This window comes from Zeugodacus cucurbitae, chromosome 3 (genome assembly GCF_028554725.1).
Source record: "Zeugodacus cucurbitae isolate PBARC_wt_2022May chromosome 3, idZeuCucr1.2, whole genome shotgun sequence".
NCBI classification, from domain to species: domain Eukaryota; kingdom Metazoa; phylum Arthropoda; class Insecta; order Diptera; family Tephritidae; genus Zeugodacus; species Zeugodacus cucurbitae.
This window is the reverse complement of record NC_071668.1, coordinates 32,997,299-33,049,620: the sequence shown is the minus strand read 5'-3', so window position 1 is coordinate 33,049,620 and position 52,322 is coordinate 32,997,299. Positions and strand designations below refer to the sequence as shown.

At 34.2% G+C, this 52,322-nt stretch overlaps 3 protein-coding genes and 1 long non-coding RNA gene across 4 annotated transcripts; 3 read left to right on the top strand and 1 right to left on the bottom strand.

Annotated features, from left to right (window-relative positions):
• Positions 1-18,755: 18,755 nt before the first annotated feature.
• Positions 18,756-19,885, top strand: LOC128920280 (uncharacterized). Its single transcript, XR_008470391.1, has 2 exons — positions 18,756-19,002; positions 19,055-19,885. It is a non-coding gene; the product is annotated as an uncharacterized LOC128920280 (long non-coding RNA).
• Positions 19,886-27,659: 7,774 nt separating this feature from the next.
• On the top strand, positions 27,660-29,970 carry LOC128920518 (uncharacterized). Its single transcript, XM_054227906.1, has 3 exons — positions 27,660-28,578; positions 28,633-29,135; positions 29,192-29,970. Exons 1-3 carry the CDS (start codon positions 28,522-28,524, stop codon positions 29,754-29,756), a joined length of 1,125 nt encoding a protein of 374 aa, XP_054083881.1. The 5' UTR covers positions 27,660-28,521; the 3' UTR covers positions 29,757-29,970.
• Positions 29,971-30,890: 920 nt separating this feature from the next.
• LOC128920467 (uncharacterized) lies at positions 30,891-31,999 on the top strand. Its single transcript, XM_054227747.1, has 3 exons — positions 30,891-31,312; positions 31,377-31,517; positions 31,598-31,999. The coding sequence occupies exons 1-3, from the start codon at positions 31,049-31,051 to the stop codon at positions 31,919-31,921; spliced, it is 729 nt and encodes a 242-aa protein (XP_054083722.1). The 5' UTR covers positions 30,891-31,048; the 3' UTR covers positions 31,922-31,999.
• Positions 32,000-32,705: 706 nt separating this feature from the next.
• On the bottom strand, positions 32,706-33,993 carry LOC128920310 (uncharacterized). Its single transcript, XM_054227381.1, has 2 exons — positions 33,210-33,993; positions 32,706-33,149 (listed from the first exon to the last, which is right to left on the bottom strand). The coding sequence occupies exons 1-2, from the start codon at positions 33,666-33,668 to the stop codon at positions 32,892-32,894; spliced, it is 717 nt and encodes a 238-aa protein (XP_054083356.1). The 5' UTR covers positions 33,669-33,993; the 3' UTR covers positions 32,706-32,891.
• Positions 33,994-52,322: the final 18,329 nt, after the last annotated feature.

Here is a 52,322-nt window from a genome sequence, read left to right as displayed (position 1 = left end):
TTGATGCGGATTGTGGCAAGACGTTCATCCACCGGGGTGAATGCAAGGACTCGGCGACGTAGTCTCTCTCCCACCACAAATCCAACACCAAATTTGCGCTCCTTTATATGGCCGCTGTAGTAGATGTCACAAGGACCCACCTTCTTCCGTCCTTGTCCCGTCCATCGCACTTCTTCGACGGCAGTGATGTCAGCCTTTAGTTGTATGAAGACATCAACCAGCTGGGCAGAGGCACCTTCCCAATTAAGGGTCCGGACATTCCAGGTGCATGCCCTTAAATCATAATCCTTAAAACGTTTGCAGGGGTCGTCATCAAGAGGGCGGTGTCTCATCCGAGGCTCTGTGTTTGTTTCCATTGGGGAGATTTTTTAATGTGGTGGGTCCTAAGCCCTACGCACAACCGCAGAAGCGGGCTTCGCCTTCTCACTTTAGCTCGCCTCCAAACGGATGTCTGTTAGCTACCCAGGGGATACTTGGTCTAAAACCGGAAGTCGTGAGCTGCTTGAGTCATATGCAAAAGAATCGTTCCTGGCCACTCCCAAGTGAATGGCAATCAGAAACTTTCCTCACTTGCGTGAACTTCTACATATGACCCCATCCCCCACAGTTTCATTAAGATATCTTTATTGTTACTCAAGTTATCGCTTGCACGGACAGACATCCGGATTTCAAATCCACTCGTCATCCTGATCATTTATGTATATATAACCCCATATCTAACAAACAACCGTTATGTGAACAAAACTATTATACTCTGTGCAACAGGTTGCGAGAGTATAAAAATGGTAACGAGAAGGTTAATGTGGTAGCTACTAAATAATAATCTACTTTCTAATCGTCAAATGGCTTTTAAACCCGGTCGCGGTACAATCGACGCAATAATTACTCTCGATGAGCAAAAATCTAGCTCTGTCTCTTGCAAAAGCCATTTCTCCATTCTATCAATAGACATGGAAAAAGCTTTTGACCGAGTTGGTCTACCCACGATTATAGAACAACTAAGTACGTTGAATCTCGGTCCAAAAATTATTGACTACATTAGGGATTACCTTCTCAATCGAAAAATACGTGTAAAAGTTAATGGAATGATAAGTGAGCAATGGCCAATAGAAAACGGTATTCCACATGGCTCTCCATTATCTGTAACACTTTTCCTTATAGTTTTCGACCGTTTAAGCCGCATAATAAACGAAAATAAATATTTCAGTCACTTATTATACATATGCCGATGATCTTTATATCTTTAACACCGTTCGAAATGCTAATAATTTTATTAACCAAATTAACTCCCTTATGAACAATATTTTAAGTTGGTGCCAAATCAGTGGTACCAAAATCTCCTCAAATAAATCCAAACACCTACACATATGTAAGAAATATAATTGTAATAATATCGTATTAAACATCAATAACTGTAATATAACAAATGTAAACAAACTAAAAATATTAGGATTAAAATTTATTAATAAGTATACTTGGAATGATCACATGATTCAATTATAAAAGCTTTGGTAAGTAGTGACAGCTAATATTTGCCACTGCGTTACAAAAGGTTGTATTTGCGAAGGAAAGAAAAAAAGGAAAAATTAATTCGCTTTTTTTGTGAACGTAGTTAAAAATATATTCTAAGTAGTATAAAATATACTACTATTCTCGATCCAAAATTAATAAGTAGCATGAAAATATGTCCTGTTTTCTTCTAATAATGGTTGGAATTTTTTTTTTTGTATAGGTGAGTGATGTCCAGTGCAGAGAGTTAATATCTATTTAATATTAATAGTCATAGAGAATATAATATTTAAAATTTTTCTCCATGAAACAAACATTTAATTTTATTTTCGGACATTAGTACTAACATTATATAATAATTGATCAGATACCTATTAACAAATTACTCTGGCATAATTTGACCCACACATTACGATTTCTTTTCAAGTGAAGCGCTAGAAAGATTCTAACAATGGATAAATAACGTTGATTGATTACATGATCTTGCAACGGGAGAGTTACAAAAAGAGCCAGAGTTGAAGATATAGTCCCAATTCCTTCTGTGGAAAATAAAACAATTGTAACAAGTAAGGAAGGGCTAAGTTCGGGTGTAACCGAACATTTTATACTCTCGCAATTTATTGATGTAATTTTATAAAGATAACACAAATCGACCCATATATTCTGCATAAAATTCAATAGAATAACGAAAATCATCATAAATAGTATATGGGGACTGAGGTAATTCCTAAACCGATTTCACTCATTTTCACCACCAAGATACAATATATCGAAGACTTTACGCTCACTTAATTTAATATTACTTATAATTAGGTATATGGGATCTGGGGGAAGTTATGACCCGATTTTTACCATTTCAGGTACAGACAGAAACTGTTATAAGAAAAAAATGCAGAGGGAATGAATTACATTAAAATATCTGAGGGATTTACCTATATTTTCGGTGAAAAATTAACCTTAGGCACTGATTTCTTCATGTTCGATATCAGGGGCCTTGAAAAGTCATGGTCCAATTTTGACAATTTTTCCACAAGTGATGTCACAGCTCAAATACAGTATTTGTGTAAAGTTTTATTCCGCTAGCTTCATTGGTTTCTTATGAATACATTATAAAGTGAACGAATCAGATGGAATTCAAAATTGAGTTATATGGTTTTTTTCTGCACAAATAGACATGTTATAAAAGGACATGAAAAAATAGTATCAAAAAACTTAATAATAAACCTGTAATCCAAATAATAATAAAAAATATAATGATTATTTCGATAAAATAAATCATATATAAATACAGTGGAACTTCTCTAACACGAATCACCATAATTCCCAAAAAAACTTCGAGTTAGAGAGACTTCGAGTTATAGAATTTTCATTAAAGCATACAATTTTTCAAAAAGCTGTAAACTATAGATTTATACACAGTTTTATTTATTTACTTCGCATAAAATTATATGATTTTTATATTTTATTATATTCAGTAATTTTGTTTGATGCAGTTTGCTTTTGTTGGCTCTTTACGTCTGTATCTCATGTCTTTGTTACATGATTTATGTAAACCAAAAGTATAATATCATATTTTTTGTTCGCCTCCATACGATAGAGAGGGACTCTTTTACAATTTTGCTTCGATAGTCAAATTTTAAATTTTATATTATGTCCCAGTCGAAAAGTTCGATTTATGGAAGTAAATTTGTATGAAATTTTACTTCTATTACCAATTCACGAGTTCGAGTTATGAAGAACTTCGTGTTAAGGAAGTTTGAGTTATGGAGGGAAATTTGTATGAAATTTGAATACTAAACGCTATTGCCAATTCAAAAGTTCGAGTTATGGAGATCTTTGAGTTATGGAAGTACCCCTGTATTATGATGTATATTTTTTTTTTTTCTCAAAAATAATGATAATTTTTAATTTTTTTTTGCTGAAAAATTATAATTATTTATGATTTTTTACAAATTACTTAAAATAAATTATTATCGGTGAAGAAAAACATAAAAATCTGTTGATTTTCTACTCGACTTGCACTCCTGCTCTCTGAGAGCACTCATTAGCATCTCGGTATAAGGGAAATGTGGGACGGCATATCAAACTCCTTACGTACAGCTGCAACTGAAACTATTGGCTTTCGGAAAAGTAAAAAAAAAACACAGCTGGTATGATGAGGATTGTCGTCTCGCAGTGGAGAGAAACAGACTGCCTACCTCGCAATGTTGCGATCGACTGCAACACGAGCGGGATGGGAAAGATACCGAGAGCTGAAGAGGGAAGCGAGACGCATTTGCAAACAAAAAAAGAAAGAGGCCGAAATGCGTGAGTATGAACAGCTTGACAAGCTGGCAGGGGTAATGCTCGAAAATTTTACGAAAAGATCCGGCGACTAACTGAAGGTTTCAAGACCGCAGCACAGTCCTGGACCCCCAGAGGTGATCTAGTGGTTGATGACCAGAGTATACTGTGTTTGTGGAGGGAACACTTCTCCAGCCTGCTGAATGGCAGTGAAAGTACAACACCAGGAGATGGCGAACCCGTTTCCCCTATCGACGACGATGAAACAGATGTTCCATTGCCCGGCCGAGCTATTCAAATACGGCGACGAAGAGCTGGTGAGGTGCATGCATCAGCTTCTTTGCATAATAAAGTCGGAAGAAAGCATGCCCAACGATTGGAATATCAGTGTGCTCTACTCTATCAACAACTGACCAGATATTCACCATGCGCCAAATCTTGGAGAAGACCCGAGATCTGATATCGATATTATTGGAAACAACACCCGCGCCGTTAGTTCTGTTTTTCCCGCCTGGATAGGGAAGCGAAGCGAATGGGTCTGGTGCTGAACGAGGACAAGACGAAATATCTCCTGTCATCAAACAAACAGTCAGCGATAATAATGTCAGCCTTGAAATCCAACGCAGAATCACTGTTGCCAACAGGTGCTACTATGGACTGAGTAGGCAATTGAAAAGTCAAGTCCTCTCTCGACGAACAAAAACTAAACTCTGTCAGCATCCGATGAGACGGCACTAGGAGTTTTCTAGAGAAAGGTTTTAAGGAAGATTTATGGATGATGATGACGATGGAATGATGAGCTGTATATGTTATTCGACGGCATAGACATAGTCCAGCGAATAAAAAGACAGCGGCTACGCTGGCTAGGTCATGTTGTTCGAATGGACGAAGGTGCCCCAGCTCTGAAAGTTTTCAGTGCAGTACCCGTTGGAGGATGCCGAGGAAGAGGGAGGCCTCCATTCCGATGGAAGGACCAGGTGGAGAAGGACCTGTCTTCACTTGATATTACTCAATGGCGCCAAACTGCCAAAAGGAGAGATGCGAGGCGCGCTGTTGTGGACTCGGCTATAACCGCGTAGGCGGTGTCTACGCCAGTCAAGAAGAAGACCACTTAGAATCCATCCAAAGATTGTGTTTTGGGCTAATTTTGTTGTTTTTTAACATATTCTATTCTTTCTTATAATAATACTGTAAAAGAAAAATCTTAAAAAACTAAACCTTTGTTATAGAAATGTAATGTCAAAGTTGATTTTTTGTATCAATATGCATTTTTCAAATAATTAGTTGACAAACTGTATAATAGCGTCTTAAGATAGAAGCAAATTGATTAATTTACCGGCCTCTGCTCGATTTAAACGCTAATTAATATCGATTTACCATACAAAATACAATCTCCATTTATTTTAAATTGAATTTAAATTGACTTGAAAATCAAAAGTATCTCTGCGACAAGAACGTACGATATACGTTCTTTGTCTGTGATTGGCTGAATTTTTTGATAAAATAGCATTAATACTACTAGACGGTAGATGGCGCTGCTGAAAAAAAGGCAAAAATGTATAACAGCTGATCGTAAATCGAGTAACCGGCAGCATAAACGACAAAAACGGGTTTCTCGATTTAAATTTAAATTGATTAATTTATTTGGCTGTCTAAAAACGCTATAACACATGACGATTGGCAATGATTTGGTCCATTAGACATGAATGTTTGATTTTTATTGACATACATATCTATTATATTGTATGTTATTACTGGCTTGGGGTTTGAACAAGTTTTTACTTGAGTTTTTATGATGATTTTTTGGCTTTATTGATTTTTTGTCAATTCGCTCAGCTATCTCGTATTGAGCAGTGAGGAATCTTCACTTTGTAGCCATGTGGGCATTATTTTCTATCAACTAGTGATTGTTCCCATCGTAGTACAGCAGCATCTGGCAGTTTTTCTGCACAAATAGACATGTTATAAAAGGACATGAAAAAATAGTATCAAAAAACTTAATAATAAACCTGTAATCCAAATAATAATAAAAAATATAATGATTATTTCGATAAAATAAATCAATCACCAAAAAAACTTCGAGTTAGAGAGACTTCGAGTTATAGAATTTTCATTAAAGCATACAATTTTTCAAAAAGCTGTAAACTATAGATTTATACACAGTTTTATTTATTTACTTCGCATAAAATTATATGATTTTTATATTTTATTATATTCAGTAATTTTGTTTGATGCAGTTTGCTTTTGTTGGCTCTTTACGTCTGTATCTCATGTCTTTGTTACATGATTTATGTAAACCAAAAGTATAATATCATATTTTTTGTTCGCCTCCATACGATAGAGAGGGACTCTTTTACAATTTTGCTTCGATAGTCAAATTTTAAATTTTATATTATGTCCCAGTCGAAAAGTTCGATTTATGGAAGTAAATTTGTATGAAATTTTACTTCTATTACCAATTCACGAGTTCGAGTTATGAAGAACTTCGTGTTAAGGAAGTTTGAGTTATGGAGGGAAATTTGTATGAAATTTGAATACTAAACGCTATTGCCAATTCAAAAGTTCGAGTTATGGAGATCTTTGAGTTATGGAAGTACCCCTGTATTATGATGTATATTTTTTTTTCTCAAAAATAATGATAATTTTTAATTTTTTTTTGCTGAAAAATTATAATTATTTATGATTTTTTACAAATTACTTAAAATAAATTATTATCGGTGAAGAAAAACATAAAAATCTGTTGATTTTTCTTATTAAAAATAATGATAGCCAAATTTATATTACGAGAACACTTTATTCAAACTTGCGCACACAACTCGTCATTTACATATAATTCAAATTCAAAGAAAAAGCACATATTTCGTTGTAATAGAGATTGTAATAGAAAGAGAATTCTAAAATAAAATAAATATCATTTCACACTTTTATATGACGAGTCGTGTACTCTGGGAAGTTACAATAATGTAGTCCAACATTTGTTGCAAGGATTGGGGAAAACCCAGAAAAACCCAATCAGACTACATTTAGTTAAAATTAAGGTATATATTTGGTTAATTAGCTTTATGTTGTATTCAATTTGTCTCATCCACGAGTCCCATTTGACATCTCAATTTTAGGAAACGGTCTGCAGGTAACGATTTCGTCAAAATATCGGCCAACTGTTTATCTGTAGGAGTATACTCAAGTCTAATTAGCTTATTTTGAATTTGTTCTCTAGAAAAATGATACTTTATATCAATATGTTTCGTTCTTTTGTGACATGAAGGGTTATTAGCAATACATATACAACCTTGATTATCTTCACAAATTTTTATTGGTTCCACCAACTCCATCTTTTCACTTTTTAACAACGATTTCAGCCATAAAGCTTCTCTCACAGCCTCAATGCCTCAATAATGCCATATATTCTGCTTCAGTCGATGAAGCAGCTACAGAATTTTGTTTTTTTGTATTCCAACAAATTAAGAATGATTCAAACAATTGAAATAAATATCCCGTAGTACTTTTTCTATCAGTTTCACTTCCACCCTAATCAGAGTCAACAAAACCTAGTAAAATATTTTTATAATCAGGTTTCTAAATATAAACTAACTTTAAATCGATAGTACCTTTAAGGTATCGGAGTACCCTTTTTAAACTTCGCCATAATTCTGCATTATTTTTGTTGGTATATCTACATAAAATATTAATTGACGTACTTAAGCCGGGACGCGAACATATCATAACATACATTAAACAGCCAATTAAATTACGACATGGCGCATCACATCTGTCATCTGAATTTAAAGCCTCATAATCAAGTTTACTTGGAAGTGGAGTACTAACAGGTTTACAGTCATTCATTTTAAATTTATTCAATATATTTTTAATGTAAGCGGTTTGACTAAGGCACAACTGGTTATTTTTCTGTTCAATTTTAATTCCAATAAAATATCGAATCTCAAATAAGTCCGTCATTCTGAATTTATTCATCAAATAACTTTTACATTCATTCATAGTTTTACTATTCGCTGTTGCAATAACCAAATCATCTACATATAGTAGCACATACACATTTTTCAATATGTCCCCTTTGTCAAAAATATATATGCAATGATCTACTGTCGAATTCATAAAACCCATTTCCTTTAATACATTATCAAAAACATCAAACCAACATCTGGCAGCTTGCTTAAGACCGTATATAGCTTTATTTAATTTTCAGACTTTTTCTGTATCACAGGATAATCCTGGAGGAATTGTCATGTAAATTTCCTCTTTTAATGTACCGTTTAAAAATGCAGTTTTAACGTCCATGTGATGGACTTTTAAACCAAATTGGTTGGATAAAGCCAATATAAAACGAAAACTCGAAATTCTAGCTACTGGGGCAAATGTTTCATCATAATCATTTAAATATTCTTGTGTAAAGCCTCGTGCAACAAGTCTTGGCTTATGTTTGACTGGGTTGCCTAGTTCATCGTGCTTTATTGTAAAAACCCATCTACAATCAACTATATTTTTATGTTCAGGTGTTTGTATAAGCGACCAGGTTTCGTTATAAGAATGCGAATCTAGTTCTTCCTCTATTGCTTTTTCCCAATAAGATCTATCACTTCTACTCTTTATTTCTTCAAATGAATTTGGAGTGCTACTAATGAAAGTGTGTGCATTCATTATACAATTATACGACAGTGTGTTTTCTTCACTACATAATAACTGTTTGCGTTCTTTTAATCGTTCACTTCTTCTTACATCGTTATTATTTATCGGTTGTGAGTCTGACGATTTAGAACTGTGTTCATCTACTAATACATTTTCAACTGTATTTACCAAATCATATTTGTCCAAAGAATCAGGCTGTTTATCTGAATGAAACCTATCAGATTTTTCTTCCGTACTTTCATTCGGGAATTTAGATTTCATATCTTCCATACTATCATTCGGGAATTTTTTTGTTTTCATACCTTCCGTACTCTCATTCGGGAATTCAAAGCCTTTTGATTCGACACTATCTCTTATTATATTTCTGGAATGTACCATATTTGTTTCATCTACAATAACATCTCTTGCTGTTATAAAGCCTCTGTTATCTTCGTCCCATAATTTAAAACCATTCGGTTCGTATCCAACAAGTATGCATTTCTTTGATTTCTCATCAAATTTTCTTTTTCTAATTTTGTTGTGTACGTATACTGTCGAACCGAATACCTTCAAATACTTTAAATTCGGTTTTCTATCATGCCACTGTTCATATGGAGTTTTTGTACTATTCTTAAGAGCTTTACTAGGACTTATATTAATTAAATAGGTAGCTGTCAATACTGCTTCACCCCAAAAACTCTTGTCCAACTTTGCACCATTTACCATAGCACGCGCTTTTTCTGTTATTGTTCTTATCATTCGTTCGGACACACCATTCAACTGTGGAGTGTGTGGGATTGTTAAATGGTAAGTGATCCCCTTCTGAACACAATAGTCCTTCATTTCATTCGATAAGTATTCTCGACCATTGTCTATGTAAAAATTCACAACTTTTACATTGAAATGTGCTTCACTTTTAGCGATAAAGTCTTTAAACATTACAAAAACATCAGATTTATAAGTGATTAGACAAGTTACACAATAATGTGTAAATTGATCAACAAATATGACATAATAATTTTTACGGTCTACTGTGGATAGTGTAATTGGACCGCAAACATCAGAATGAATTATAAATAAAGGCCCCTTTACGTGGTTTTTATCTTTATATTTTTCAAAAGGTAATCTGGCCTGTTTTCCATTAATGCAAGCTTCACATAAATCATTGTTAGGTTGCACAGTGTTTAAAAGATGAGTATCATTGAACATATCTTTACTTTGAATTTCTAAAAATTTTCTTCTACTAATATGTCCTAACCTCTCATGCCACAATTAGTAGTTATTATTCAATGATGCATATACTTTACTACATAATGTTAATTCAATATATGGTACGCTATACATACCTTTGTTTTCAAGAATTACTTCACCATTTTTCGAAACTTTGACACCTTCCGTATTAAATTCGATGGTCATCCCAGAGTTTTGCATCTTTCTTACAGAAAGTAAGTTTTCCGGAATATCACGGCAAAACAAAACATTTTCTAGAGTAATCGGATTTTGTAAATTGTGTAGTCTCACTATGCCTTTCTTTGTGGCGTAAACATATTCACCGCACTTTGCGACTGCGATTTCCACTGGCGGATCTAATTCAACATACTCAATAAACATGCTGTCATCGCTTATCAAGTGGTCAGAAGCACCAGAATCTAAGATAAATGAGACATTATTATCTTTACGTCTTGCTACACCGTCACCACCCATCATAAACGCGAATCCCCTGTCCTGCTGCGTAGTTGCAATTTGAACTGTTTTTCCTACTTCCGAACCTTGTTTATTTATACTTTTTTTTATACGTATAGCAGTCCTTTTTTATGTGACCTATTTTTCCACAATGGTGACACTTTAACTTCTTTTTAAAACTGTTTTTGAAATATTTCTGATTGTATTTGTTTTTAAAATTGTATGGTGTAACTTTGTTAACGTTTTGTGAAAATTTTCCTACGGCTTGTAACACTTTTACACTCGTATCTCTATCAGCACTTCTTATTTTTGTTTCATGATCGAGTAATCGATTTTTTACAAAAGCTAAAGTTAATTTGTCTTCTGATAACGTTTCAATCGCTGTGATAACACCATCATAAGACGATGGTAAAGTAAGTAGTAAATGTGATACTTTATCCATCTCGTCAATCTTAGCTCCCGAAGCTCAGTTATCAAGTCATCAAAAAAATTAAAATGAATCAGTAGCTGTGAATCACTTTTGAATTTTAACGATAATAACCTTTTTCGAACAGCTAACTGCGTTGCTAAACTTTTTCTTTCATATATCGCATCCAAATTTGTGAAAATTTGTTTAGCTGTACTTTCGTTGCTTGCAAAGCCAAGAAAAGAGTCACTTAAAAATTCAATAATTAAACTTTTCGCGTTCCTTTCGGTTTTTAACCAGGCATCATCAGGCTCATCCGGCGTAGTTTCGTCTATAACCTTTAAAGCGTCTATCTCAGCCAAAAGTGCTCTCACTCGAAACTTCCAGATGGAGTACTTTTCGCCGCTAAAGGGAACAATGTTCCGTTTTACTTTTTCCATGGAACTGTACTATGTTTGGCTATTGCTGGTTAAGGCGTACTCTGGGCCCATAACCTGTTGATTTTTCTTATTAAAAATAATGATAGCCAAATTTATATTACGAGAACACTTTATTCAAACTTGCGCACACAACTCGTCATTTACATATAATTCAAATTCAAAGAAAAAGCACATATTTCGTTGTAATAGAGATTGTAATAGAAGAGTAATTTTTGTTTGTTAATTGTGAATATTCACAATTATAGAAAGCAATGATGTAATTAAAAATACTGCAATTCTAACAAAATCAATATACAGTGGAACTTCTTTATAGTGAACTTCCCTACAATGAAGCTCTCCCTATAATGAAGTCATTTTGAAGACACAGCTTTTTGGTTCTACTTTCGGTGCATTTTTGTCTCCTTATAATGAGTTTCTATATAGTGAAGTTTTCTATATAATGAACAAACTTTACTGCTTGAAAATCAAGCTTCATATGTTTTTGTCTCCGTATAGTGAATTTTTTTAAATATGTTTTCGGTTACACTCAATTATTTGTAACTGCGTATTCTCAGAAATAAAAGAAATGTAGAAATGTAATACGGGGAATCTCAAAATGAAAATACATACATATGTACATTGTAGTAGGAGTTCTGTTGTGTTAAGAAATTGAAGTAAAAATAACTTGAAAAAAAGCTATTAATTATTAACAAAAATAAAGAAGGGAAGGTACAAAAAAATATATTGCTAATCAGTTTGAAATACTTCCCAGCACTTTATCAAATATTCTAAAAAATAAGGAAATGATTTTGAAAAATGTAGAATGTAAATGGAAGAATGTAATTCAAACCAAACTTACTGATTATTTTAAATAAAATTACAAAAGAAAAAAATGAATTTCTATATAATGAAGTCTCCATATAGTGAAGTGATTTTCAGGTCCCCTGCGAATTCACTATAAGGAAGTTCCACTGTATAATCATTGTTTTGTGATTTTTATAATAAAACTTATAATGATTACGGTCCTTGATTTCCATAATGAGTTTTTGAACTATGCGCGCTTAATAATTTGTTTTTTTTTTTTCGTAACTGGTGTATACGACACGAACACGTTTTTCGTTTAACTTTTCTCGCGATTCCGCGACACTTGATTGCGTTTGTTTTTAAACTGAACTGTTTAATTTATTTATATGAGTTCTTTATATCTACTAGCAGAATCGCCAAATACTTTTCATTATTATGTGGGTGGGTTTTTAAAATGAACGCGACACGCGCGATTCAAGTGAGTCGTAAAAACTAAACTGAACTAAACTTAAACTGAAACTGAAAGAAGAACATACAGAGATGCCTCTTACATTCTTAGAGCTTAGGTGTCTAAATCTACATAAGCGTGCCATTAGTGATAGCAGATTTTGCTGATCTACCTTTATGGTAATTATGATATACAAATAGTACTATATTTTCACTCCTATCATAACCCGATATTATCTAAAATCTAAAAAAATAATGCACCGTTAAGTGTCTGGTATTTTTTCTTGCAATTCTCCGTATTGTGAAAACAATTTTGAGACAACGCGAAACATGAAACAATTTGCTATTCGTTGTTGGTTTTGCACATTCAAATAACTTTTTATTTTCATATAAACATGTTCAACCGCCAGGAATGTGTTTTGCTATTGAAAAATGAATTCAACTTCATTTTCAATAATCTAATCTGCTAATCAAATAAAAAAATCGAGAATTTTGTATTGTGAAAAGAATTATAAGTAATAATGGGCCTAATCATCAAATCCGCAGCGAATTCGATTTCGATACGATAAAGATTTTCGATCGAAAATTTTCATGCAATCTTTGATTCCATCGATAAACTTCTTTACCACAAAGCGAGAACGTAAAACTGTTTTATCGAGCTTTATCGACAAATTTTCTTCATTTAAAAGAAAATAAAACTGACCTCCTCATCGAGTTAACTTAAATTTACTTAAATGAAGGGCCCACTACCTGTTATAGATATGTGTTGTACGATTTAGTTATTTTTTTGGTTAAAAACTTAAATTCAGTTTCACACTGTAAATAAACCATAATACATACACGCAGAATATATTTTTTCGAGTCGGTAAGAGCGTTCAATGTGATCGTTAATTTTATTTTCGATGCGGTTTCAATGATTTCGACGTATACATTTTCGATCGAAACGTATTCAATGATTAGACCCAATGTATATAAGTATTTCTGCATGCATACAGAAGTGAAAATATAAATTGAAAAAAATAAATAAATAGTGATGGTAATGTTACCTAGTGATATGCCGGTTTAATTCTCACTGTTTTATATCACATTCTTGTAGCGTGTTTAGAGCGCCAAATTAATTGATCAATTAAACTATTTATTGAGAAAACCTTTTTTACCTTTTATACTGCCGGAGGGACATCTACCGTAGATTTTTTCTAATAAAAAATTCAGCCAATCGCAGACAAAGAACGTATATCGTATGTCATTGTCGCAGAGTTGCATTAAATTTTCAAGTCGATTAAAATTCAATTAAAAATAAAAGTAGATTTTATTTTGTATGGTAAATCGATCTTAATAAGCGTTTTAATCGAGCATAGTCTATTAATGGCTAAACAAACTCCCAAAGCTTTTATATTAGGGATTATATTTTTTTTTATTATTATGTTGCCTTATTTCAAATTTACTATTTTTATATAATTGCAACGTTAAATAAGTACCTCTAGTCAAACACAAATTTTGCAAAAGTTGGCGATTTGTTTTTTAAAATTCCAAATACCAAACCAATATAGTTAATTTTATTATTGAAGAAGCCCCTCTTACAGCTGTTTCACGAAACAAATTTAAGTGAAAAACAAGTGAAGAAAGCCTAAGTTCGGGTGCAACCGAACATTTTATACTCTCGCAATTTATTGAAGAAACTTGCACTCTTGAGAGGACCATAGAATCGGTCAACAAAGGGGACATTCTTATAGTGATGGGGGATTTCAATGCACAACCTCGACCTGACAATACCAATTACAGCGAAGTAATGGGAAGACATGGAATCGGGAGGATGACTGAAAATTGAGCTCTTTTTGCAGAAATGTGTGCGGGTAGCCAACTCGTCATTGGTGGTACACTCTTTCCTCACAAATTCATTCATAAAGCCACTTGGACTTCACCAAATCGTTTGGTAGAAAACCAAATCGATCACTTCGCAATCAGCAAAAAATGGCGACACTCTCTGTTGGACGTAAGAGTCAAACGGGGGGCAGATATAGACAGCGATCACCATCTACTCTTAGCTACATTGCAACTAAAAATTGCGGCTGTAAACAAAACGCCACCCCTCAGGTCAAACAGATTCCAGTTAAGCAGACTCAAAATGGAGGAAACAGCGCGGAAATATTCAGAAGCCTTGAAAAGCTCCCTATCTTCGCATACAGCAGAAGAACTTTCTAATTGGAGCACATTGAAAGAAATTTTCATTAAACCAGCTGAAATACTGATTGGAACACCACAAAGTGCGCGGAAAGAGTGGCTATCAGACAGATCTTGGGCACTGATTGCACATAGGAAACGTATGAAAGCAGATCTTAACGCCGCAAGAACGCGTAATATAAAAGTACTGCTGCAAAGGCAGTATTCAGCACTAGCCCGCGAGATAAAAAAGAGTGCGCGGCGTAACAAGCGAAAGTGGGTCGATGACATCGCGAAGAAGGCTCAAATTGCAGCCGTGACGAATCGCAGCAGAGACCTCTACATATACACAAGACAACTGGCTCTATGTCACTTCAAACCAACTGCTAGGCCCTTAAAGAAAACCCAGCTTGAGTTGTGGTCAAATTTTTATACTAAACCTTAGCCTCTACTCTTGACAGTGCACACCGTATATGCAAATGCAAAGCACACATAGATAACCCTCTTATATACGTAGAATGTCCAAATGTAACCGAGATCACCATGGCTATAAATGGAATGAAAAACAAGTAAGGAAGGGCTAAGTTCGGGTGTAACCGAACATTTTATACTCTCGCAATTTATTGATGTAATTTTATAAAGACAACACAATTCGACCCATATATTCGATTTCACTCGTTTTCACTACCAAGATACAATATATCGAAGACTATACGATCACTTAATTTAATATTACTTAGAAATAGGTATATAGGATCTGGGGGAAGTTATGACCCGATTTTTACCATTTCAGGTACAGAGAGAAACTGTTATAAGAAAAAAATTCAGAGGGAATGAATTACATTAAAATATCTGAGGGATTTACCTATATTTTCGGTGAAAAATTAACCTTAGGCACTGAGTTCTTCATGTTTGATATCAGGGGCCTTGAAAAGTCATGGTCCGATTTTGACAATATTTCCACAAGTGATGTCACAGCTCAAATACAGTATTTGTGTAAAGTTTTATTCCGCTAGCTTCATTGGTTCCTTATGAATACATTATAAAGTGAACGAATCAGAGTGAATTTAAAATTGGGTTATATGGGAAGTAGACGTAGTTGTGAACCGATTTCGCCCATATTCCACCCGTGTCATCAGGGTGTCAAGAAAGTGTTATATACCGAATTTCATTGAAATCGGTCGAATAGTTCTTGAGATATGGTTTTTGACCCATAAGTGGGCGACGCCACGCCCATTTTCCATTTTGTAGAAAAATCTCTGTGCAGCTTTCTTCTGCCATTTCTTATGTAAAATTTGGTGTTTCTGACGTTTTTCGTTAGTGAGTTAACCCACTTTTAGTAATTTTCAACCTAACCTTTGTATGGGAGGTGGGCGTGGTTATTATCCGATTTCTTTCATTTTTGGACTGTATAAGGAAATGGCTAAAAGAAACGACTGCATAAAGTTTGGCTTATATAGCTTTATTGGTTTGCGAGTTATATACAAAAAAACTTATTTGAGGGCGGGGTCACGCCCACTTTTCCAAAAAAATTACATCCAAATGTGCCCCTCCCTAATGGGATCCTATGTTCCAAATTTCATTTTCATAACTTTATTTATGGCTTAGTTATGACACTGTATAGGTTTTCGGTTTCCTCCATTTTGTGGGCGTGGCAGTGAACCGATTTTGCATTTTCGAAAGCAACCTCCTCAGGGTGCCAAGGAACATGTGTTCCAAGTTTCATTAAGATATCTTAATTTTTACTCAAGTTATCGCTTACACGGACAGACGGACAGACGGACATCCAGATTTCAAATCTACTCGTCATCCTGATCATTTATGTATATGTAACCCCATATCTAACTCTTATATTTCTTGGTGACACAAACAACCGTTATGTGAACAAAACTATGATACTCTGTGCAACAGGTTGCGAGAGTATAAAAAACAAGGCGCCTGGAATTGACAATATACCCCCAGAACTTATGAAAGCAGATCCAGTGACGAGTGCCTCTCTGATCCTGCCTCTTATTAAAAAATTCTGGCAGTCGAAAGAGCTCACGCATGAGCTAAAAGAAGGTATCATCATTAATCTTCCGAAAAAGGGTGACCTCACATTGTGCAATAACTGGAGGGGAATAACGCTATTAAGTTGTCTCAATAAAGTTATAGCTGAAATTATAAGACTTAGACTAGCTTCGGAACTAGACGAAGGATTCAGAAAGGAAAAGGCCGGCTTTCGTCCCAGAAGGTCGTGTGTTGATCATGTAAACACGTTGCGAATAATCGTTGAACAGTTGGCGGAATGGCGCTCCTCACTATATGTAGCTTTCATAGATTTCGAGAAAGCGTTCGACACGCTATGTCATCGTGCAATTTGGAGCGCTCTGGAATGTAAAGGAGTCCCGAACACCCTCATTACACTTATAAAGGGCTTATACTCTGGGGCCAGTTGCCGCGTGTTTCACGATAGCCAACTTGGTAGCTGCATTCCTGTCGAAAGAGTCGTGCGACAAGGGTGTGTTTTGTCGCCTTTACTTTTTAACACAGTTCTGGATGTTGTGATGAGGAGCGCAACGCGTGAAGAGAGAGGTATAAGGTGGGGACTGTTTGATCGGCTTGAAGACTTAGATTATGCGGATGACATATGCGTTTTATCGCATAGTCACGCAGATATGCAAGCTAAACTCGACGATGTAGCCGAATCATCCACAAACGCAGGTCTTAAAATTAATCTCAAAAAAACAAAAATTATCCGTTTGAACACCAACAATAAGAGTCCACTGCATATACTTGGAGAATACGTAGAGGATGTTGAATCATTCGTATATCTTGGCTGCACGATAACCGCTTCTGGAGGTTCCTCTGAGGATATAAGTAACCGCATAGGAAAAGCAAAACAAGCATTTGGAATGCTCAAAAATATTTGGAAGTCTCAACAGTTATCCATTCGAACAAAAGTGCGGTTGTTTGACTCCAACATAAAATCTGTTTTGCCAGGATTCACAACGACTACAAACCTTCGTCAACCGTTGCCTTCGAAGAATACTAGGCATTTACTGGCCGGATATAATCTCCAATGAAACGCTATGAAGACGCACGCAACAAACCCCACTGCGTCTCGAAATTCTCAAACGTAAGTGGGCGTGGATCGGGCACACTTTGCGCAAACCTGTAAACGATATAGCAAGAAATGCTATTGATTGGAACCCGCCTGGACAGAGGCGAGTTGGCAGACCTGCTCATACGTGGAGAAGACAGTTGGAGGCTGACTTCAGACCTACAGGAAAAAGTTGGGGCGAAATAAAGCGTATGTCATGTGACAGAAATGGTTGGAACTGTTTAATTGTGGCCCTTTGCTCCTTGCAGGAGTAACAGGAACTATATATATATATATATATATCACGTATTAACCAATACATATATGCGGAATAAAGCCCACCGTATTTTTGAAAAACCTATAATTAGGTATATGGGAGCTAGGATATGTTATAACCCAATTTTACTATTTTTTTAACAGAACACTATTAGAAGAAAACAATTTCCTCTGAATTACATTAAATTATCTGAGAGATTTACCCACATTTTCGGTTAAAATTTACCTAGACGCTGAGTTCAACATGTTCGATATCTGGGGCCTTGAAAAGTTATAAGTCGTTTTCGACAATTTTTTCACAAGTGAAGTCAGAGATGATATGTACTATTTGTGTAAAGTTTTCTTCCACTATCTTCATTGGTTCCTTATGTATACATGATAAAGTGAAGGAATCAGATGGAATTCAAATTTGAGTTATAAGGAAAGTAGTCGTGCTTGTGAACCGATTTCGCCCATTTTTTATCCGTGTTATCAGGGTGTAAAGAAAATATTATATACCGAATTACATTGAAATCTGTCGAGTAGTTCCTGAGATATGGTTTTTTACCCATAAGTGAGCGATGCCACGCCCATTTTTCATTATGTAAAAAACTCTGATTGCAGCTTCCTTCTACTGTTATTTCTGTGAAATTTAATGTTTCTGTCGATTTTATTTAGTGAGTTAACCCACTTTTAGAAATTTTCAACCTAACATTTGTATGGGAGGTGGGCGTGGTTATTATCCGATTTCAACTATTTTCATGGTGTGGTTTATTGGTTTGCGAATTATATATAAATAACCGATTTGTGGGCGATCTCTTATTCCAAATTTTATTTTTATAACTTTATTTATGGCTTAGTTATGAAACTTTCTGTTTTTGGTTTTCGCCATTTTGTGGGCGTTGCAATGGTCCGATGCCCCAAGGAACATGCGTTCCAAGTTTCATTAAGTATCTTAATTTCTCGTAGCAACTTTGTTGCGAGAGTATAATAATTAATTTCGGTTTTACCATTTGACTTAACTTTTATTTAAATGGTCACGCTTTGCCATTTAAATATTATTTAAATATTGTCATATGTTACCATGGTTACGCTTTTCTATCAGCTGAATTCCCATTTATTTACCATTTTGACAAAAATATATAATTTATTTGTTTACATAAATCAGCTGTCATTCTTACTGCCTGCCTTTTAATGTTTTGGATGCCAAATGTCAATAAAGGTGAAACGCAAGGAACTTAAGTGCAAAGATAAAAATTAAAATTAAATGGAAGTAAATTTTCAATTAAAAAATTTCGTGAAACCGGCTGTTAATGTTTTACTTCTGGATGGTAACCATTTATATATTTTATTAAACTTAAAAATCGAATATTAACTTTTTAGACGACGGCTATTGGAAAATTATGGATGATGTAAATGCAAATTTTTAATTATTTTATCAAACCATCGCGAAAATTATTAAAATGTTCCCAAATGTTTGGAATGGCGATCTACTGTCCTTGTCAAGTTAGAGGACGTTTTCAACAGTTGCTCCGAGTATAAATTTGCATTTGTATTGTCTCTGATCAAAGATAGTGCCCAGTTCAACAACACTCTATCCGTCAGGCAATATTCGAAAGATTTCCAGATAGTTATAATTTTATATCCATTGGGTTCATCTGGTGAAAATGCTGCAATTCAAAAAGTAGCTACGCTATTTGGTGTAGGAGATGGAGAAACGCTTTACAAAATAACAAAGCGAGTATTTTCGGCTCTTTTGGAATTGAAATCTAAATATATCACTTGGGCTGATGCAAATAAAAAGCAAGAAATTGTAAAAACAACGTACATTGAAATGCCTTATTGTATAGGATACAGAACTGAAACTTGCTGAAATACCCGTTATTAATCATGCGGCTTAATGTACATGACGCTCGCATGTTCCGTACTAGTGCTCTCTCCAATCAGGAAGATTCATATTTTTCATCCTATCAATGGGTGGCAGGGGAATCTGCTTATCCATTACTGACCACCCTTCTCACACCATATTGAGCGATTTCGCAACAGTTGGACTATTCAAAGCGTAAATTTTATTTATTTATTTATTTACAAGAGAAGTAATTATAAATAATAACTCCACTAAATTTAAAGCACTGGCTACAGAGGCCTTCGGCTCTTATATTACGTTGTTATACTAACTTGCTTACAATTAAATTAAATTGGATATATTACATATGTTAAGAAAATTATTTATTGCCTTGATGAAATTTGACCAATCTCTCGAAACCGACTCGTGGATGATATTTAAACCAATCGGCTTTATCTATAAGAAATTTAGATCTAGGTTTAATGGTATATTGCATCGGTGTGATGATAGTAGTTACTATCGGAAAATGGTCGCTATTGTGAATGATTTGTGCGTAGAGAAGTGAGTTGGTAATCTGTCGTTGAGGACAAAGAGGTTTTTTGCTAGTATAACATTTTCTATTATTACACCCCTTACGTTAGAGGAAGGAGATCCCCATAGCGGACTCCATGCGTTGAAATCGCCGATGATTATAGTGGGAGTGGAAACAGTGTTTATGATACTTATAAGATCCCCTGCATTAAACTTTTGATGCGGAGGAATATAGCATGATATTATAGAGAGTTTGAAACCAATGTCAACTTCTATAGCAATGACGGAAATATTGGATGAAATTGGGATACGTTTATGTTTGATTTGATTTTTGATAAACAAGGCAATGCCCTGTTTTGCTGATTTATTTTGAGGTAGGTTATAAAAGTGACCTATATATTTGTGAGGTGTGCATGCTGTTTTGTTTACTGGGAGGTGAGTTTCTTGTAAAGCAATTATATGTGGTGAGAATTCATTTATGAGTAAGTTTAAGTCTGGGTAATTGTTGAAAAGACCATTCATATTCCACTGAAGAATTCTCATAATCTATTCTGTATTGGTGTTTTTTGTTGGTGAGAGGGGGAAGGGTGTATGGTTGAGTTGACTGATCAAGTTAGAAATGAGCGAGGTTGTTGTAGCGTAATCAAAAGATGTTGTGGTTGAATCATCGACTGCACTTGTTGTTGGAAGAGAGTTAGTTGAGTTTACGTTGGTTGTTTTATTTCCATTGCTTTCGTTGTTCGTGGAGAGTTAGAATGGGGAAGTGAAGTGAGAGTAGGGACTGAGATTTTCGCTCCTGTTTGGTTGTTGTGTTCGTTATTTGCGAGGTCTATGTTTATCGGATTGTTAATAATGTTAGCGAAAGAAGGAGATGAAGTATTGAAAACAGGTGGTATTTGTGCTTTATGAATATTTAATGCTTCGCGGAAAGAGCATTTATTGTCTGTTTGAATTGTTATTATTTTTGTCATTTCAATGAACTTTGGACACAATTTGCTTGAGGCTGAGTGGTCAGCAGAACAATTTACACAGAGAGTGCGAGTACAGGGCGAGGGATTGTGTGTTGGCAATGCGCAAGTATCGCAGATAGGAATTTTATTGCAACGTTTTTTTGTATGGCCAAGTAGTTGGCAGTTTTTGCATTTGGGTAGTAGCGTTTTACCTTTGTTTTATACCATGATACATCAATCTGTTCAGGTAAATGGTAGCGATCAAAGGTTAGAAGAACAACGCCACTTGGAGTCGGTTGTCCATTTATGTATTTTGGGAGTTTGTAAACCGATGTAACACCCTGTTCTTTCAAATTTTCAATTATTTCATTGTCTGAGATGTCATTTAAACATGGAGCGTAAATGGTGCCTTTTGAAGAATTTAAATTTCTATGGAGTTCAATTTTTACACCGCATATGCCAATGAGCTGTTTTGTTGTTGTGAATTTTTTTGCAATAGTGCTATTTTTAACTAAAAGTAGTAGGTTTCCGTCTCTTAATTCATTAATTTTTATTATCTCTGAACTGATATACTTTAAGGCTTTGTGAACAGCGAAGCAAGACAATTTATTCAAAGGTTTGTTTGTTTCACTTGAACTCACCACGATGTATTTTGGGCTATCTTTTATTGTTGTTGGTAAAGTAGGGAATGGATCTTCTTTCGATAATTGGTTGGCTTTTTTATTTCTTTTTGGTTGTGGACTAGAGGTTAATAGGGCAAACCTATTATTTTCTAGAGCGGTCCCCCAGGGGGACATGGTTACACTATTTTTGTAAGATTGATAGAATTCACTAAATAGGAGCACGTATACTGAAAAAGTAAGGAATTTGATAAAGAGAATTGCACTAACGAGGATGAAATTTACTGAGAGCACAACCGTTTGCGTCGAGTGTCAGTCGATGACTGTCAAAGCGTAAAGTTTTTATTTGCGTCATAGCAGATTTCGGGTGAGAATTGAACATTGTTTTGGAATTCTGAAAGAACGTTTTGGCGGTCTCAAAGAATTAAGGATACGAATTAAGAATGAAAAAGTCATATTCTATGCTCCAATTGGTTAATTGTTTATTGCAAATACCATAACACCTTACGAACCACTTCAGATGATTCAGAATATGTAGGCGATTCGGTTGTCGGTAACGACGGAGAACCTGATGAAATTTTCTATTATGAAAATGGTCAGCGAACATCAGAAGCAAAAGCCAAGCGCAAAACTTTGTATACGCTAATGTTTGGTGACCAATAAAATGTGGAATTTACAACCTGTTTCACGAAATTTTATCATTGAAAAATAAGTTCTATTTAATTTTAATTTTAAATTTCACTTAACTTTGTACTTAAGTTTAAGTTTTCACCATTATTCAAAATTAACATACAAAAAATTAAAAGGCATGAATGTTAGAAAGAATAAAAGAATATTTCTGTAAACAAAAAATTTTATTTATTTGTCAAAATGCGAAAAAATGGAACTGAAATAGATAATTTCCAAAATGTATGGTGCAGGACTCGCATCTGAGGGGAGCACGATTGAGTGACATCGGATGTTACAAAAGTGGCTGCATCGCTCGAAAGTGGCATGCGGTCACATTTTAGCGATTTTAGAAAGTATTAAAATTTAGTTATCTGCGTTGAAACATTAGAATTTTAACAACCTTCGATGGTTCTACCATCAGCATCTTCTAGCAGTCCTGCAACAGTTGACGTGAGCCAGTCATTGGCTTTTCTGTACTCCGCCCTTAGTTACGCACCTTCCATCGCACAAGTTCCCATGAGGCATACCTTGGAACCTGAAAATAACGAAAAACAAAATAGATTAACATTTTAAACAGACTTATGTATATGCTAACCTCAAAATCCGCCTCCTCCTGCAGGAACTTTATTCCGTTCTGTTTGCAGGGCGTTTTTCAAGACGGCTTTATTTCTAATTTGGTATTTTCGCATGTCTGGTACAAAAAACTGACCACAGATTCTCAATTGCATTAAAATCTGAAGATTGCTCTGGTCTTTGTACTATGTGGACAGTTCTAAATAAGCCAACTTTGCACAACTCCGAACTTGTGCTTCCATTACTTGCTCCCCACCATTTTTTACGGTACTACGTAGATTTTGCGGTTGTAGCTCAGCAAATGGTAAATGGATTTGTCCATATCTACATATCCATTTCTATCCGAACTAGAGAGGTTGAAATTACTCTCATCTCCAAAAATTACGGTATTTGTTACGGTACTGTTCGTTTGCAACATTCAACCTTGCTGGAGTAAGAAAACTTGTTCCCATAACTGAAATATTAAATACCAAGAAATTAAGTGATATTTTAACACAAAATTTTAATCAAAGTGCAGATATTCTTGGAGGTCAATATCTGTTTCACCTAGATAATGACCATAAACATACTGCGCTGGATACTCGTCTTTGAATCTTCTACTACTGTCCATTTTAATAATAGTAAGTAATGGAAGTATTAGGTTAATATGCAAGCGAAGCAATTCTAAAATGTGAATTTAAATGAGTAAAACGTGAACATTTCGCAAATGTGAACTGCCTTGGCTATAATTAGTTCACGTTTTCGAGCGTGCGCTGTATATTTTATTTGTTTTTTATACAATGAACAAATAAACTTTAAATTAATTTTTACTCTAATTGTAATAATTATTAAAAGTCAAAATTATTTCATTGCAATTGACAATTAATAGCGTTTTAGACCGGAAGTAATTGATCAATTAACCCGTCTGCTCAGCTTATGAAACTTTCCAACTTCTTATAAAAAGCTAAAACAAAAATGTACAACAGCTGATCGGTTATCGAGTAGCCGGCAGTATAAAAACCAAAAAATTGTTTCCCAATAAAAATTTTAATTGGAAAATTAATTTGGCTGTCTAAAAACGCTTTAACAGTTTTTGATTTGAAGTTACGTATGTATGTACTGTACATCTACTCTCGAAAAGTAAATTCTCAGAAAGTAAATAATCGCGGATAAGTTAATCACCTTTAAGATTACACATGCACCTCGAAAAAGTAAATTTTTTAATTTACTTTTCAGAGAGTGTGATAAAAAATTCGAAACGAAGCAAGCAGCGTCTTTTACGATGTTGCAAAAACACTTACTCTCTTGTTTATCGCGTCTTTTTAGTAAATAAACTCTCCTACTTGATCCACTGGTTTAAAAATGAAAACGATGCAAATCAGGTGTCAGACTTTTTGAATTGTCGTACAAAAATGGTCAGAAAATATATTGCAAAAGAAAAAAAAACAAAAGAATATTCAAGATTTTTTCTCTTCATAGTAAATACATATGTATGTATGTAAATGTAAATATGTTTTTCATGTAAATCCATATGTTTTATTGAAGCAAATAAATGAATGAATTTTTTAAGTTTAAAAATGCATTTAATATTATAAAAACAGATAATTTATGTATATATTTGGAAAAGTAAATTATTCGAAAAAGTAAATTACCCAAAATACCAATCGATTTACTTTTCGAGAGTATACTGTATATGTTCTTTGGCAAAAATATATAACTAACTAACTATCCAAGCTTACAACCGTATCGAAGAAGATACAATCCAACGGAATCATCCGCGGCTTGTGTTCTTCCCGCACAGAGGGCGCTATTGGTCAGCAAAGAACGTATTTATTCGATGAGTGTAGTACTCATCATAGAAAATATCGAAAATACACAACGTGTGTTGAGTGTTCTCACCTCAGTTTTCTATGGGCATGTCTATTTAGATGTTCATATTTGGTTTCTAGTTTATGTGCAAAAGGTTTCAGATATAAGATTTTTTAAGTGGCTCACCGCAATTTAGCTCAAAAATATCCTTTATTCTGAGAACAGATGAGCTTTAAAAAAACAAGAGATCATTTAGTTTGTGAATTTATTGCTTTAGATAATGTTTCCTAAAATTTAATTTTATATAAGTAAATAAAGATTGGTGTATCGACATTTGAGTGCTAGTTCGTGTTTCACAATTATCACATTTCTTCGGATTTTCTCATAGATTTCGGATATACAGTGGAACTTCTCTAACTCGAATCACCATATCCACAAAAAAACTTCGAGTTAGAGAGACTTCGAGTTATATAATTTTCATTAAAACATGCAATTTTTGAAAAGACTGTGATATATAGATTTACACACTGTCTTATTTATTTACTTCGCATAAAGTTTTATATACATACGTTAAAACAAGTAATATGTAATTTTGCTTGCTGCAGTTTGGAATTATTTGGCTCTTAACGCCTGTTTCTCATGCCTTTGTTACTTGATTTATGCAATCCATAAGTATAATATCATAGTTTTTGTTCGCCTCGATACATTATAGAGGTACTCTTTTGAAATTCTGCCTCGATAGTAAAATTTTAAATTTTGTAGGTCGAAAAGTTCGATTTATGGAAGGAAATTTGTATGAAATTTTACTTCTATTGCCATTTCAAGAGTGCGAGTTATGGAGAACTTCGAGTTATAGAAGTTCGAGTTATGGAAGTTCCACTGTATTAAAATTTATTGTTGCAGAAACGAATCATTAGGGTGCCCCATCCGCACATTGGGGGATAAAATATAGCTTAGATTTTTAGCAGTCAATAAGTTGTTAAACCAAAACATTTTTAATTTTTATTATTAACAAGTAAGGAAGGGCTAAGTTCGGGTGTAACCGAACATTTTATACTCTCGCAATTTATTTATTTAACTTTATTTATATTATATAATACACAATTTGACCCACATATTCGTCATATATATTGTATAAAGTCCATTGAAACCATAATATTAGGTTAGAAGCACCGAGGTCCTCGTGTTCGATATATGGGGCCTTAAAAACCTATGGTCCGATTTCGGCAATTTTTAGAATGGGGCTGCCACACTATTAACATAATATTTGTGCAAAGTTCTGCATCGATATCTTCACTAGTACTTACTTTATATGTATATTGTAAAGTAAACGATTCAGATTGTCTTCAAAGTTCTGGTATATAGGAAGTAGGCGTGGTTGTGAAGCGATTTGGCCTACTTTCACAACATATCATTGGGATGTAAGGAAACTATTACAAACCAAGTTTCATTGAAATCGGTAGAGTAGTTCCTGAGATATGGTTTTTGACCCATAAGTGGGCGACGCCACGCCCATTTTCCATTTTGTAAAAAAATCTGAGTGCAGCTTTCATCTGCCATTTCTTATGTGAAATTTAGTGTTTCTGACGTTTTTCGTTAGTGAGTTAACCCACTTTTAGTAATTTTCAACCTAACTTTTGTATGGGAGGTGGGCGTGGTTATGATCCGATTTCTATCGTTTTTGGACTGTATTAGGAAGTGGCTAAAAAAAACGACTGCAGAAAGTTTGGTTTATATAGCTCTATTGGTTTGCGAGATATGTACAAAAAATTTAGTAGGGGGCGGGGCCACGCCCACTTTTCCAAAAAAATTACATCCAAATGTGCCCCTCCCTAATGGGATCCTATTTTCCAAATTACATTTTCATAACTTTATTTATGGCTTAGTTATGACACTGTATAGGTTTTCGGTTTCCACCATTTTGTGGGCGTGGCAGTGGACCGATTTTGCCCATTTTCGAAAGCAACCTCCTCAGGGTGCCAAGGAACATGTGTTCCAAGTTTCATTAAGATATCTTAATTTTTACTCAAGTTATCGCTTGCACGGACAGACGGACAGACGGACGGACAGACATCCGGATTTCAAATCCACTCGTCATCCTGATCATTTATGTATATATAACCCCATATCTAACTCTTATATTTCTTGGTGACACAAACAACCGTTATGTGAACAAAACTATGATACTCTGTGCAACAGGTTGCGAGAGTATAAAAACAAGTTACCTGTGCTAAAAATGCCAATTGACAATATTATAAGAACCAAGTTAAATATTCTAGAAAAATACAAATACATATTCAGAATTTATATAAAATCGCGATCAATTAGTAGTGTATTATTTTAGTTGTATTACATATTTTAAAATGGCGGGATTGAAACTGGTGTGGTGGGAGGTACGACAGTTGATCCATTTGAGTTGATCCTTCCATCGCACAAGTTCCCATGAGGCATACCTTGGAACCTGAAAATAACGAAAAACAAAATAGATTAACATTTTAAACAGACTTATGTATATGCTAACCTCAAAATCCGCCTCCTCCTGCAGGAACTTTATTCCGTTCTGTTTGCAGGGCGTTTTTCAAGACGGCTTTATTTCTAATTTGGTATTTTCGCATGTCTGGTACAAAAAACTGACCACAGATTCTCAATTGCATTAAAATCTGAAGATTGCTCTGGTCTTTGTACTATGTGGACAGTTCTAAATAAGCCAACTTTGCACAACTCCGAACTTGCTCCCCACCATTTTTTACGGTACTACGTAGATTTTGCGGTTGTAGCTCAGCAAATGGTAAATGGTTTTGTCCATATCTACATATCTATTTCTATCCGAACTAAAGAGGTTGAAATTACTCTCATCTCCAATGGTACGGTATTTCAGAAGCTTGCAGGCTTATATAACTGTTCGTTTGCAACATTCAACCTTGCACTTCGAGTTTTAGCATTGATGTATGGTTTATTTCGGGCTGTCCGTCATGCTTTTGAGATGTTTTTCTGCAGCTGGAGTAAGAAAACTTGTTCCCATCACTGAAATAATAAATACCAAGAAATTAAGTGATATTTTAAGACAAAATTTTAATCAAAGTGCAGATATTCTTGGAGGTTAATATCTGTTTCACCTAGATAATGACCATAAACATACTGCGCTGGATACTGGTCTTTGAATCTTCTACTACTGTCCATTTTAATAATAGTAAGTAATGAAAGTATTAGGTTAATATGCAAGCGAAGCAATTCTAAAATGTGAATTTAAATGAGTAAAACGTGAACATTTCGCAAATGTGAACTGCCTTGGCTATAATTAGTTAACGTTTTCGAGCGTGCGCTGTCTATTTTATTTGTTTTTTTATACAATGAACAAATAAACTTTTGAATTAATTTTTACTCTAATTGTAATAATTATTAAAAGTCAAAATTATTTCATTGCAATTGACAATTAATAGCGTTTTAGACCGGAAGTAATTGATCAATTAACCCGTCTGCTCAGCTTATGAAACTTTCCAACTTCTTATAAAAAGCTAATAGCACGTTCACATATAAGCAGGTTATGGTTAACAAAAATTAACCTCGAAGCTAACCTTGTTGCGTTCACATATAGCAAAGATAACCCAATTAAATGAGAGAAATTGACAGCTGTATCCATTTGTGTTTTTTTTGTTTCCATATTTTCTTCTTGTAAAAAATAAGTTAATAAATGAGTGATGGATTCAAAATTGAGAAAATTTTTACTTTTGTTTGCTACAAACCAAGAAGAAAGCAATAAATATCTAGCTGCATTAAATTCCTGTAGCCGAGAATATAAAATTGCTATCCAACAAAGTGCAGGAATTACGGATACGAAGAACTCGAGTAATATCGATTTATTATGAAATATTAATGTTGACAACAATACCTCTTTGTAAGGAAATAAACCCAAGAAGTATTTGGGCATACGTAAGTAAAAAAAGCACAATAAATTATAAACACATTTAAATACATATACTTTAGAAGCGACATTGGAACTTCTGGGAAAAGGATGTTCCATCAATGAACGACCGCGTTTTTAAGGAAACCTTTCGCATGAGCAGGGCAACCTTTGAAATATTGTGTGAATATGTCAAAGGTATTACCAAACAGGATTCATGCTATAGGAAGTGCATCCCATTGCAGAAAAGGGTAGCTGTTGCCGTCTACACATTAAAATCTTCGGCGGAGTATGAAACTGTTGCACGACTATTCGGTGTTTCGAAGGCTATCGTCAGCGAAATATTTCTTGCTTTTTGCCAAGAAGTGTGGCAACCATTGCGTCCCATTTATTTGACAGAACAATTAAGGAACAGTGAAAAAGTGGATGAGTGTGTTCATGGGTTTGAGAAGCTTGGCTTTCCGCAATGTCTTGGTGCCATAAACGGTTTCCACATTAAAGTTCGGCCACCTGGGAAGGATTGCACGGACTATTACAATTATAAGGGGTGGTACTCTACAGTTTTATTTGCCCTTGTAGATTATAGGTTAGAGGTATAATGAATTTTCACTTGATATTTTCATTAATTTCTTTTTTATCCAGATATCGCTTCCTCTACATTAATGTTGGCTGCCCAGGTCGATGCAATGACTCAAAAAATTTTCAATGTAGCAAACTAAATACTGCATTGAAGGACCCAATCTTCACTGCAAAAAGCAAAACTATTAATGGCGTGAATGTTCCTGTGGGCGTTATGGGTGATTCGGCTTTCCGATTTGCCAACAACCTAATGAAGCCCTATCCATTCCAAGTACATCCTCCAGAGCATGAAAAAATTTTTAATTACCAATTGTCCAAATGCCGAAGAGTGGTGGAAAATGCATTTGGACACCTAAAGGCTCGTTTTAGGAGAATAGGGAAAGGAGTCGACAACCACATCAAAAATGTTCCTCTTATAATTAAAGCAGCCTGTACATTGCATAACTTTTTAAATTGTCATAATGATGTCATCAACCACAAATGGATAGAAGAACAAACCACTTACGAAAGTAGTGTACGCCTGGAACAGCCCGAGCACACAGATGCTGTAGCAGATTTTGAAGCAGAACCTGAAACAATTAGAAGAGCGATTGCGAATTCATTTTGTAAGTTTGTTCTACATTTGTAATTATTTTTATTTTTTATTTAACAAATTAATAAGGTCTTTATAAAAACTTTTCGTATTTTCACTCATTTCTTTTAAAATATCATTCCTTTTCCTTCTTTTTGCACACTCCGGAGTCGTCGAAAGTCCTTCAAGCTCATCGCTTGAAATGAATTGAGATTGGCTGCTCGTCGAAGGGTAGATAGCAGCGCAACCAATGTTGTCTTCTGGTTCCACATCTTGAATTAAAATAAAATAATAAATAAAAGAGCAAACAAAAATTTCATTTTTATATTACCTATACTCTCTTGCATGAGTTCTTTGAAATTTACTGCCTTATTACCACTCAGTATTCCTTCCACCTCCTTGTAGTGGATCCAAGAGGAAGGCGAACCACCAGTCATACCCACCGCATTCTTTTCTAATCTATAAAATAAAATACATATTATAATGCTGTGAGTATGCAGCAAAATATACTTTTTTAATTTTAAATGTACTTACTTGTATCGATTGGTAAAATTATGTACTTTTTCCTTTATTTCAGCTGCACTGTAGTTCATCTGCCTTTTTGAAAATTCGTTTTCCAAACGCGCAAAGATATGAAAATTTTCGTAATTCTTCTATACTATCTGCCCAGTGTAATAGCAGCAATTTCTCTGCATCCACTGTCCATCTAACACGGTTTTTCCTTTTCCTAATTACAATTTAATAAAATTATTATATATAAGTATATTTGTATGCATAAAAAATAAAAATATATAAATTCAAATTTATGCTTACGGATTTATTTGATCCATTTTTTAAATTCCTGCGAATTTTTTGTCAGTTGCTGTCAAATTTAAGCAAAAATATTCACAATAGATACTGAAGTGTCGCAATTTCGAGTACATTTCGACTGCTTTCCAATGCAACAATGCATATTTTAGTAGGTTATAAAATAACCGCGTAGGTTATAGAGCAGACCGAGGTTATCTTTTCACACAAATTAAGCCTGGTTTTCACTAGGTCATATTTGACGTCAAATGCTGTCAAAATAATGAAAACGGGTTGTCATATGGTGTCAGTTGCGTTTGCCGGCATATTTGCCAACGAACGGCAATTTAAATTGACAGCGAAATGAAAACAATCAAAATACGTTATGTGGCAATATTTGACATCAAAATTAGATTTGCCAACATGTTGGCAAATTATTTCCATTTGCCTCGCGAATGATGTGCAAAAATAAATAAAAAAGATTTTTCGCTTTTCAAGGTAAGTGTTTTATTATATTTTCTAATTTCAATTAATGTATTATTCCAACCTTTTTCAGTTTCAATATGGCAGAAGAAATGAGTGCAAATACAGAAATGTTAATTCCAAGCATCAAGCGGGTGCGAAAAATGAACGCAAAGTGGACAGCGGAGGAGACTGAGCAACTAATTCAAGAAGTGGAGTCAAGGGAAGGAACCTGGAATTTCCTTTCCGCGGATTATCGCGATAGGAATTTGCGTGAGGCTCAGTGGCATGAAGTGGCAGAAACACTAAATATGCCACGAGGCGAAGTATCAGCCAAGTGGAACAGCCTTCGTTGTTCTTTTCGCGTAAGTTTTTCACATATAGTACACAATAGTACACAACAAATTGCAATATATATATATCTTTTAGGCGGCCTTCAACCGAAGGGCTCATACAAAAAGTGGACAAGGTGCTGGAAGAACGCCTACTATGAACCCACTTTACAAATCGCTAAAGTTCCTCGAGCCTACATTAAATGTTGAAGCGAGCACCACTTCAAATTTAATAAATGTAAGTATATATATGTATATATAATAATTTATAAAAAAAATATTAATATTTATTTTTAATGTGTTTATTTGTTATTATAGGACAGCTCGTCGACCCTGACCACTCCAACAATATTGTTTGAGTCGGAAACGGTATCTGGCGATATACCACCAACGCCATCTACTTCACGACCCAATTTAAGGAAACGTCGTGTTGAAAAAAACGACGATGGATACATTGAAGTAGTTCAACGTGCGCAGGAGACCCTCACATCTGCTACAAAAACTGATGCTTGGGATGATTTAGGCAACTTTGTGGCATCAAACGGCCGTGAGTGGGACCAAGAATCTCCACAACTGGCCAGAGAATTCAAGCGGGACTTATGTGAGTTGATATTTAAGTATCAGCAGAAATTCACACGGTAAAAACAGTTGCAGAATTGTATATGTAATAAAACATAATTTTGCTGTTATTTTATAGCTCAGCATAATGCCGTTTAAATATAAAATCTTTAACTAGTCAAATGAAATGATGTACCAAATGTTCCTTTTTTATATCTTTTTATATATATTTTTAAATGAACTTAGTATTTTTATAATTAGTAATACAATAATAAATATAAAATAAGAAATGAATTATATAAATATATATTGAATTCAAAATGATATAACTTTTGTTTTATTTAAAATTCAGAAAGTTTTTAAAATAGGTATAATGAAAATATTTTGTATTTACAAAATAAGTTAAATTATAGAATTACACATTTATAAATGAGAAAGATAGGAGCCATTGCCATTCAACCTCTCCATGAGGAGTCATGAAATACTCCATAAATCTTTCACGGACATTTATCGCGCTGTCTGCTGGTCTACCTAAAACACTGCTTGGCCGAACTGATGGAAGCATTCCATTTTCCCCCAACTCCATTCGCCAATTACCTGGATCGATAATGCCATTTGTGTCTTTGTCTACGTCAGACATTCGTATATATATAGACTTGCGTATTAATAGGTAATTATGTAATACACAAATCGCGAGGACAATAATTGTCGCATGTTCGGGAGTAACGTCCATTGGTCTTCTGAGGATCCGAAAACGCGATGCACAAATGCCAAACACATTTTCCACCACATTTCTTGCTCTGGATAGCCTATAATTAAATATTTTGTACGACATCACTTGATTGCGGAAGCTGAATGGTTTCATTAAGTATGTTTTTAAAGGAAAAGCGTCGTCAGCTACAATGGCAAATGGCATTTCATCACTTTCATGTGGAAGTGACTTCGCTGGCGGAAAATTTAAACTGTTTTCTGCAAGTGCCGTCGAAAGAGCACATCTGAAAAATAATAATGTTTTTTAGTTATTAACGTTCAATGATATTATTTTATATTAGTTTTACCTTGCGAAAACGCCTCCATCAGATTCCCGACCATAAGCTCCAACTTCAACAAATAAAAATTTATAGTCGGCATCAACCATAGCCATCAAAACGATGCTATTGTATTTCTTGTAGTTGAAATACTCAGAACCGCAGTTCGCAGGCGCCTGAATCGCTATATGTTTCCCATCCAACGCACCGCAACAATTAGGGAAATTCCATCGCTGGTAAAAACGTTCCGCTATTTCTGTCCATTCCTCATGAGTGTTTGGAACCTTATTAGAAAATATTTTATATTTTATCACTGACTAACGTGAATAGGCATGAATACTCACTTTTAAAAATTCGTCCTTTAAAGCTTTAAAAATTGCACTACACGTGTTATGCACTATATGGCAGATGGTAGTTTTCCCCAATAGAAAAACACTCATCAAACTCGAGAAGTTATCACCTGTGGCTAAATAGCGTAGTGTTACCGCCAGTCTTTCACCGACCGAGATCGCTTCACGGAATCGTGTGTTTCTTTTGTAAATATATGGAGTAAGACGCACCACTAAAAAATCGAAATCTTCCAGAGTCATTCTCAGGAAGTTCTTCAACCACTTTGGGTCCTGAGAAACCAGCTTGGATCGAAGTGTGGAGTAAAATCCACTGGTGCAACGATTCCTTAATCCTGGTCTAATCCACCACTGCTTTGGTTTCCTTTGCTGAGTCCTTTTCTTTTTCCAAGCTTTTAATGACGTTATAAGACATAACGCCACAGTTACTATTGTAATTTTTCTATTTTTATTCATTTTTACACTTTCACGCACTTATTTAAAAATAATTATATCTTCAATTTAACAGCTGTCAAAATTGCCTGTTCACAATTGCCTGTTCACAATTGACATAAATGAAAACAGGTGGTCAATCATCTGACACCAAAAATTGACGACAGTTTTTGAAAGGCACTGCAGTATCGACATTCGGTCAGTTTGGATGTTGTAATGAAAACGCATTTGCCACCAAAAGCACAGCTGTTCGTTTAGGCAGTTTTTGATGTCAATTATTTTGACTTAGTGAAAACCAGGCATTATATGGCTAACCTCTCATTTTATGGGTAGGTTACAAGGTAACCTAGTTAACCTAGCTAACCTGGCTAACCTGCTTATATGTGAGCATAGTATAAAACAAAAATGTACAACAGCTGATCGGTTATCGAGTAGCCGGCAGTATAAAAACCAAAAAATTGTTTCCCAATAAAAATTTTATTATACTCTCGCAACAAATGTTGATAAAGAGAGTATTATAGTTTTGTTCACATAACGGTTGTTTGTAACACCCAAAACTAAACGAGTTAGATATAGGGGTATACATATCAAAATGATCAGGGTGAAGAGTGGAGTTCAAATCCGAATGTCTGTCTGTCCGTCCGTCCGTCCGTCGTCCGTCCGTCTGTGCAAGCTGTAACTTGAGTAAAAATTAAGATATCTTGATGAAACTTGGCACACTTATTTCTTGGCACCATAGGAAGGTTGCTTTCGATGCTTTTCGAATGAGCAAAATCGGACCACTGCCACGCCCACAAAATGGCGAAAACCGAAAACACATAAAGTGGCATAACTAAGCCATAAATAAAGCTATGGAAATAAAATTTGGTATGAAGGATCGTACTATGAAGGGGCATATTTGGATGTAATTTTTTTGGGGAAGTGGGCGTGGCCCCGCCCCCTACTAAGTTTTTGGTACATATCTCGCAAACCAATAGAGCTATATAAACTAAACTTTCTGCAGTCGTTTTTTTTAGCCATTTCCTAATTCAGTCCAAAAATGAAAGAAATCGGATCATAACCACGCCCACCTCCCATACAAAAGTTAGGTTGAAAATTACTAAAAGTGGGTTAACTCACTAACGCAAAACGTAAGAAACACTAAATTTCACGTAAGAAATGGCAGATGGAAGCTGCACTCAGATTTTTTTACAAAATGGAGAGTGGGCGTGGCGTCGCCCACTTATGGGTTAAAAACCATATCTCAGGAACTACTTGACCGATTTCAATGAAACTTGGTTTGTAATAGTTTCCTTACATCCCAATGATATGTTGTGAAAATAGGCCAAATCGCTTCACAACCACGCCTACATCCTATATACCAGAACTTTGAAGACAATCTGAGTCGTTTACTTTACAATATATAAAGTAAGTACTAGTGAAGATATCGATGCAAAACTTTGCACAAATACTATGTTAATAGTGTGGCAGCCCCATTCTAAAAATCGCCGAAATCGGACCATAGGTTTTTAAGGCCCCATATATCGAATACGAGGGCCTCGGTGCTTCTAACCTAAGATTATGGTTTTCAACTTTCAATGGACTTTATACAATATATATGACGAATATGTGGGTCAAATTGTGTATTATATAATATAAATAAAGTTAAATAAATAAATTGCGAGAGTATAAAATGTTCGGTTACACCCGAACTTAGCCCTTCCTTACTTGTTGGAAAATTAATATGGCTGTCTACAAACGCTTTAACAGTTCTTGATTTGAAGTTACGTATGTATGTACTGTACATCTACTCTCGAAATGTAAATTCTCAGAAAGTAAATAATCGCGGATAAGTTAATCACCTTTAAGATTACACATGCACCTCGAAAAAGTAAATTTTTTAATTTACTTTAATTTACTTTTCAGAGAGTGTGATAAAAAATTCGAAACGAAGCAAGCAGCGTCTTTCACGATGTTGCTAAAACACTTACTCTCTTGTTTATCGCGTCTTTTTAGTAAATAAACTCTCCTACTTGATCCACTGGTTTAAAAATGAAAACGATGCAAATCAGGTGTCAGACTTTTTGAATTGTCGTACAAAAATTGTCAGAAAATATATTGCAAAAGAAAAAAAAACAAAAGAATATTCAAGATTTTTTCTCTTCATAGTAAATACATATGTATGTATGTAAATGTAAATATGTTTTTCATGTAAATCCATATGTTTTATTGAAGCAAATAAATGAATGAATTTTTTAAGTTTAAAAATGCATTTAATATTATAAAAACAGATAATTTATGTATATATTTGGAAAAGTAAATTATTCGAAAAAGTAAATTACCCAAAATACCAATCGATTTACTTTCGAGAGTATACTGTATATGTTCTTTGGCAAAAATATATAACTAACTAACTATCCAAGCTTACAACCGTATCGAAGAAGATACAATCCAACGGAATTATCCGCGGCTTGTGTTCTTCCCGCACAGAGGGCGCTATTGGTCAGCAAAGAACGTATTTATTAGATGAGTGTAGTACTCATCATAGAAAATATCGAAAATACACAACGTGTGTTGAGTGTTCTCACCTCAGTTTTCTATGGGCATGTCTATTTAGATGTTCATATTTGGTTTCTAGTTTATGTGCAAAAGGTTTCAGATATAAGATTTTTTAAGTGGCTCACCGCAATTTAGCTCAAAAATATCCTTTATTCTGAGAACAGATGAGCTTTAAAAAAACAAGAGATCATTTAGTTTGTGAATTTATTGCTTTAGATAATGTTTCCTAAAATTTAATTTTATGTAAGTAAATAAAGATTGGTGTATCGACATTTGAGTGCTAGTTCGTGTTTCACAATTATCAAATTTCTTCGGATTATCTCATAGATTTCGGATATACAGTGGAACTTCTCTAACTCGAATCGCCATATCCACAAAAAAACTTTGAGTTATATAATTTTCATTAAAACATGCAATTTTTGAAAAGACTGTGATATATAGATTTACACACTGTCTTATTTATTTACTTCACATAAAGTTTTATATACATACGTTAAAACAAGTAATATGTAATTTTGCTTGCTGCAGTTTGGAATTATTTGGCTCTTAACGCCTGTTTCTCATGCCTTTGTTACTTGATTTATGCAATCCATAAGTATAATATCGTTTTTGTTCGCCTCGATACATTATAGAGGTACTCTTTTGAAATTTTGCCTCGATAGTAAAATTTTAAATTTTGTAGGTCGAAAAGTTCGATTTATGGAAGGAAATTTGTATGAAATTTTACTTCTATTGCCATTTCAAGAGTGCGAGTTATGGAGAACTTCGAATTATAGAAGTTCGAGTTATGGAAGTTCCACTGTATTAAAATTTATTGTTGCAGAAACGAATCATTAGGGTGCCCCATCCACACATTGGGGGATAAAATATAGCTTAGATTTTTAGCAGTCAATAAGTTGTTAAACCAAAACATTTTTAATTTTTATTATTAAAAACAAGTTACCTGTGCTAAAAATGCCAATTGACAATATTATAAAAACCAAGTTAAATATTCTAGAAAAATACAAATACATATTCAGAATTTATATAAAATCGCGATCAATTAGTAGTGTATTATTTTAGTTGTATTACATATTTTAAAATGGCGGGATTGAAACTGGTGTGGTGGGAGGTACGACAGTTGATCCATTTGAGTTGATCCTTCCATCGCACAAGTTCCCATGAGGCATACCTTGGAACCTGAAAATAACGAAAAACAAAATAGATTAACATTTTAAACAGACTTATGTATATGCTAACCTCAAAATCCGCCTCCTCCTGCAGGAACTTTATTCCGTTCTGTTTGCAGGGCGTTTTTCAAGACGGCTTTATTTCTAATTTGGTATTTTCGCATGTCTGGTACAAAAAACTGACCACAGATTCTCAATTGCATTAAAATCTGAAGATTGCTCTGGTCTTTGTACTATGTGGACAGTTCTAAATAAGCCAACTTTGCACAACTCCGAACTTGCTCCCCACCATTTTTTACGGTACTACGTAGATTTTGCGGTTGTAGCTCAGCAAATGGTAAATGGTTTTGTCCATATCTACATATCTATTTCTATCCGAACTAAAGAGGTTGAAATTACTCTCATCTCCAAAAATTACGGTATTTCAGAAGCTTGCAGGCTTAAATAACTGTTCGTTTGCAACATTCAACCTTGCACTTCGAGTTTTAGCATTGATGTATGGTTTATTTCGGGCTGTCCGTCATGCTTTTGAGATGTTTTTCTGCAGCTGGAGTAAGAAAACTTGTTCCCATCACTGAAATAATAAGTACCAAGAAATTAAGTGATATTTTAAGACAAAATTGCAGATATTCTTGGAGGTCAATATCTGTTTCACCAAGATAATGACCATAAACATACTGCGCTGGATACTCGTCTTTGAATCTTCTACTACTGTTCATTTTAATAATAGTAAGTAATGGAAGTATTAGGTTAATATGCAAGCGAAGCAATTTTAAAATGTGAATTGAGTAAAACGTGAACATTTCGCAAATGTGAACTGCCTTGGCTATAATTAGTTCACGTTTTTGAGCGTGCGCTGTATATTTTATTTGTTTTTTTATACAATGAACAAATAAACTTTTGAATTAATTTTTACTTCTCTAACTCGAATCACCATATTCCACAAAAAAACTTCGAGTTAGAGAGACTTTGAGTTATATAATTTTCATTAAAACATGCAATTTTTGAAAAGGCTGTGATATATAGATTTACACACTGTCTTATTTATTTACTTCGCATAAAGTTTTATATATACATACGTTAAAACAAGTATTATGTAATTTTGCTTGCTGCAGTTTGGAATTATTTGGCTAGAATGATTATTTCGATAAAATAAATCATATATAAATACAGTGGAATTTCTCTAACTCGAATTCTCAAAAAAACTTCGTTTTATAGAATTTTCGTTAAAGCATAAAATTTTTCAAAAAGCTCTAAAATATAGATTTATGCACAGTTTTATTTATTTACTTCGCATAAAATTTTATGAATTTTATATTTCATTATATTCAGTAATTTTCTTTGATGCAGTTTGCTTTTGTTGGCTCTTTACGTCTGTATCTCATGTCTTTGTTACATGATTTATGTAAACCAAAAGTGTAATACCATATATTTTGTTCGCCTCCATACGATAGGAGGGACTCTTTTACAATTTTGCCTCGATAGTCAAATTTTAAATTTTGTATTATGTCCCGGTCGAAAACTTCGATTTATGGAAGTAAATTTGTATGAAATTTTACTTCTATTACCAATTCAAGAGTTCGAGTTATGAAGAACTTCGAGTTAAGGAAGTTTGAGTTATGGAAGGAAATGTGTATGAAATTTGAATTCTAAACGCTATTGCCAATTCAAAAGTTCGAGTTATGGAGATCTTCGAGTTGTAGAAGTTTGAGTTATGGAAGTTCCACTGTATTATGATGTTTATTTTTTTTGCTCAAAAATAATGATAATTTATGATTTTTATTTTTTTTTTTTGCTGAAAAATTATGATTATTTATGATTTTTTACAAATTACTTAAAATAAATTATTATCGGTGAAGAAAATCATAAAAATCAATATATAATCATTATTTTGTGATTTTTATAATAAAACTTATAATGATTACGGTCCTTGATTTCCATCATGAGTTTTTGAACTATGCGCGCTTAATAATTTGTTTTTTTTTTCGTAACTGGTGTGTACGACACGCACACGTTTTTCGTTTAACTTTTCTCGGGATTTCGCGATACTTGATTTCGTTTCTTTTTTAAACTGAACCATTTAATTTATTTATAGGAACGCGACACGAGAGATTCAAGTGAGTCGTACAAACTAAATTTACATTCTTAGAGCTTAGGAGTCTAAATCTACATAAGCGTGCCATTAGTGATAGCTGATTTTGCTGATTTTATGGTAATTATGATATACAAATAGTTTATTATTTTCATATAAACATGTTCAACCGCCAGGAATGTGTTTTGCTATTGAAAAATGAGTTCAACTTCATTTTCAATAATCTACTCTGCTAATCAAATAAAAAAATCGAGAATTTTGTATTGTGAAAAGAATTATAAGAAATAATGGGCCTAATCATCAAATCCGCAGCGAATTCGATTTCAATACGATAAAGACTTTCGATCGAAAATTTTCATGCAATCTTTGATTCCATCGATAAACTTCTTTACCACAAAGCGAGAACGTAGAACTGTTTTATCGAGCTTTATCGACAAATTTTCTTCATTTAAAAGAAAATAAAACTGACCTCCTCATCGAGTTAACTTAAATTTACTTAAATGAAGGGCCCACTACCTGTTATAGATATGTGTTGTACGTTTTAGTTATTTTTTTGGTTACAAACTTAAATTCAGTTTCACACTGTAAATAAACCATAATACATACACGCAGAATATATTTTTTTCGAGTCGGTAAGAGCGTTCAATGTGATCGTTAATTTTATTTTCGATACGGTTTCAATGATTTCGACGTATACATTTTCGATCGAAACTGATTCAATGATAAGACCCAATGTATATAAATATTTCTGCATGCATACAGAAGTGAAAATATAAATTGAAAAAAATAAATAAATAGTGATGGTAATGTTACCTAGTGATATGCCGGTTTAATTCTCACTGTTTTATATCACATTCTTGTAGCGTTTTTAGACAGCCAAATTAATTGATCAATTAAACTTTTTATTGAGAAAACCTTTTTTACCTTTTATACTGCCGGAGCGAAATCTACCGTAGATTTTTTCTTATAAAAAATTCAGCCAATCGCAGACAAAGAACGTATATCGTATGTCATTGTCGCAGAGTTGCATTAAATTTTCAAGTCGATTAAAATTCAATTAAAAATAAAAGTAGATTTTATTTTGTATGGTAAATCGATCTTAATAAGCGTTTTAATCGAGCAGAGTGCGGTTAATTGATCAATTAGCTCCTGTCTAAAAACGCTATTAATGGCTAAACAAACTCCCAAAGCTTTTATATTAGGGGGATTCTCTTGCCCTTGTAAGGTTGTACCGAATGCAAAAATACTACACCAAAATTTACATGAGCTCGAGAACACCCCATTGCAACAATAGCTGAATCGGACTTTCTATTATGAATGAAAAATAGTAGTGGTACTCATTTAACGTCGTAAACGTATGGCATCATCGCAAAATTACAATATCGTAAAACAGCTGTTAATTTTTACATGCATTTTATTTTACGACAATCTTGCAAATATGCGAGACCTTTTTCAGTGGCATTCATGGCATGCTTACAATTAATTCATAATCAGCTGATATTACCACAATATTGCCAAAGAGCGCTCATTAAACTTATGTTGCCTTATTTCAAATTTACTATTTTTATATAATTGCAACGTTAAATAAGTACCTCTAATCAAACACAAATTTTGCAAAAGTTGGCGATTTGTTTTTTAAAATGCCAAATGCCAAACCAATATAGTTAATTTTATTATTCAAGAAGCCCCTCTTACAGCTGTTTCACGAAACAAATTTAAGTGAAAAACAAGTGAAGAAATGCTAAGTTCGGGTGCAACCGAACATTTTATACTCTCGCAATTTATTGAAGAAACTTACAAACATACAAAATTTACCCATAAATTCGGCATAAAGTTTAATAGAATAACGAAAATCGTAATATATACTATATGAGGGCTGAGGTAATTCTTTCATTTTCACCAGCAGGGTACACTATATCCAAGACACTTAATTTTGCTAAGATATCTTACGTATTAACGAATACATATATGCGGAATAAAGCCCACCGTACTTTTGAAAAACCTATAATTAGGTATATGGGAGCTAGGATATGTTATGACCCAATTTTAATAATTTTTTTTGACAGAATACTATTAGAAGGAAACAATTTCCTCTGAATTACATTAAATTATCTGAGAGATTTACCCACATTTTCGGTTAGAATTTACCCTTAGGCGCTGAGTTCAACATGTTCGATATCTGGTGCCTTGAAAAGTTATAGTTCGTTTTCGACAATTTTTTCACAAGTGAAGTCAGAAAGTTTTATTCCACTATCTTCATTGGTTCCTTATGTATACATGATAAAGTGAAGGAATCAGATGGAATTCAAATTTGAGTTATAAGGAAAGTAGTCGTGGTTGTGAACCAATTTCGCCCAATTTTTATCCATGTTATCAGGGTGTACAGAAAATATTATATACCGAATTACATTGAAATCTGTCGAGTAGTTCCTGAGATATGGTTTTTGACCCATAAGTGAGCGATGCCACGCCCATTTTTCATTTTGTAAACAAATCTGAGTGCAGCTTCCTTCTACTGTTATTTCTGTGAAATTTAGTGTTTCTATCGTTTTTCTTTAGTGAGTTAACCCACTTTTAGTAATTTTCAACCTAACATTTGTATGGGAGGTGGGCGTGGTTATTATCCGATTTCAACTATTTTCATGGTGTGGTTTATTGGTTTGCGAGTTATATATAAATAACCGATTTGTGGGCGGGGCCACGCACGCTTCCCCAAAAAACCTACACCCAAATATGCCCCTTCCTAGTGCGATCCCTTATTCCAAATTTTACTTTTATACTTTAATTATGGCTTAGTTATGACACTTTATGTGAAATCAACCCTTTCACTGCCCCAAGGAGCAAGCGTTCCAAGTTTCATTAAGATATCTTAATTTTTACTCAAGTTACAGCTTGCACAGACGGACAGACATCCGGATTTCAAATCTACTCGTCACCCTAATCACTCTGGTATATATGACTCTATATCTAACTCGTCTAGTTTTAGGTGTTACAAACAACCGTTATGTGAACAAAACTATTATACTCTCGTAGCAACTTTTTTGCGAGTTACGCTTTTCTATCAGCTGAATTCCCATTTATTTACCATTTTGACAAAGATATATAATTTATTTGTTTACATAAATCAGTTGTTATTCTTACTGCCTGCCTTTTATTTTTTTGGATGCCAAATGTCAATAATGGTGAAACGCAAGGAACTTAAGTGCAAAGTTAAAAATTAAAATTAAATGGAAGTAAATTTTCAATTAAAAAATTTCGTGAAACCGGCTGTTAATGTTTTACTTCTGGATGGTAACCATTTATATATTTTATTAAACTTAAAAATCGAATATTAACTTTTTAGACGACGGCTATTGGAAAATTATGGATGATGTAAATGAAAATTTTTAATTATTTTATCAAACCATCGCGGCAATTATTAAAATGTTCCCAAATGTTTGGAATGGCGATCTACTGTCCTTGACAAGTTAGAGGACGTTTTCAACAGTTGCTCCGAGTATAAATCAATTTGCATTTGTATTGTCTATGATCAAAGATAGTCCCAGTTCAACAACACTCAATCCGTCAGGCAATATTCGATAGATTTCCAGATAGTTATAACTTTATATCCTTTGGGTTCATTTGGTGAAAATGCTGCAATTCAAAAAGTAGCTACGCTATTTGGTGTAGGGGATGGAGAAACGTTTTACAAAATAACAATAACATAAATATATCACTTGGGCTGATGCAAATGAAAGGCAAGGAATTGTAAAATCAACGTACATTGAAATGCCTTATTGTATGGGATATATTGATGGTACAGAATTGAAACTTGCTGAAACACCCGTTATTAATCATGCGGCTTAATTTTCAAAAGTCTATCGATAAAGGCACAAGTTGTATGTGATTATCAATTAAGAATTCGTCATGTAGTAACAGGAATCCGAATTTGTGCTTACATTACATGCTCCCCACCATGTTTTACGGTACTACGTAGATTTTGCGGTTGTAGCTCAGCAAATGGTAAATGGTTTTGTCCATATCTACATATCTATTTCTATCCGAACTAAAGAGGTTGAAATTACTCTCATCTCCAAAAATTACGGTATTCCTGAAGCTTGCAGACTTAGATAACTGTTCGTTTGCAACATTCAACCTTGCACTTCGAGTTTTAGCATTGATGTATGGTTTATTTCGGGCTGTCCGTCATGCTTTTGAGATGTTTTTCTGCAGCTGGAGTAGGAAAACCCATCACTGAAATAATGAATACCAAGAAATTCAGTGATATTTTAAGACCATTTCCATTTTACCATTTCCATTTTACCTAAAAACAGCACCGCAAAGACCACCCCGTTATAAACCCAATTGACTGTACATATATGTATACACGCGACGCCTTTACACGTTTTCTTTCATACAGTTTTGTCCTGGATCTGAGAGTCTGCACCGTTTAACTATTGAGAAATTTCTCCCCAAAAAGTATTTAATTCGCCTGAGCCTCTTTGAGAAAAATCTTTCGCTATTTCAAGGAAAAATTTTATATAGCTTTTAAATACCTTAAATTTATTATTGTTAGTATGTTTTTGTCTCTTGTCTCTGAAATGCCCACTTAAACAAAATTTAGTCCGTCATCAGTAATTGAATCTTCCGCGGCTTGTGTTCCTCCCGCCCAGAGGGCGCTATTCGTCAGCATAGAACGTATTTATTAGATGAGTTTAGTACTCATCATAGAAAATATCGAAAATACACAACGTGTGTTGAGTGTTCTCACCTCAGTTTTCTATGGGCATATCTATTTAGATATTTAAATAAATAAATCTGGTTTTTGACCCATAAGTGGGCGACGCCACGCCCATTTTCCATTTTGTAAAAAAAATCTGAGTGCAGCTTTCATCTGCCATTTCTTATGTGAAATTTAGTGTTTCTGACGTTTTTCGTTAATGAGTTAACCCACTTTTAGTAATTTTCAACCTAACTTTTGTATGGGAGGTGGGCGTGGTTATGATCCGATTTCTGTCATTTTTGGACTGCATTAGGAAGTGGCTAAACAAAACGACTGATGAAAGTTTGGTTTATATAGCTCTATTGGTTTGTGAGATATGAACAAAAAACTTAGTAGGGGGCGGGGCCACGCCCACTTCCCCCAAAAAATTACATCGAAATATGCCCCTTCATAGTGCGATCCTTCATACCAAATTTTATTTCCATAGCTTTATTTATGGCTTAGTTATGGCACTTTATGTCTTTTCGGTTTTCGCCATTTTGTGGGCGTGGTAGTGGTCCGATTACGCCCATTTTCGAACTTAACCTTCTTATGGTGCCAAGAAATACGTCTTCCAAGTTTCATCAAGTTATCTCAATTTTTACTCAAGTTACAGCTTGGACGGACGGACGGACAGACGGACGGACAGATGGACGGACAGACGGATGGACAGACAGACATCCGGATTTGAACTTTTCTCGTCACCCTGATCATTTTGATATATATAACCCTACATCTAACTCGTTTAGTTTTAGGACTTACAACCAACCGTTATGTGGACAAAACTATAATACTCTCGTAGCAACTTTGTTGCGAGAGTATAAAAATGAATTGCTGTTCGTTAGTCTCGCAAAAAGTCGAGAACCGCCAAACCGATCTGGCTAATTTTAGTCTTGAAATATTCGTGGAAGGCCAGGAAAAGATTGGAGAGTGAGTAAATATGGAAAAATTGCGAGGAAGATAATAAGAAGAGAATTTTATTCGAGTTGACAAGAAAAATATAAAAAGAGAAAACAAAAAAATAACATTCTGAAAGTTGTCTTTGTTGTTTTGTTAAAATATTTTTGTTATTGTTCAATTGTATAAGGTTGTGTCGATAGCCCAAAACAATTTGTAACAAATAAGGAAAGGCAAAGTTCGGGTCAATTCGAATATTTTATACTCTCGCAATTTATTGATGTAATTTTATTAAGATCTTATCTTGACCTATATATTCGGCACAAAGTCCAATAGAAAAACATCATATATAGTATATAAGGGCTGATGTAATTGCAGAACTAATTGCACTTATTTTCACCACCCAAGTTAACGGGAATAGGAACAACTTGGCATCTGTTAGTAGGCAAATAAACGGCACATTCGGCCTTGAAATTACTCCTAAATTGCAAATGAACGAAACACCAGTCGGCAAAATCGCCAAAAATAGCGCTATAACGAAGATTTTCCAAATATTCAAGAAGTCGCTGGAGGTACTACACAGGACTTTAAAAGATCTTGATTGTCGATGAACGTTTTTGGTGAAGCCAGGATTCTGTTTGCAGGTGATTTACGCCAGACTCTTCCAATTATTCCTGGATCAACTGTTACTGACGGGCTAATCGCATGCCTAAAATCATTTAATTTGTGGCGACACATAAACAATCGCCAATTAACAACTAACATATGAGTTTTTTTGCAACAATATCAAATTGCGAATGTAGAAGCAGTTGGAAATGGTAGGGTCGCAGTTGACATCTCGATGGATTAATAACATTTCCAACAGATTTTTGTGACTTCAATGACTTGAAAGAGAAGTTTTCCTGACATGAAACCTAACATAACACATAACATAAATCCACCTCGATTAATCAATATCGTCGCCGAAGCAAGATTGGACCAACTTTATTATACTCTCGCAACAAAGTTGCTACGAGAGTATTATAGTTTTGTCCACATAACGGTTGGTTGTAAGTCCTAAAACTAAACGAGTTAGATATAGGGTTATATATATCAAAATGATCAGGATGACGAGAAAAGTTCAAATCCGGATGTCTGTCTGTCCGTCCGTCTGTCCGTCCGTCCGTGCAAGCTGTAACTTGAGTAAAAATTGAGATATCTTAATGAAACTTGGAACACGTGTTTCTTGGCACCATAAGAAGGTTAAGTACGAAAATCAGCAACATCGGACCACTGCCACGCCCACAAAATGGCGAAAACCGAAAACACATAAAGCGCCATAACTAAGCCATAAATAAGGCTATGGAAATAAAATTTGGTATGAAGGATTGCACTATGAAGAGGCATATTTGGATTTAATTTTTTTGGGGAAGTGGGCGTGGCCCCGCCTCCAAATAGGTTTTTTGTATATATCTCGCAAACCAATAGAGCTATATAAACCAAACTTTCTGCAGTCGGTTTTTTAGCCATTTCCTTACACAGTCCGAAAATTACAGAAATCGGATAATAACCACGCCCACCTCCCATACAAAGGTTAGGTTGAAAATTACTAAAAGTGGGTTAGCTCACTAACCAAAAACGTCAGAAACACTAAATTTCACATAGAAAATGGCAGATAGAAGCTACACTCAGATTTTTTTACAAAATGGAAAATAGGCGTGGCGTCGCCCACTTATGGTTCAAAAACCATATCTCAGGAACTACTTGACCGATTTCAATGAAACTTGGTTTGTAATAGTTTCCTTACATCCCAATGATATGTTGTGAAAATATGCCAAATCGCTTCACAACCACGCCTACTTCCTATATACCAGAACTTTGAAGACAATCTGAATCGTTAACTTTACAATATATAAAGTAAGCACTAGTGAATATATCGATGCAGAACTTTGCACAAATACTACGTTTATAGTGTGACAGCCCCATTCTAAAAATCACCGAAATCGGACCATAGGTTGTCAAGGCCCCATATATCGAACATGAGGACCTCGGTGCTTCTAACCTAATATTAGGGTTTCCAACTTTCAATGGGCTTTATACAATATATATGACGAATATGTGGGTCAAGTTGTGTTTTATATATTATAAATAAAGTTAAATAAATAAATTGCGAGAGTATATAATGTTCGGTTACACCCGAACTTAGCCCTTTCTTACTTGTTTAATGTATACCTTAGCCACAACAACGTAAATACCTTAAATTTATTATTATACTCTCGCAACAAAAGCTGCTACGAGAGTATTATAGTTTTGTTCACATAACGGTTGTTTGTAACACGTAAAACTAAAAGAGTTAGATATAGAGTCATATATACCAAAGTGATCAGGGGACGAGTAGATTTGAAATCCGGATGTCTGTCCGTCCGTCCGTCTGTCCGTCCGTCCGTCTGTCCGTCTGTCCGTCTGTGCAAGCTGTAACTTAAGTAAAAATTAAGATTTCTTGACAAAACTTGGCACAAATATTTCTTGGTACCTTAAGAAGATCAAGTTCGAAAATGGGCAGAATCGGACCATTGCCACGCCCACAAAATGGCGAAAACCGAAAACATATAAAGTGTCATAACTAAGCCATAAATGAAGATATAAAATTTGGAATAAAGGATCGCACTAGGAGGTGGCATATTTGGCTGTAATTTTTTGGGAAAATGGGCGTGGCCCCGCCCACAAATCGATTATTTGTATTTAACTCGCAAATTAATAAAGCTATATAAACCAAACTTTCTGCAGTCGGTTCTCTTACATACCCCACCACACACCATGAAAATAGTTGAAATCGGATAATAACCACGACCACCTCCCATACAAAGGTTAGGTTGAAAATTACTAAAAGTGGGTTAACTAACTAACGAAAAACGTCAGAAACACTAAATTTTGCAGAAGAAATAGCAGAAGGGAGCTGTACTCAGATTTTTTTACAAAATGGAAAATGGGCGTGGCATCGCCCACTTATGGGTCAAAAACCATATCTCAGGAACTACTCGACCGATTCGAATGAAATTCGGTATATAATATTTTCTTGACACGGACAAAAAATGGGCGAAATCGGTTCATAACCACTAATCCTTTCCTTATAACTCAATTTTGAAAACCATCTTAATCCTTCACTTTATAATGTAAACATAAGGAACCAATGAAGATAACGGAATAGAACTTTACACAATTAGTGCATATCATCTCTGGCTTCACTTGTGAAAAAATTGTCGAAAACGGACCATAACTTTTCAAGGCCCCAGATATCGAACATGTTGAACTCAGCGCCTCAGGATAAATTTTAACCGAAAATATGGGTAAATCTCTCAGATATCTCAATTTAATTCAGAGGAAATTGTTTTCTTCTAATAGTGTGTCTATGTTCCAAAAATGATTAAAATCGGGTCATAACATTTCCATATACCTCATTGTAGGTTTTTCAAAAGCATCTTCTTCTAGCTCCCATATACCTAATTATAGGTTTTTCAAAAATACGGTGAGCTTTATTCCGCATATATGTATTGGTTAAATTTCTTCAATAAATTGCGAGAGTATAAAATGTTCGGTTGCACCCGAACTTAGCCTTTCCTTACTTGTTGTTAGTATGTTTTTGTCTCTTGTCTCTGAAATACCCACTTAAAACAAAATTTAGTCCGTCATCAGTAATTGTTTACATAAAAACGACCAAATGTAAAAAAATTAGAGTGGATGTACGTTGCGAATAGTTCGTGAATGGTACGAATATATTGAGGTAATAGTAAGTAATGTAAGTATTAGGTTAATATACATGCGAAGCAATTCTAAAATGTGAATTTAAATGAGTAAAACGTGAACATTTCGCAAATGTGAACTGCCTTGGCTATAATTAGTTCACGTTTTCGAGCGTGCGCTGTATATTTTATTTGTTTTTTATACAATGAACAAATAAACTTTTGAATTAATTTTTACTCTAATTGTAATAATTATTAAAAGACAAAATTATTTCATTGCAATTGACAATTAATAGCGTTTTAGACCGGAAGTAATTGAATCAATTAACCCGTCTGCTCAGGTTATGAAACTTTCCAACTTCTTATAAAAAGCTAAAACAAAAATGTACAACAGCTGATCGGTTATCGAGTAGCCGGCAGTATAAAAGCCAAAAAATTGTTTCCCAATAAAAAATTTTTAATTGAAAAATTAATTTGGCTGTCTAAAAACGCTATAACAGTTTTTGTTTTGAAGTTACATATGTATGTATATGTTCTTTGGCAAAAAAAACTAACTAACTATCCAAGCTTACAACCGTATCGAAGAGGATGTAATCCAACGGAATCATCCGCGGCTTCTGTTCCTCCCGCATAGAGGGCGCTCTTCGTCAGCAAAGAACGTATTTATTAGATGAGAAAATATCGAAAATACACAACGTGTGTTGAGTGTTCTCACCTCAGTTTTCTATGGGCATATCTTTTTAGATGTTCATATTTGGTTTCTAGTTTATGTGCTAAAGGTTTCAGATATAAGATTTTTTAAGTGACTCACCGAAATTTAGCTCAAAAATATCCTTTATTCTGAGAACAGATGAGATTTAAAAAAAACAAGTGATCATTTAGTTTGTGAATTTATTGCTTTTGATAATGTTTCCTAAAATATAATTGTATATAAGTAAATAAAGATTGGTGTATCGACATTTGAGTGCAAGTTCGTGTTTCACAATTATCACATTTCTTCGGATTTTCTCATAGATTTCGGATATACAGTGGAACTTCTCTACCTCGAATCACCATAATCCACAAAAAAACATCGAGTTAGAGAGACTTCGAGTTATATAATTTTCATTAAAACATGCAATTTTTGAAAAGGCTGTGATATGTAGATTTACACAATGTCTTATTTATTTACTTCGCGTAAAGTTTTATATACATACGTTAAAACAAGTATAATGTAATTTTGCTCGCTGCAGTTTGGAATTATTTGGCTCTTAACGCCTGTATCTCATGCCTTTGTTACTTGATATATGAAATTCATAAATATAATATCATAGTTTTTATTCGCCTCGATACATTATAGAGGGACTCTTTTGAAATTCTTCCTCGATATTAAAATTTTAAATTTTGTAGGTCAAAAAGTTCGTTTTATGGAAGGAAATTTGTATGACATTTTACTTCTATTGTCATTTCAAGAGGGCGAGTTATGGAGAACTTCGAGTTATAGAAGTTCGAGTTATGGGAGTATTAAAATTTATTGTTGCAGAAACGAATCATTAGGGTGCCTCATCGTAAATATTCACAAATTCACAGCATATCCACACATTGGGGATAAAATATTGCTTAGATTTTTAGCAGTCAATAAGTTGTTAAACCAAAACGTTTTTAATTTTTATTATTAAAAACAAGTTACCTGTGCTAAAAATGTCAATTGACAATATTATAAAAACCAAGTTAAATATTCTAAAAAAAATACAAATACATATTCAGAATTTATATAAAATCGTGATTAATTAGTAGTATGGTTTTTCTTATCTATTACATATTTTAAAATTGTTATTATAACAAAACAGTGTGCAAATTAGGTTCAACTATTTTTCTTATTTTATTAAATCAAATAGTTTTATTTTAAATTTTATTATCATATTACTTAATATTTTATGTTCTTCGCATGAATTTAATTCTTATTTCCAATTCCTTTTTATTGTACATTATTTGAATTCCAGGCACAATTCCGATTACTATGGCGCCGCGATCTGATTACACCGTTGGAAAGAGGACGTCCTCCCGATTCAAAAATATATAGGGTAATAGGTACCGCAGACGCCTAGTTTTCGAGATATTCCGCTTTATTAACCCAAACGATTACCCTCCTCCCGCCCAACCGACGCGTGGGGCGCAGTCCGCATACGAGCGGAATTTGCCGAGTCTAGAAAGGCAAGAGATTTTTAAGCGTCCGGTTCTCAAACTGCTCAGCTACAGAAAGAAACATTTCAACAGCTGAGATTTAAAAATATATAAAAACAAAAAGTTAAAAAATTTCTGAATATTATTTATTAAGAGAAGACAAAATAGTTTTTTTGATGCTAAATATTGAGTCAGATGGATCAAATGTGCTGGAATGCGAATTAAAATCATGACATATTCGGCAGAATGGTTCATTTAACTCAAAATTTGTTCCAGAAGATTTTAGAAATAATGGTCTAAACTGCCTGGATGAACGCAATGGGACATTAAACTTAATATCAGACAAAAGGAATGAACTACAAACTAAACCATTCAGAAGTTTTACTAGAAAAATTATACCTAGCATTTCTCTGCGACTAATGAGTGTGGGAAGACTTATAAGTTTTAAACGACTAGTATACGGGGGAAGATTCAATCTTGAATCCCAATGTAAGTGGCCTAAAGCAAAAAGTAAAAATTGTTTTTGAACGGACTCAAGCTTATCAGAATGGGATTGATAGCTAGGATTCCATACCACAGAACCATACTCCAATATAGGCCTTACCAATGTTGTAAAAAGAATTTTAGTAATATACGGATCACTAAATTCTTTAGACCAACGTTTAACAAAGCTAAGAGCACCTTTAGCTTTTAAGACAATTGAATTTACATGAGAATTAAAATTTAGTTTAGAGTCCATATTAACTCCTAAATCAACAAAGCTAAAAACTTGCTCTAAACTGAAGTTATTTATTACATAGGGGGAAAGATCAACAGTTCTACGGGAAAAGCACATCGTTTTACATTTTTTAAGATTCAGTGGCATATCATTTTTGTGACACCAAGTAACTAAATTATTTAAATCCGATTGCAACTCAGTCCTTTCGTTATGAGAAGTATATGATTTAAAAAGTTTTACATCATCCGCATATAATTGATGAACAACAAGAACAGAATCGGGCCGAGATGACTACCCTGTGGAACCCCTGAAGTGACACTAATTGAATCGGATAATGTATTATCAAATAAAACTTGTTGTTTTCTGTTAGTAAGATAAGAGGATACCCATTCAAGAAGTCTTGGTTGAAAACCAAGAAGATTCAGTTTTTGCAAAAGAATTGAGTGGTTTACTCTATCGAATGCTTTACTAAAGTCTGTATATATAACATCAGTATTCTTATTATCCCTAAAACCCATTGACACATGGTTTACAAATTCAAGCAAGTTAGTTACTGTAGATTTCCCTTTACAAAATCCATGCTGAGAGAATGAAATTAAAGGAGAGATTAAGAAAGTTATTTGGTCAGTGACAATAGCTTC

Coding starts and splice junctions, on each gene's coding strand:
- LOC128920467 (XM_054227747.1), top strand. CDS start 31,049: ATGGCAGAAGAAATGAGTGCAAATACAGAAATGTTAATTCCAAGCATC. Junction 31,313..31,376: donor GCCTTCGTTGTTCTTTTCGC/GTAAGTTTTTCA, acceptor TATATCTTTTAG/GCGGCCTTCAACCGAAGGGC. Junction 31,518..31,597: donor CCACTTCAAATTTAATAAAT/GTAAGTATATAT, acceptor TTGTTATTATAG/GACAGCTCGTCGACCCTGAC.
- LOC128920310 (XM_054227381.1), bottom strand. CDS start 33,668: ATGAATAAAAATAGAAAAATTACAATAGTAACTGTGGCGTTATGTCTT. Junction 33,150..33,209: donor TAAAGGACGAATTTTTAAAA/GTGAGTATTCAT, acceptor TTTTCTAATAAG/GTTCCAAACACTCATGAGGA.
- LOC128920518 (XM_054227906.1), top strand. CDS start 28,522: ATGTTGACAACAATACCTCTTTGTAAGGAAATAAACCCAAGAAGTATT. Junction 28,579..28,632: donor CAAGAAGTATTTGGGCATAC/GTAAGTAAAAAA, acceptor CATATACTTTAG/AAGCGACATTGGAACTTCTG. Junction 29,136..29,191: donor TTTGCCCTTGTAGATTATAG/GTTAGAGGTATA, acceptor TTTTTTATCCAG/ATATCGCTTCCTCTACATTA.